Genomic DNA, 60,948 nt, shown 5'->3' on the forward strand with positions numbered 1-60,948 from the left:
CCAAATGCCAGAGAAGAAGCAAAGGGTTCAATTCTTGGCTCTCTTTCCTGAGTGCAGAGTTGGGTATTACCTTAAAAACCAGCCCCGAATTTTCCTTAGAAAGATGTTAAGAGACCAGTTTATTTTTTTCTGAGTGTCTTCTCTCCCATCCTCCATCTCAAGGCACCTTATGATGAGAACTGTGCTTATAAATTAAAAAAATAAATAAACAGCAATTAGTGGCATGATTTTTCATAGCCCATCATTTTGTGTCTCAAGTGGGTAGGTCTAATTATACAGGAGAAATCATAAAAAATGAAAAATTAGAGCCACGAGATCGTTAAACGCATCCAGTGTGGACTAGATGGTTTTCTACCCTGTCTTTATTTTAGGTGTTTTTTGTTTTTGCCTCCATTTGCTTCGTAAATACAGACCAAATCGTAGGAACAACACAGATCGCCCTAATTGTGGGTCTAGATGTAGTTTTGATGCTGTTGTTCAGTTGCTCAGTCGAGTCCGACTCTTTATGACCCCGTGGACTGCAGCACTCCAGGCCTCCCTGTCCATCACCAACCCCTGGAGTTTACTCACACTGATGTCCATTGGGTCAGCGCTACTATCCAACCAGTTCATCCTCTGTTGTCCCCTTCTCCTCCCACCTTCAATCTTTCCCAGCATCAGGGTCTTTTCCAATGAGTCAGTTCTTTGCATTAGGTGGCTCAAGGATTGGAGTTTCAGCTTCAGCATCAGTCCTTCCAATGAATATTCAGGACTGATTTCCTTTAGCATGGACTGGATTAATCTGCTTGCTGTCCAAGGGACTCTCAAGAGTCTTCTCCTGCACCACAATTTGAACAACATATTTCATATTTGAAATATGAAATTTCATATTTCAAAGATGAAATATGAAAACATTCTTCATATTTTATTGTTTAAATTGAAGTATATTGACTTATAATGTTGTGTTTCTCCTGTACATATGTGATTCACTTATACATATGCAATGTACATATAACGTATTATATATGTAGGCATAAGTTGTATATTTTATGTATGTTATGCATGCTCAGTCACTTCAGTCATGTTCGATTTTTTGTGACACTATGGATGGTAGCCCGCCAGGCTCCCCTGTCCATGGAATTTTCCAGGCAACAGTACTGGAGTGGGTTGCCCTTCCCTTCTCCAGGGGATCTTGCCAACCCAGGGATCAAACCCGGGTCTCCCACATTGCAGGCAGAGTCTTCACTATCTGAGCCACCAGAAAAACCCATATATTCCCCATACATGTGTTAACATATGACATTTTGTCTGAATAATATTTCCTGGGTGACCCCTGTTCTCTGCCCTGTAAAAACGGCATGTGCGTTCTGGAAAGGGAAGTCGCTCAGTCGTGTCCGACTCTTTGCGACCCCGTGGACTGTAGCCTACCAGGCTCCTCCGTCCATGGGATTCTCCAGGCAAGAATACTGGAGCGGGTTGCCATTTCCTTCTCCAGGGGATCTTCCTGACCCAGGGATCGAACCCAGGTCTCCCGCATTGGAGGCAGACGCTTTAACCTCTGAGCCACCAGGGAAGTCCTGGAGTCTTGCGAATTGCAGTTCTCAAGTTCCTTTCTTTCCTCTCCAATCCCAAACCGGTTTTCAAAATCGTGGCTTTCTCATGAGCAAAGCCAGCTGCCACCTCACGACCAACTTAACTTTCAGGATTTTAGAGCGTCGTCTCTCACATGTGTCCTTCGCGATAAATGTCACTTCACTTTCGCTGGTTCAAATGTTGACTAAAAGTTAGTCACAACCCGAAAGTGTAGAGTTATTTTATTTGGTGAGCATTTTAGGGCTCAGACCCCAGGAGACAGCGTCTCAGTAGCTTTGAGAAAACTGCTCCAAGGAGGCGGGAAGGGAAAGTGTTAGTCACTCAGTCGTGTCCGACTCTTTGCAGCCCCAAGGATTGTAGCCCGCCAGGCTCCTCTGTCCATGGGCTTCTCCAGGCAAGAATCCTGGAGTGGGTTGCCATTTCCTCCTCCAGGGGATCTTCCCAACCCAGGGATCGAACCGGAGTCGCCCACGTCTCCTGCATTGGCAGGCAGATTCTTTACCACTAGCGCCACTTGGGAAGCCCCTAGTTCACCTTCAGGGGTGGCAGAGATGGCAGATGACTGCTTCTTCCATCTCCCCGTACGCCAGCTCATCAGCAGTCACCTTGGGGCGGGCGACAGCATTCGTGTGGTCGAAGGCATTGTGTACCGTTTTGGGAGCCCTCATTCACATTTGGAGGCCAGGAATCACTCATGGCTGTGACGTTTCTTGCTCACCGATACAGCAGGAAATAGTTTCATTTCATGGACTTCCCTGAGTTTCATTACTCAGTTGGTGAAGTATCTGCCTGCAGTATGGGAGACCCCGGTTTGCTCCCTGGTGGGGAAGATCCCCTGGAGAAAAGAGCATGGCAACCCACTCCAGCCTTCTTGCCTGGAGAATCCCACGGACAGAGGAGCCTGGTGGGCCACAGTCCGTGGGGTCTGCAAGAGCTGGACACGACTGAGCAACTGATGCTCCAGTTTCATTTAACCACAAAACTTCTGAGGGAATGTTACTGTGGTAGTCTGTGGAGCTGGCCTGAATCATGCATGACGGGAGAATTCTAGCCACAGATGCCTTCCTCCAAGGTCTGGGGGACTGTTTCTACTTAGTCACATCTTCCTCACGTCCTTCAGGAATTTTCAAGTTTCCTCTTTGTACCCATAACTACTGATGACCAGTGACAACAATCTTTCTCAGATAAGGATTAATAAATGTTCTTGACGTCCCTCCTGGAAGTTAAGATAAACTACAGAACCACAGCGTCTCAGCAAGACCTGAAGATAACTCGAATCTAATCCATCACTATTTAAAAATATAAAAAAGCAGGTTTCCAAGTCCTTCCATCTGTATCTCCTGTGAAATGTTGTGTATTCCAAAACCTGTGTCCTCAGGATCAGAAAATCTGCACAATAGAAAATTTACTATAAAGATTTTTCTAATCCAGATACAACTTTTTGGATATTTTCCTACTTTTCTGATGGGTCACCTTGTTATACAATGAAGATCAGAATCTGTTAGAAAATGCAGATGATTATAATACTTCATGGACTTCCCTGGTTGCTCAGACAGTAAAGAATCTGCTGGCAATGCGGAAGACCTGGGTTCGGAAGGTCCCCTAGAGAAGGCAATGGCAACCCACGCCAGTATTCTTGCCTGGAGAATCCCATGGAGAGAGGAGCCTGGTGGGCTGCAGTCCTTGCCAAGTTGCTTCAGTCATGTCCAACTCTTTTCAACCCCATGGACTGTAGCCCACCAGGCTCCTCTATCCATGGGATTCTCCAGGCAAGAATACTGGAGTGGGTTGCCATTCCCTCCTCCAGGGGATCTTCCCAAGGTAGGGATTGAATCCAGGTCATTGTGGGCAGATTCTTTACCATCTGAACCACCAGGGAAGCTCACCCAATCTCAGGGCTGCAGTTCATGGGGCTGCAAAGTGTCGGACAAAACTGAGCGACTTAGCATGTAGGCAATCCTAAAAGAAGTGTCCAGCTGCACTCCCAGACCACCCTTTGTCTCTCTCCTCTCTTCAGCACTGCCTACACCTGTTATGGCGTTGAATTGACACCTCATCCTCGGTAGAGGTGGTTGTCATTCCTTCTTGATTACAGAGCTCAGTAATTCCCCATCCCCCATCACAACCTCAAGCTCATCACAAAGGCGGTTACGTATAATGCCTTGCTCACGTTGTTTTTTTTTTTTTTCCTTCTCTCTTTTGCCTTTGAAGGAATATGCTGCGGTTGCTTAAATAATTTTTCTGAACCTTCCAGATGAAAGCTGCTTTGTTTTCAAGGTGTGGTAAGACTCGCCCAGGATATTTATAGCAACAGGTAGGTGTGTGATCACTCCCCTGGACGGGAGAGCAAGGGTCAGATCCACCCTGCAACCCAGACTTTAATTCTCAAAGTGTCTCTGTTAACAGTTTTCCTCCTGGGATATTATTGCCGCAGGGAGAAAGCCAACTCTGACTCCAGGTTAGAAACCTGTTTGTGTGACTTGCTTTTCGTTGCTTTAATTATTATAATCATACTCAGCGTCTTGCCTGGAGGGCCCTGCCCCTCTGCTGGATTGAAAACTAAAGTGCCTTTGTTCAGCTCTTGGAGAGATGGTTTGTTTCTGCTCGCCTGTAAATAGGTGAGATTCAGTTCAGTTCACTTCAGTTCAGTTGCTCAGTTGTGTCTGACTCTTTGCAACCCCGTGGACTGCAGCACGCCAGGCCTCCCTGTCCATCACCAACTCCCGGAGTTTACTCAAACTCAAGTCCATCGAGTCAGTGATGCCATCCAGCCATCTCCTCTGTCGTCCCCTTCTCCTCCTGCCCTCAATCTTCCCCAGCATCAGGGTCTTCTCCAATGAGTCAGTTCTTCGCATCAGGTGGACAGTTTTGGAGTTTCAGTTTCAGCATCAGTCCTTCCAGTGAATATTCAGGATTGATTTCCTTTAGGATGGACGGGTTGGATGTCCTTGCAGTCCAAGGGACTCTCCATAGATGAGATTAACACACCCCCTCCCTTGGAGATGTTTTTGCAAGACTGAAGACCCTTCCAGTTTACTTCCCCATTGCCTCACCCTCTCTATGCTGCCTTTTGACTGTAGTTCCTGATTGCTTCTTTCTCTCGGACCTATAACAGAACCTGGCATCCAGACCCCAATAAGATGCTTATTTGGGGGCGCTAGCCTGCCCTCCTCCTTGGTCTCCTGGCTCCCCGATTTAAAGTCTCTTCCTTGCCTCAACACCTCCTCGCTCAGATTCAGTGGCCTGTCCTGCCATTGAGCTGGAGAAGGAAATGGCAACCCACTCCAGTGTTCTTGCCTGGAGAATCCCAGGGACGAGGGAGCCTGGTGGGCTGCCGTCTATGGGGTGGAACAGAGTCGGACACGACTGAAGCGACTTAGCAGCAGCAGCCGTTAAGCAGAGAGAGCTTGGACGCAGAAGGGGAAGGTGTTCCTTTCCCTGGGTGTAAAACCCCAGCCTTGACCACCGACTTTCATCAGCCCGTCAGACCCCAAGGCGACCCCTATGGGGGACAGAACCTGGTGGGTGGCTTGAGTTCAGGGCTCCAGCCTTTGTCTAAACCAGCCGGGGGGGGGGGGGGCGGGGGCGTGCGCCGCCCGCTCCCGGAGCGCATTCTTCACATTCCAGCCCAAGGACTGGCAGACAGCCGAGAGCAAGGCGTCACGCCCGGGGGTAAAAGCCACCCACAGGGGGCACAGCAGGGCTGGGGAGAGGCTGGCAGACAAGCCACACCCAGAGTTGGTTTTGATTTCCTGCCACCCCCTCCCAGCAGGCCCACGCCTCCTTTCTGAAGTTCTTGCCACTGAGATAGCCGGTCTCCACCCTTGCCCCCCAGGATGCAGGGGCCGGACACTCCCTTCCAAGGGCAGAGGGCTGGAATTCCTCCAAACTATATGCTGGCAAGGTGCTCACACTGTGGGCTGGGGGGGACGGCTCAGAAAGGTTCATTCCAGGCGTTTCTAGTTGGGCCTGCAGAGCTGCAGCTGGAGAAGACTCTTGAGAGGCCCTTGGACTGCAAGGAGATCCAACCAGTCCATCCAAAAGGAGATCAGTCCTGGGTGTTCATTGGAAGGACTGATACTGAAGCTGAAACTTCAACACTTTGAGCACCTGATGCAAAGAGCTGACTCATTTGAAAGGACCGTGATGCTGGGAGAGACTGAGGGCAGGAGGAGAAGGGGACGACAGAGGATGAGCTGGTTGGATGGCATCAGCAACTCGATGGACATGAGTTTGAATGAACTCTGGGAGTTCATGATGGACAGGGAGGCCTGACAGTCATGGGGTCGCCAAGAGTCGGACATGACTGGGCGACTGATCACCAACCAGAGAAACAGTGGCTGGCTGGTATAAGTGGTTTAGCTATAATCACTGATGGCCTGAGATACGCTTCCACTAGGGAAAAAGAAAACAAAACAAAAAGTGTCCTTGTGTGTCTGAAATTTAAACGTATCTGATCATTTTGCATTTCTTTCCCCAAATCGTCCCTGGTGTGTTTAAACCAGCGGCCCATCAGCTTCCATGCCCTGCATTTGCTTGTTCTGCCTCTTAGTATTTTTAAAAATAGCTCTTTTGAAATAATTAAAGATTTATCAGGGATTTCCCTAGTGGTCTGGTGGTCAAGACTCTGTGCTCCCAATGCAGGGGATCAGATTTCGATCCCTGGTCATGAAACTAGACCCCACATGCTGCAACTAGGATCTGGAGCAGCCTAATAAATTAAAAAAAAAAAAAAAGATTCATCTGAAGCTGCCAAGAGCCCTCAAGGGAGGTCCCATGCAGCTCCGCACCTCCCCCACTGTGCACATCTTTAAATAACTTCACTTTTGTCCAATAAGTCTGGGCGGGAAGTCACCCTGGTCCCGCTGACTACTCGCCAGATCTCCCTACCGACTGCTGTGGACTAATGGGCATGGAATAGTCAGCTGAGCGCCCGGTCAACTCCAGTTTTATTTTTTAGTATAAAGTGATAGTCGCTCAGTCATGTCCAACTCTTTGAGAACCCGTGGACTGTAGCCCACTAGGCTCCTGTGTCCGTGGAATTCTCTAGGCAAGAATACCGGAGTGGGCTGTCATTCCCTTTTCCAGGGGATCTTCCCAACCCACGGATCGAACCGTAGTTTCCCAGCTTGCAGGTGGATTCTTTATCATCTGAGCCACCAGAGGGTGGTGATGGTTTAGTCGTTTAGCCCTGTCCAACTCTTTGCCAGCCCATGGACTCTTGGTCGCCAGGTTCCTCTGTCCATAGGATTCTCCAGGCAAGAATACTGGAGTGGGTTGCCATTCCCTTCTCCAGGGGATCTTTTCCATGCAGGAATCAAACCCATGTCTCTTGCATTGCAGGCAGATTCTTTACCAACTGAACTATATGGGAACGCCAAGGGAGCCACCAGGGAAGCTCTTTAAAAAAAGTTATTGTTTTAAACTTTGAACCACGCCCTCCGGCTCCCTGGCTGGTGACACCTCTCTCACCCATGAGTCTCACAGAGGAGCTTGGCAGGGACCCCACCCTTGGGGTGCCCCAGGATGTGGAGGCTGGGTGCGCACCTCCCCCTATTAGCACCTGCCCTCACTTGCTCCTTGGAAGAAAAGCAATGACAAAACCTAGACATGTAGCCAAAAGCAGAGACATTATTTTAGAAAGGTCTGTACAGTCAAAGCTATGGTGTTTCCAGTAGTGATGTACAGATGTGAGAGCTGGACGACAAAAAAGGGCTGAGCACCAAACAATTGATGCTTTGGAGTTGTGGTGCTGGAAAAGACTCCTGAGAGTCCCTTGGACTGCAAGGAAATCCAACCAGTCTATCCTAAAGGAAATCAGTCCTGAATATTCGTTGGAAGGACTGATGATGAAGCTGAAGCCCCAGTACCTTGGCCACCTGATGCAGAGAGTTGACTCATTGGAGAAGTCCCTGGTGCTGGGAAAGACTGAAGGCAGGAGGAGAAGGGGGCGACAGAGGATGGGATGGTTGGATGGCATCACCGACTCCACAGACATGAATTTGAGTAATCTCCGGGAATTGGTGATGGACAGGGAGGCCTGGCGTGCTGCAGTCCAGGGGGTCGCACAGAGTCAGGCAGGGCTGAGCGAGGAACACAAGTACAAGGACGCAAGCGGCCTTTCCACTGCTGCGGGGGATCGCGCGGGCAGCGGGAGAAGGAGTGGTACCCAGCGTGTGGGCGTGGCGGAGGCGGGGCTAGCAGAGCGCAGAGAGAGGAAGGGGCTTTGCGGAGGCGTGGCTTAGAGAAGGCGAGGCCAGCGGAGGCGGGGCTAGAGGAGGAGGGCCGTAGCTGAGCGTACAGCAGGAAGGGGAGGGGCTTAGAGGAGGCGGGGCCAGTGGAGGCGGGCCGCAATCGAGCGCAGAGGCGGCGTGGCTTAGCGGGGCGAGGCCAGCGGGGGCGTGGCCAGCGGAGGCGGGGCGTAGCCGAACGTAGAGTAGGAAGGGGCGTGGCCATCGCAGGCGCGGCCCTCGGAGGCGGGCCCACTCCCGAGCCGCGCGCTCAGGGTCCGGGCCGGCGCCCGGGGCGGGCGCAGGGAGCGCGCTCGCGGCCCCGCCCAGCCCGCTTCCGCCGGCTCTTCCCTCCCTCGGAGCAGCGCGTTCGCAGCAGCCGGTTAGAGGGGCGGTGCACGCGGGCTCCTTGGAATGCACGCGCAGCCCGGCGCCCGCGGCCTCCGGGACCCCGCTTCGCAGCCGCCGCCGCCGCCGCCGCCCCCGCCGCCCCCACCGCCCCCGGAGGCCGCGGGCTGCTCCCTCCAGCCGCCCCTGCACTGAGCGCCTCGCCTCGCCTTTGTCCCCGGCACGCCCGGCCGCTCCCCGGGACGCGCATGGCGGGGCCCGGCTGATGCCGCCGCCTCCGCGCCGCCCTCCGAGGCTGCGTCCGCAGGAGCCCGGCCCCGCGCGGACCCCGCCCCGCGCCCCCCCCGGGACCTCCGCGCGTCCCACATGGAGGCGCGCGCGCTGGCCGAGGCGGACTCCGCCGACCCCCGAGAGGGTCCCGCGGAGCACCCCGCGGGCGCGCTCGAGCCCGAGGTGCTCGCCTACCGGCCGGACGACTTCCACATGCGGGCCACCGTGGGTGAGTTCTGTGCGCCGCCGCCGCCCCCGGGGGGGACTCGGGCCCGCACACAAAGGGGTCGCGTGCGCTCGCCCCCGCTAGCGCCGGCTCCCGGGGAGCGCCCTGCTGGCGCGGTCCCTCCCCGCCTGCCTGCGCGGGGGTCCCCGAGCGCCCCTACACTTGGAGGGCTTACCCCCCGACCCCCCTCGTCCTGGAGAGCCTTCCCTCTCTCCCGATCTTCCAAATTCTCTTTATTTACATCTCCCCACACCCCCAGAGCCTCCCAGCAACCGTCCCCTTGTCTGGACTGTCCCCCACCTGCCGAGCGCTCCTCGATTTAGAAGGCTTCCCCCCCCGCCCCCCGGTCCTTAAGAGCTACCCCACCTGCGGGCACTCTGTCCGAATCTGTCAAAGTCTCTTTATTGCGATTTCCCGCCAGGTTCCCCCGCCCCGCAACGCCGCACAGCAGCCATACCCTTCTCTGGACTGTCGCCCCCCACCTCTCCCCAGCGCTCCTAGATTTAGAAGGCTTCCCCCCCACCCCCCGACCGCGGCCCTTGAGATCTCGTCTTCCCACCTGCGGGCACTCTCTCTCGATCTTTCAAAATCTCTTTATTGAGATTCCCCCCACCCCCACCCCCAACACCCCGCGGTCCCCCCCAGCAACCATCTCCTTGTCTGGCCGCCCCCACCCCCCACCCCGACGTCACAAAGCCTGCCGGGGATCACTTCACACTGGTGGTCTCGCGCGGGCTCCCCCCCCCCAACCCCGGTCCCGACTCTTGGGCACACAGGCAGCCTCCGTGGGGACACCTGCCAACTTCACCTCGGTCACTCTCCCCTTCCCCTGCCCAGCAGCAGGTCGCTCCTGCTTGGACTTGAGAATTCTGGGGTGTCCCCTGGCTTTCTGGGGGAGGTTCCTTCCATCGCGCTTCTTTTCCTGTGTGCATTTGAACATCTGGGGTGGCACATGGAGTTTTGGGGGGCTGTGGACGGCATTGGAAGCAGATGACAGCGACTACACGTTTCGTGGTACTTTTCCTGTGTGCATTTGAAACTTGGCTTTTTTTTTTTTTTTTTTTAATGCAACACTAACTTTCCTCCTCCACCTTTGTACCTGACGATTCCTACGCAACTGAATACTGAAGTTTCCACCTCCCTGGGCACCTGGGTCCCCAGACATGTTGGTTTCTGGAGTCCGCCCCCGAGTGGTTAGAATGTCCCCACCCCACAAGGGCGCTTCATCCAGCCCGTGGGCTCAAGGCAGTCTGTGACTGCTTGACAGCTCTTTGTTGCTAAGGGCCTGGTGCCAGCCTGTCCCTCTTTTGCCTTTTTCATACTGTTGTGGGGTTGTGGAGACAAGAATGCCGGAGTGGTTGGCGAGTGAAGGACAGGGGAGCCTGGTGTGCTGCAGGCCATGGGGTCCCAAAGAGTCAGACATGACTTAGCAGCCACCATCACCACCCGCTTTTTCAAGGGAGGAGGCACTGAGTTCATGCTTGAGGCATCATAAGACCAAAGGGCACAGCCAGAGTGGCCTTGAAACTTCCCCTTTCTTCTGTAACCTCTTGGCCATGTGCAGTTGGCAGTGAGGAAAGGGTCCCCGAGAAGCCTGGTTTGGGATAGAGCGAATGGATGGCACCCTCCGTCTGTGCCGCCGTTCACCTCCTCTCCCTGTCAGCCCGGTTCTCCTCCTCCTCCTTCCATCTTCTCTGTCTCGGTGAGAAACCCCACACCGGGGGGCAGCCACCCCCCCACTAGCTGTAAAACACACACATCAACAATGGAAAGTTGGTGGAGGCCCCGCCGGCCCCTTGGCACACAGCTCTGGCAATTGGATCTGTTTTGGGCCACTGAAGCCAGTCTCTCGTGAAAGATGCCAGGGCGTCGGGCGGGGCCCCCAGGGGCAGGTGGGTGGGCTGTGAGCATGATGTCACCTCGTGTCTGCAGCCCCCTGGGGACACTCTGGGTGCTTGCCTGGTGGGCATGGGGAGCCCCGGTGAGTCATCTGGTCCTTAAAAATAGAGCGTCACTGCCTCTGGGGACGGAGCGGGGCCAGGTAGGGTAAGACGAGCTCTCTTTGCCTTTCTTAATGAAGAAGATGCTTGCGCTTCAAGGATAACTTCCTGTGGGCTCCAAGGGTATGAAGGGAGAGCCAGGTCATCCATATTCAGAATGTTGAACTAGCTCAGGTGTGGGACCAAGGGGTGGGTGTGTGTGTGTCATTTTGGAGCTTTGCTGACTTTTTTTTTTAATTTATTTTTTTACTGAAGGATAATTGAGAGAATTTTGTTGTTTTCCGTCAAACCTCAACATGAATCAGCCATAGGTATATTGCTGACTGTTTTTGTTTATCACCTTTTTTTTGAAATCACCTTTTGCCCAGACCTTTATCTTTAACATTAAAGAAAAGTCAGGCAGAAGCAGTGCCTGAGATGCTAAGAAACTCAGAATAAGGTTGAAAAACTCCTAAACCCTCCGGAGGTGTCACAGTTTCCAGTAACTTTATATCAGAAGGTGTCCCGGAAAAAAGTGAGAGGTTGCCTGCTTTTAGAATGCAGTCCAGACTAGCCTGCTGTCTCTACATCCTAAGTTTCCACTCGGGGAAACTAAAATTTCCCTTTTCACTGCTCACGGACCCATGCCTCACCAGCCCCCAGCACAAACAGGCACCCCTGGTGTGTGTGAAGGGTCTGTACGCACTCTTCCAGCTGAGGAAGGCCTTTCTGCAGGACATGAAAGGAACCCACACACAAAATACAAAACAAGCTAACCACTCCCACAAGCCTCTCAGCCTTTCTTATCACAGGCCACACCCCCCAGGAAACTTCCAGAAAGAGTCAGGGTGGCCGGACCTGTCCCCCCAGCCTGAATGTGTCACTGACTCTGTTGTGTCCGACTCTCTGCAACCCCATGGACTGTAGCCCCCCAGGCTCCTCTGTCCGTGGGGATTCTCCAGGCAAGAATACTGCAGTGAGTTGCCACTCCCTCCTCCAGGGGATCTTCCTGACTCAGGGATCAAACCTGGGTCTCCTGCCTTGGCAGACAGATTCTTCACTGACTGAGCCACCACCCTGAAGGGTGTCTTAGAGCCCTGGCCTCACACAGTCAGGGATTTGCAACTGGTCTCATGTCCACTCCAGTGGGTGAGCTCTTCTGTTTTCTTACCAACACACATTTTATTTATTTATTTATTTTTCATCCTTTCCTTTTGCCTGTGAGCTGAGCCCCGGGGGGAGTGCCCTGTGGGACCGATTTGCTGACTCACCATCCCCCAAGGATGGTTGTGATGACGTTTGATCGCCCAGGGCAGGTGGAACTCGGCAGGTGAGCACAGGTGTGCTTCTGCCTGATTTAGCAAAAAAAAAAAAAAGGCCAGGGCTTCTCAGATAGTGGGGACCCCCCCCCCTACTGCCCCCCAGCCTCCCCGCTGGTGGGCGGAGGGACCATGAGCTCAGAAGCCAGCTGGAAGCAGACGGCCCAGTTCATGGGGAGGCTACGACATCTTGGAGAGCTAGGCTAAGGAGGACAGTCAGTGAGCAGTGAGTGAGCGGATGGTCTTATTCTGTGCTCCTGGATAAACCCTCTCTGGGAAACTGTCCACAATTGTTGACTAGTTCTCCATGGAGTCAAACAGCTGGGAAGAAAGCTCAGCTTGTATTGGTGAAAAATCTCACGAAGGGGATTTTTTTTCTTTCTTTATTTTAAAAATGTTTATTTATTTGGTGGTGCCAGGTCTCAGCTGTGACACGTGGAATCTAGTCTCCTGCATTGGCAGTGTGGCGTCTTATCCACTGGGCCTCCGGGGAAGGCCATGAAGGGCGTGGGGCGGGCGTACCATCTCGGCTAAACTGATTTCCTGGATTGGAAAACTCAGGCTCGGTTACAGCAGGAATGGGTTGCAGCCACGCTTGATTTCTTGCCGTGAGCACAAACCGTGGTCCTATTAAAAAGAAATGTTTTGGAATAATAGTAGACGCGCGGGGCATTCCAAAACCCACACCGAGTCTCGTGTATCAATCACAAAGCTTTCCCTCCTGTGACGTCTTCTTTAGCTGTCATACGATATCACAACCAGGATGTCGGCTGCACGTATGGCTATATTTAAAGTAGATTAACCAACAGGGACCTGCTGGACAGCACAGGGAACTCTGCTCAATACTCTATAATAACCTTATGTTCACCAGGGGGAAGGGATAGGCAGGGAGTTTGGGATGGACATGGACACACTGCTGCATTTAACATGGAGAACCAACAAGGACCTGCTGTCCATCACAGGGAACTCTGCTAAATGTCATGTGGCAGCCTGGATGGGAGGGGAGTTTGGGGGAGAAGGGATACGTGTGTATGTATGGCTGAGTCCCTTTGCTGTCCCCCTGTGACCATCACAGCATTGTTAATCGAGTATACTCCAGTGTAAAATAAAAAGCTTTTTATGTTTTATTTTTTTAGAAAACGAACCAGGATGTTGGAATGGGTTCCGTATCCTGTTAAGAGAGCATAGCCCCGGTCACTGTGCACACTTCTCGTGGAAGCTGTTTTGAGTGTGTGAGAAGGGTGTGTGTGTGTGTGTGTGGTGTGTGTGTAGTTCTGTGCAGTTTTATCCTGTGCGTCCGTCTGGGCAGCCCCCATGGCCAAGATCGAGATCAAGGTACAAAACTCGTTCGCTGACAGCTGACTTTGTTTTTATTTTTTGTTTTGGCATAGCATCACGCTGTCAGAAAGCCGTGTGTTCTTACGATCTGGGAGTCCTTCCGTAGTGAATAATTAAACCCGTCCTGTTCTCTCTTACAATCAGTTTCCTCTCAGCTGCTCCGCCTCTTGGTTCCCCAGAATCGACCCTAATCTTTCTCCCTCCGACGTGGACGCGCTCCTGCCCCCAAACCACAACACAATCGTAACCTCCGTGGCAGGCGGAATCCCGCCGGGCGAGATCTCCCATGCTGGTGAATGACTCCTTGTCTGGGCGGTGTTGACGGGAGCCGCCATTAGGAGGGAATGTGGTTTCTTGTGCAAGGATACCCAGAAAAGTTGTGTGTGGTCACCTTTTAATCTTAACTCACCTTGCGTGGGTGCAGAGCGTAGTTTCATCCTGCGAGCGTCACGGCAACTTCGCAAGTTAGGTGAAATGCCAGAAAAGAGTAGTATTGCTTCTCACAGAAGTCCTGCAGGCTGTTTGTCCTCATTAAAAAAAAGTTTATTTATTTATTTTCTTAGTTTTTGGCCGTGCTGTGTGGCTTGTGGGATCTTACTTCCCTGGTCAGGGGTTGAAGCTGTACCCCCCTGCATTGGAAGCATGGACTCTTGACCCCTGGACCAGCAGACAAGTCTGTGTTCCTTCTCATTTTTTTTAAAGATTGCAGTGACATTGATGTAACGTAAAAGGCACTGTTTTAAAGGGAACCGTCCAGTGGTATTTTGCATATTCACAGAGTTGCGTGGCCCTCCCCTCTGTGAGGTTCCAGAACATTTTTGTCCCCCGCAAAGGAGACTGGCTCGCAGTCATCCCCACCCCACCCCAGCCATTTCTTGCTCTTTCAGCCGCTGAGAACCCCGCGTCTGCTGTCTGTCTCCATGGTTTTGCCTGTTCCGTGTCGTCTTCTTCATATAGACTCTGTTTTCTCAGGTTCCATCTCCGCGGGGCCGGGGCTTTTGTAAACTTTCATCTCCAAGGATTGGACTTCCCTCGTAGCTCAGCGGATAAAGAATCCACCTGCCAATGTGGGAGACCCAGGTTTGATCCCTGGGTCGGGAAAATCCCCCTCGAGGAGGAAATGGCAACCCACTCCAGTATTCCTGCCTGGAGAATCCCGTGGACAGAGGAGCCTGGTGGGCTGCAGTCCATGGGGTTGCAGAGTCAGACGTGACTGAGCGACTGACATTTCACTTTGCTTCAAGACAAGCTTGGGAGGTGCCGAGGTGAAAGTTCCTGCTCGGGAGAAGAGGAAAATGAGCCTGAGGAAAGAAAAGTACAGGAGGGGGAGGACCCTCCAGGAGTAGAAATGTGCAACGAAAAACAGCTGCATTCTCATTCGGGGAGAGAGGGAGACAGGGATGAGCAAACAAGCCACAGGTACGTCCACACAAAACCTGTGGTCCTGGGTGGGCTAGACCGCCAGCCATGGACACGCCAAAAAATCATGTCCCTTCATAACCTCACAGTGGGACCTTACTTTGAAACAGGGTCTCTGCAGGTGTGATGGAGTGAAGGGTCTGAGATGAGGTCCCTCCTGGATGGGGGTGGCCCTAAACCCCATAACAGGGTCCTTGTAAGACACGGAAGAGGAGAGATACAGACACAGAGAAGCCACGTGGAGACGGGAGGGAGGCGGCCACCAGCCCAGGGACGGACGCCCGGAGCCCCCAGAATCCGGAAGAGGCGGGGAGGAGCCTCCCCTGGAGCCTCTGCAGGCAGCTCGGCCCTGGGACCCCTTGACCTCAGACGTCTGGTCTGCAGGGCTGGGGGAGGGTGGACGTGTGTGGCTGTAAGCCCCCACGTTGTAGGAGCCCCAGGAAGCTAATACAGCTACCATAGAGGACTGCGGAGTCGCTTTCTACGTTTTTTGGAGCTTGGTCCATGAGTGGGTTAAGCCTACATCCTTGGAGGTCGAGGACCCACCGTTTCCATGTCAGACGAGTGTTTTCCAAGGTTATTCTTATCCCCGGCAGAAGGTGTCTGAAGCAGGGAAGCCACGTGTCCATTTCAGAGGACCATGCGTGCGTGCTTAGCCACTCGGTCGTGTCCGACTCTTTGCGACCCCGTAGACTGTAACCCGCCAGGCTACCTCTGTCCACGGCAAGAATACTGGAGTGGGTTGCTATTTCCTTCTCCAGGGGGATATTCCCGACCCAGGATTCGAACCCGCATCCCTGACGTCTCCTGCTTGGGCAGGTGGATTCTTCACCACTAGTGCCAGCTGGGAAGCCCCTTCAGAGGATGAGGCGTCCCTCATTCTCTGCTTTGCAGAGCTCCTTGGGGCAGAGTTTCGACCAGCTTCCCATGTGGTCAGGTCAGTGGGCACCATCTTGAATCCATCCCGACCTTGGTGTCTTGGTGGGCATGGGCCCACCAAGAACACCATCCATGGGGTATCTTATCAGCAACATAGATCAGCTTCTCATGGTTCTGGAGGCTGGAAGTTCAAAGTCAGGGTGGTTGGATTTTGATCAGAGATGTCTCCTGGCTTGGCTTCTAGCTGTGTCCTTAAGGGTGCTGGATAGTAGAAAGCTCTTCTAAGGACGCTAATCCCATCCTCCTGAATTCTTCTCATCCTCATCCCGTCCCAGAGACCCCCTCAAAACACCATCACGTTGTATACCTGTGTGTGTGTGTGTGTGTGTGTGTGTGGTGTTTGGACTTCCACCTGAGCATTTTGAAGGGACATGCACGTTCAGTCCATAAGACCAGGGTTGACGTGTCCTGACGTGTTGAGGTCAGAGGTTGACCTGCCTTTGGGGCTATAGGTGAGTATTTCCAGCAGTGCCATCACGTTGCCGCGTCCTAGAATCCTTGCAGGAGAACACCTGTCTCCCTGGGTCTGGGGACAAAGCCTCCTTGACCCCCTCCTGGGTCATCCGTGTAGATCAGGACGCGGCGGCAGGATGCTGATGTCAGCCTTGTTTCTCGGATGGGTACCACCCAGGAGCTCACATCCGTGTCTAAGAAAAGGGCCAGAGCAGCATGTGATACAGCGTGACTGTCGTCTCCATGGGTTCACTTGACCCTTGTAACCACCTTGTCCTTCCTGTCGGGTGGGGGAGGAAGAAAAAAAACAACCCGTATTCGCTTTGGGCTTGACTCCGTGGGGCTTTCCTGGTATTTTCCCCGAGTTTTTTATTTTATTTTTTAGACACCCACGTGTCACCACCCTCACACCATTCAAAAACGTTTCCCTTTGTCCTCTTTTTATTGGAACTGCCAAGTGCCTTTTCTTGCCGGGAAGAACCAGTCAGTACTGGGAAAAAGCAAGGTTCCCTTTTTGGGAGCTCTGGTCCCGGGGAAGACCACAAGCATCTCCCTGGATTTTCACGGAGGTCTCTGGGAGGAAAGGGGGTCGACCAGTGCGTTTCGGGGTGTCCTGCCCAGACGCTCGGGATGTGAGCTGATTGGGGTTTGCGGTGAGAGCACGTGGCTCCGGGTTTGGCAGATGGCTGTGTTCACAGGTCCTTTGTTGGGTGCGTGTCCGCAGAGCGAGAGAGAAGAAGGAAGTGTCATCTCTGGGGTCTTCTCTTCTGAGGACACGTAGATGGGCCGTCCTGGATCAGGGCTCCACCCTAAGGACATCCTTATTCCTTAGAGGTTTCATCTCCACTTACCCTCCCACCAGGATGCTGAGTTGTGTCTTTGCGACCCCATGAACTGTAGCCCGCCAGGCTACAGGCGAGAATCTGGGCAAGAATCCTGGAGTGGGTTGCCATGCCCTCCTCCAGGGGATCTTCCCGACCCAGGAATCGAACCTGGGTCTCCCGCATCGCAGATAGATTCTTTACCATCTGAGCCACCGGGGAATGCCTTGGGACAATTTAAGACCCGTCGCGGCCAAATAAATAAATACTAAAAAAAAAAAAAGAAGCTCTTCCTTACTACAAATGGCAAACACAATGACCAACACAGATGGGGCTGGAAGTGGGCGTATGTGCACAGCGGGGAAGGTATGTGCACAGCGGGGCGTATGTGCACAGCTTGAGGCTGTCGGGTCTGTGTGGTCTTCTCCGGGGCTGTACGGGAGTGTCCACCACTAATCGTGACCTCCACCAGGCAGGCCCCTCCCTGCTGCCGGACCAGCAGAACCAGTTCTGTTGTTACAGGCTTCCCGGCCCTTCACTGTCTCCCCGAGTCCATCGGCAAAGTTAGCAGGCTGTTTTTTCCTGAGGTTACCCTTCGAAGAATAGCAAAACCAACACTACAGATAATTCTGTGTTTCTGTGTCAGTTGCTCAGTCGTGTCCCACTCTTTGTGACGTCGTGGACTATATAGCCCACCAGGCTCCTCTGGCCATGGGATTGTCTGGGCATTCCCTTCTCTAGGGGTTCTTCGCGACCCAGGGATCGAACCCCAGTCTCCTGCCTTTGCAGGCGGATTCTTTATGGTCTGAGCCACCAGGGAAATTAATGAATGCTTGTAAGCAACTCCTAATTGCAGAAATAGCCTTCCCCACATTTCTTGGCTGGGATCTCCGATGCTGTGGTGGATTAGGTAGATGAAATGCTGCATCTTTTGCTAAATCCCTGAAGCTGGAGCTCCAGTAGTTCAGCCACCCGATGCGAAGAACTAACTCCTTGGAAAAGACCCTGAGGCTGGGAAAGAGCGAAGGCGGGAGGAGAAGGGGACGACAGGATGAGATGGTTGGATGGCATCACCGACTCAATGGGCGTGAGTTTGGGTAAACTCCGGGTGTTGGTGATGGACAGGGAGGCCTGGCATGCTGTGGTTCATGGGGTCGCAAAGAGTTGGACACGACTGAGCAGATGAAATGAACTGAAGAGACATTTCTAAGTATGAGGTGAGGAAGGATCAGCACATACATGCTTGGCTTTATCTTATAATCTGTAAACAGTACGTTAGAATACGTGAATCCACACCCCTTTTTCTAAGAAGTAGCAATAAAGTCATCAATCAGATGAAATAATTCAGTTGAAGCTTACCTCTTTCCAAGAGACGGGGACTGGGCATGTGGTCAGGAAGGAAATAACCATGTGCTTTTAACCTTGTGTGAGAAATGGTGTTCAGTTGGGTGTTGTGGAACGTAGTTGGGTTTCTGCTGGTCTCTCCAGATGGCTCTTGTGGACACTTTTCTTGATGAGGCAGCTCATCTCAGGGGGAGGGGTTTGGAGGGAAGCCGCCCTGGGGTTCCTGTGAAAAGGTTGAAGATTTCTTGAACTGATGGCTTCACCTGCTGGCCCATTCTCTGGGGAGCCTCTTCTCGGAACAAAGGAGCCAGCACATCTGAGGCTGGGTGTGGCCAGCGGGCATCTGGCTGCGGAGAAAGCCGGCCTTTGTTGTGGTGAGGGCGCCTGGAATCTGAGTGTGGAGGGACAGATGGAAGCAGGGCTCTGTGTTCCTGGAGGTATGTCTGTGTGTGTGTGTGTGTGTCTGTGTGTGTGTGTGTGTGTGTGTATGTGCTTAGCCCTCCAGCTTGCAGGAAGCAGGGAAGAGGTAGACAGTAAACCAGCTGATGTTTGGGAACAATTCCCCCCCACCAAAAAAAATTATTTAGTTCAGATGGAAAACTCAAGCTTGGAGCCTAAAGTAAACTAAAGTGTTCCTCAGTCGTATCTGACTCTCTGCGACCCCATGGACCCCAGGCCGCCAGGCCTCCCTGTCTATCACCAGCTCCCGGAGTTTGCTCAAACCTCATGTCCATCAGGTCGGTGATGCCAGCCAACCATCTCATCCTCTGTTGTCCGTCCCCTTCTCCTGCTTTCAGTCTTTCCCGGCATCAGGGTGTTTTCCAGTGAGTCAGCTCTTTGCATCAGGACCTATTGTATAACACAATGAACTCTGCTCAATACTCTGTAATAACCTTATGGTTCCCAGGGGGAAGGATGGGGGAAGGGATAGTCAGGGAGTTTGGGATGGACGTGGACACACTGCTGTATTTAAAATGGGAAACCGTCTCCAATTTCATCTTTTGGAAATTCTGCTTGAGTGACAGTTTCCATTTATCCTTGACACCTTCATTAAAAAAAAATGCAAATTTACCCATTATTTACCAAGGAGTCAGAGGATCACCTGGATCCTTGAATGTAAATAGTTACTGTTGCGATGTGATTTTACTCACAAAGACATTCATTTAGTTGATCCTCAAAAAGATTAGTTAGCATTTTTTGGGGGGGTGGGGTGACAGATCCTGGGGTATTTGTTGTATTGAGTCAGTAGTTTTACTCCTAGTTTTTTTTTTTAAGGACTCTCCATAGAGTTCTTCTAGAAGCCTGTTTCTAAGACGTGTCCATTTCGGGACAATTGGCATGGCTTCCTTTAAAAGCAAAAGTAGAAACGCGCAGGACGACTGCTTTCGACGTCACCTTTAGGATCGCCATTTAGTACCTGGGATGCTGTTCACGGCTGGGTGTGTGGTTGGGTGCACTTGGCTCTCGACCTCCTGGGAAAGGTCTGCCTTTGTGTAAGAAGAAACGGGCTTCTTTAATGGTCCAGCGGTTTCGTGTGCTTTTTCTTTCTGCCCACACAAGTGGGTGCACACACCCATATACATAGGAAGGTTTCTGGCCAAGGTGGGTGAGAACCCTTCTGGCCGTTGAAAACACTCCGGTTCTTTGCATGTTGACAAATTAACTCTGGACGAGACCTGAGACCCGCTGCCTCTTAGGATGGGAAGAGCCATCCTCTGTTCTGGGACTCAGTGCCTGACCTGCCTGTTGAGTCAGCTCGAAGGTAGTTCCTACCTGGGCAGGTAGTTCCCAGGTGTGTGTATATGTGTGTGTGAAAGTCGCTCAGTCGTGTCCAACTCTTTGCCACCCCATGGACTATACAGTCCTTGGGATTCTCCAGGCCAGAATACTGGAGTGGGGAGCCTTTCCTTTCTCCAGGGGAATCTTGCCAACCCAGGGATCGAACCCGGGTCTCCCGCATTGCAGGCGGATTCTTTACCAGCTGAGCCACCAGGGGAAGTTCCCAGGTAGACAGTCCCAAACCTACCCCGGAAGGTGGTTTGTACTTGTCCCTTTAGAACGTCTTAGTTCGGAAGCAGCGTGACCTCTGACGGTCGGGCTTCCAGGCTGCTGCGTTCACAGCCCAGAAAAGACGCCAGTGAATGTAGACCAACATCACTCAGTGATAGGAGAGCAGAAGACTGCGTTAGTGTAAAATTAGGGTGTCAGCCCAGCCCAGGAACCACCCAGTACCACTGAGAACAGGTGGATTCTTGAAGGGAGGAAGATTGACGGGTGGGCCGTGGAGACCGAGTGACCAGCTTTTATTAGGACTCTTGAGGAATGGCTGGGGGGGTCCTAGGGGTTACAGATCTGCCTGCCACGCAGGAGACCTGGGTTCCATCCCTGGGTGGGGAAGATCCCCTGGAGGAAGGCATGGCAACCCACTCCGGTGTTCTTGCCTGGAGAATCCCCACGGACAGAGGAGCCCGGCGGGCTACAGTCCATGGGGTGCCAAAGAGTCAGGCACGACTGAGCAAATGAGCACGTACTTTCGATACACTTGAGCAATGGAGACGTCGTCTTTCGGTGGCTTTTTATTTGTTGCCGACGTTGAACTTGACTTTCCCAAGTGGCTTGGCATGGCGTTGCCCTTTGAAAACAGATCTCTGGCATGTCCAGACTTTGCACCGACCTGCCGTGCCTGGACTTGTAGAACGCTGTGTGCCCTGGGTGATGACTGTGCTCTCCGGCTCCAGCCGGGCCAGCCTCAGGCCGGGGGCGTTTGGAGACACACCGGTGTTTGTTTTTCCTCATAGGACGTATGGATCCCGTGGGCTTGCCCAGAGCACAGTTTGCGTGCATCATGCCAAAATGAACAGGGGGTGCTTACCCTAGTCCGGGGTCACGGGGGACTTTTTTGTTTAATGTGCTTCAGCATCTTTTTAAAAAATCACTCATTTACGTCTTTATCTGACTGCAGCAGGGCTTGGTTCTGGCATACGAGCTTCCAGCTGTGTCATGTGGCATCTGGTTCCCTGCTCTTGTTGTTTAGTTGTTAACGCGTGTCTGACACTTTGTGACCCCGTGGACCGCACCATGCCAGGCCGCCCTGTCCATCACCAACTCCCAGAGCTTACTCAAACTCATGTCCGTCGAGTCGGTGATGCCATCCCACCATCTCATCCTCTGTCGTCCCCTTCCCCTCCTGCCCCCAATCCTTCCCAGCATTAGGGTCTTTTCCAGTGAGTCAACTCTTCACATCAGGTGGCCAGAGTATTGGAGTTTCAGCTTCAACATCAGTCCTTCCAGTGAACACCCAGGACTGATGTCCTTTAGGAGGGACTGGTTGGATCTCCTTGCAGTCCAAGGGACTCTCAAGAGTCTTCTCCAACACCACAGTTCAAAAGCATCAATTCTTTGGCACTCAGCTTTCTTCACCGTCCAACTCTCACATCTATACATGACTACTGGAAAAACCACAGCTCTGACCAGACAGACCTTTGTTGGCAAAGTAATGTCTCTGCTTTTTAATATGCTTTCTAGGTTGATCATAACTTTTCTTCCAAGGAGCAGGCGTCTTTTAATTTCATGGCTGCAGTCAGCATCCACAGTGGTTTCAGGCCCCAAGAAAATAAAATCAACCACTGTTTCCATTGTTTCCCCATCTATTTGCCAGGAAATGGTCGGACCAGATGCTGTGATCTTAGTTTTTTGCATGTTGGGTTTTAAGCCAGCTTTTTCACTGTTAGTTCCCTGACCGGGGATCAAACCTGCGTGTTAGAAGGCGACGTCTCAACTGCTGAAACACCAGGGAAATCCTTTTTCTCTCCTTCTTAACAGGAAAAGAGCAGCAACCTTGTAGTGATGGGTACATTGACAACTGTCCGAGACATCAAGATAGCAGAAGGCTAGGGATCCAGGGACAGAGGAAGAATTCAGGGAACCCAAGAGACGATAAAAACCAAGAGGGGAACCTGAGAGGGATTTTTTTTTTTTGTTAACAAGTCTTGCTTTGCGTCCCATTTTCAGAGCAGTTTGACACGATAACTGTGTTGATGAACAAAAGCAGGAAGTGGCGATAAGTAACAGTTTTTCACAGGCTGGATGGACATGACATAGGAGAAGGGGCTTATTCATCCTGGTGAATTTTGTGATCGTTCTGGAGCTGGGGGCTCCCAAACGTACCGCTTTCATCTACACCTTTCTCTTGTGGGCTTGAGGGGGCGTCCCCAAGGCGGTGCTTGTTGGGGTTCCGTGTCTCTCCCTGAAAATCCAGGGGTCCCCTTGTGTTAGCTTCCTGGAGCTGTTGTTACAAACCATTACTAACCAGGTGGCTTAAAACCACACCCATCCATCGTCTCCCAGCCCTGGAGACCAGACGTCAAGGGGTCCCAGGGCTGGGCTCCCTGCAGAGGCTCCAGGGGAGGGTGCTCCCCGCCTCTTCCGGCTTCTGGGGGCTCCGGGCGTCCGTCCCTGGGCCGGTGGCCGCCTCCCTCCCGTCTCCGCCTGCGTCTCCACGTGGCTTCTCCTCTGTGTCCGTGTCTCCCCTCTTCTGTGTCTTATGAGGAGCCTGTCCCTGTGTTTAGGGCCACCCCCACCCAGAAGGAACCTCATCTCAGACCCTTCACTCCGTCACACCTGCAGAGACCTTCTTTACAAGTAGCTCCCCATGCTAAAGTTCTGGGTGGGCACTGCCCGGGTGGTCCAGGGGCTACGATTCCACGCCCCCACGCAGGGGAACTGCATTCGGCCCCTGACCAGGCAAGTAGCTCCCACATGCAGTAACTGAGACCAGGTTTCAGCCCAAGTGCATTAAAAGGGCCTGTGTTAGTCGCTCAGTCGTGTCCGACTCTCTGCGACCCCGTGGGCTGTAGCCCACCAGGCTCCTCTGTTCGTGGGATTCTCCAGGCGAGAATACTGGCGTGGGTTGCCATGCCCTCCTCCAGGAGATCTTTCCAACCCAGGGATCGAACCTGGGTCTCCTGCATGGCAGGCGGATTCTTTACCAGCTGAGCCAAATTAAATAAATATTAAAAAAAAAAAAAAAACCGGGTTGCAGGCGAACACGAATCTTGTTTAGGGGACGAACGTCCTTCCCTCCGCTGTATCCCACATCCTCCGCTTGTCCGGAGGCTCCAGCACGGAACTTGTCGCCAGCTTCTCCCCAAACAAAGCAACTCTGCAGACCCATGGGGACACCCTTCTCAGATGCTTCACCCACACCCTGTGGTCCTCCACCCTTCCTCCCTCTGCCAGCCCCGTCCCCGCCCGTCCCCCAGGCAGCATCTTCTCTTTGAGTTTGCAAGCCAGTCTTTTTCTCTTCTTCCCGCTGCCTTCTGTGGCCACAGGGAAATCTCTGAAACAAACTGAAAGCTCACATCAGCCAGGCCACTTCCCTCCTGTCTGCCTCGTGACTTCCTGGAACCGCTCTCTCGCAAAGGACTCCATGGAAGGCTTTCGAAAGGCCGGCCCTTCTCCGCCCCACTTCCTCCGCCCTCTTGAATCTCAGCTCTTGTCTGTGGCCGTCACCCAGCGTTCATTTCAGCGAGACCGCAAGCTCCAGTCTTCTCCCTACTCCTCGGCTTCCACTGCAAACTTCAGTCGCTCAGTCGTGTCCGAGTCTCTGCGACCCCATGGACCGCAGCACGCCAGGCTTCGCTGTCCATCACCAACTCCTGGAGTTTACCCAAACCCATGTCCATCGAGTCGGTGATGCCATCCAACCATCTCATCCTCTGTTGTCCCCTTCTCCTCCCGCCCTCAATCTTTCCCAGCATCAGGGTCTTTTCCAATGAGTTGGTTCTTTGCATCAGGCGGCCAAAGATTGGAGTTTCAGCTTCAGCATCAGTCCTTCCAGGGAACACCCAGGACTGATGTCCTTTAGGGTTGGCTTCTTCCAAAGTCAGTGTCTTGGGACTTTGCCGGTAGTTCAGTGTTAAAGACTCCACCCTCCCAGTGCATGGGGACACAGGTTTGATCCCTGGTCAGCTAACTACATCCCACACACCATGACTAAACATACTGCGTGTCGAAAGAGGCACAGTACAGCCAAATATATATGTATATATAAGTCTGTCCTCCGGGAGGGCTTTCCTGGTGACTCAGTCAGTAAACAATCTGCCTGCAATGCGGGAGACCTGGGTTGGGAAGATCCCCTGGAGGAGGAAATGGCAACCCACTCTAGTGTTCTTGCCTGGACAATCCCATGGACAGAGGAGCCTGGCGGGCTGCAGTTCATGCAGTTGTAAAGAGTTGGACACGACTCAGCACAGACCATATGACATCGTCACGTCCCATCCTGGATGCAAGTTTACGGCTTCAACTTTTAAAGTGGCCAGCTCGTGTTATCAAATTACAGAGACCAGCCTTTGCCTCTGGGTCAAGAGTTACCAGGCGTGGTTCAGAGCAGCTCACATCTTCTCCAAGGGAGCCCAGTGCAAGACCAGGAATTCGAGGCATCTCCTTGTGTAACATTTGTTAGCAGTGGGAGTTGGCCTGGCAACTTCCTGTGTTCCTGGTTTTCTTTTGTGATTATACACTTTGTATCTTTGATAGGAGACAGCATAACTTAAATAGCCTGTAACTAGAAGAATTGGGTGGGTGCCGAAGTATCTGTTCTATTTTTATCTTTAAAAAATAAATATCTTACAAAATGAAGGGGGGCACTGTGCAATGGAATGTGGCTTGACTCTGCAGCATTTTGAGGGAATGACTGGTTTTTGTTTTTGAAAGCCTGTCTAGACGAGTGGACTCACAAGGGCGGTCTGCCTCACCCAGCGCCCAGCTGAACTGTGTCCAGTTTATTCAGCTGATCTTTGAAGTGAAAGATTCCAAGCTTAAAAAAAAAATAAAAATCTTCATAACTTTATCCAAAGCACACATTTTTTTGAGGGCAGATTTTGCTTACTAAGAGACAATTCCCAAATCAATAAAATTCACCTGTTCGAAGTGTCCAGTTCCATGATTTTAAGTTTAATCAAAGTTAGCACATATTCTTTACAGAACACCTGAAGGTTCCCGCCGCCCCCAGTGAAACAGGAGTCTGTACTGGTTTGCAGCCATAGTTTCCAAAAGCCGAATTTCATTCTGTGTTTCTTAATCTTTTTTATTTTATGCTGGAGTATAGCCAATTAACAATGTTGTGATGGCTTCGGGTGGACAGCAAAGGGATTCAGCCATACATGTGCATGTATCGATTTTCCCCCAAACTCCCCTCCCATCCAGGCTGCCACATGACATTGAGCAGAGTTCCCGGTGCTGTCCAGCAGGTCCTTGCTGGTTCTCCATGTTAAATACAGCAGTGTGTCCGTGTCCATCCCAGACTCCCTGACTATCCCTTCCCCCATCCTCCCTCCTGGGAACCATAGGGTTATTACAGAGTATTGAGCAGAGTTCCCTCTGCCGTCCAGCAGGTCCTGGTTGGTTCTCCATGTTCAATACAGCAGTGTGTCCGTGTCCATCCCAGACTCCCTGACTATCCCTTCCCCCATCCTCCCTCCTGGGAACCATAGGGTTATTACAGAGTATTGAGCAGAGTTCCCTCTGCCGTCCAGCAGGTCCTGGTTGGTTCTCCATGTTCAATACAGCAGTGTGTCCATGTCCATCCCAGACTCCCTAACTATCTCTTCACCCTGGCAACCATGACTTTGTTTTCTAAGTCTGTGAGTCTCTGTGTTGTGTGTGTAAGTTCATTTTTGCATCGTTGATATGCAGTCTTGTGTTAGTTTCGGGTGTATAGCAAAGTGAGTCAGTTATACGTATTCACATATCTCTTCTTTGTTTTTAGATTCTTTCACACACAGGTCATTAGAGTACTGAATAGAGTTCCCTGTGCTATATACTAGCTCCTTTTTCATTATCTATTTTCTGTATTGTGTGTGTGTGTGTTCATTCCGTCGTGTCTCATGCTTTGCGACCCCGTGGACTGTAGCCCACCAGGCTCCTCTGTTCATGGGATTCTCCAGGCAAGAAGACTGGAGTGGGTTGCCATTTCCTTCTCCAGGGGATCTTCCCAACCCAGGGATCGAACCTGGGTCTCCAGCATTGAAAAGAGATTCTTTACTGTCTGAACCTCCAGGGAAAGCCCCTTTAAAGCACAAACTCAGTCATTTTCAAGGAACCTGTGCTATTGGGTTGGCCAAAAAAGTTGGATTGGCTAGTGAATCCATTGTTCTATAAAATTCTTGGTGTAAATGAAAAATGTTTTTCACTTTTACTCAAAACTGGATGAATTTTTTGGCCCACCCAGTGCTTCTGAATCTCTGAAACAGGAAGAAAAGGTGATTTCTCATCAGGTGAAACAAATAGTTCAGTTCCCTATTTTTCAGCAGATCACAGGAGATTAAATTCATACGTGTAGGATCTTTTTATGTTTAACCAGTCTTTGGTAAATTTCTACCTTGGTGGGATTTCTACGTCGACTCTAAGTTCACCGGTTGTTATCACCCTGTTGTTTCACGTGGTCTTTTCTTTTCTTTGTGAAATAATGTTTCTTTTTAAACGTGTCTTCAGATGGTTTGTTTCTACCCCTTTCCTCATCAAGGGCATGACAACCCACTCCAGAATTCTTGCCTGGAGAATCCCATGGACAGAGGAGCCTGGTGGGCTGCAGTCCGTGGGGGTGGTAAAGAGTTGGACACGACTGATCGAATAACACTTCCATTACTTCATCATGAAAGACTAAATATCTCCTTTTTGACGGGGCTTTTTTTTCTTAAACACAAGAGAGAAATATGTAAGCAAATGCCACTGGTCGTCTCCATGATGTAAAGGTATTAAAAAAAAAAGCGGTGAGATTCTTCCAAGTTAAATTGTGTCAGAGGTATCTGGAAAAAGATACAGAGGCATCACATATTTTATTTGATTCCTGCAGTCTCAAGGGTAAAAAATGTAACACAGGGTGACAGTTTCTAAACAAATGCCAATGATGGCCTCCATGATGTAAAATAATAAAAATCAATGCAGTTTCTTCCAAGTTTAACGGTGTCAGAGATATCTTTAAAAAAAAAAAAAAGATACAGAGGTATCACATGTTTTATTTGATTGCTGCAATCTCAAGGGTAAAAAATGTAACACAAGATGTAAGCATGTAAGAAAATGACCCTGATGGTCTCTGTGATGGAGAACAATTAAAACCATTGCGATTTCTTCCAAATTGTGTCAGAGGTATCAAAAAAAAAAAAGATACAGTGTCATCACATATTCGATTCCTGCAATCTCAAGAATAAAAAATACAGTTATTGGAAAATAAGATGAGAAATCCTTTCCCTTCCAGTAGTTAAAATGTACAGTGCGAGTACAGTTCATAAAAAGGAATGTGGACTGTGGCAGCCTTTTTGGAGAAACTTCCTCTTTTAGGACGTCTGACAGTAATTCCCCTTTCTAGCCAGGGTGTGTTCCCAGTGTGGACTGCCCAGGGGCTAACCCCACGGTAGCAGAAACTCACCAGTGTTTCCTTTGCCAAGAAAATGTTGTTATTATTAGCCAGAAGCAGACGCACTGTTTGTGCGTGCTGCTTTTGATAAGCTTTTGGAAAGTTCATCACTTTTCCAGCACAGGCTGGCTTCTCTTTTTATGATTTCTCATTGTCTTTGTTTTGAATTGCTTCTCATCAGCATTAATGTGGACAAAGACAATTGAGCGTGGTGTCCTCACTGTTGGCCTTTGATTTTCCCGAAGTTTTCCCAAGGCACGCCAGCATATCAAAAGACCTGAGCGGAGCTCCGCTGGGGCACTTGAAACATGTACATTTCCATGTCCAGACCTGTTCTCAAACTGGAGGAAGATTAAAGTTGTGTTAGGTTCTATATGCGAAAAAATGAACGTATAGTGTTAGGTGATTGAACAGCAAGGATGCTCGGACAATTCCTGAGCATGGTTTGGTTGAATTTATACCCCCTGGTGCTGCCATAACAAATTTCCACCAAACTGGGAAACTTGAAACCGTAGACATTCATCTTCCCTGAATCTTGGGGACCAGACGTCTGAGGTCAAGGTGTCTGTCCCAGGTCTGAGCTCCGTCCAGAGGCTCCAGGGGAGGCTCCGTCCCACCTCCTCCAGCTTCTGGGGTCTCCAGGCTTCCATCCCTGGGCTGGTGGCCGCCTCCTTACCGTCTGCCTCCATCTTCACGTGGCTTCTCCTCCATGGCTGTGTCTCTGCTGTTCCGTGTCGTATAAGGACCCTGTCATTGGGTTTACTGCCGCCCCTGGTGACTCAGACGGGAACGCGTCTGCCTGCAATGCAGGAGACCCAGGTTCGATCCCTGGGTCGCATGGCAACCCACTCCAGTGTTCTTGTCTGGAGAATGCTGGGGACAGCGGAGCCTGGCAGGCTGTGGGGTCACAAAGAGTTAGTTAGTCACTGTGGAGCGACTGAACAGCAGCAATAGTTAATTACAGTGTTGTGTGAGTCTCAGGTGTACAGAATCCTGAGTCAGTTACCTATCGGTTCTTTTTCGCATTCTTTTCCCATATACGGTTATTACAAGATGTTGACTAGAATTCCCTGTGCTGTGCAGAAGTTGCTCCCTGTTTATCTATTTTCCATCTGGTCATGTGTATCTGTTCATCCCAAACTCATTCATGCCCACTCCCCACCCCCAACCCTTGTCCCTCCGGTCACTGTAAGTTTGTTTTCTGTGTCTCATCCTGATTTAGAAAAGTGTCAAGAAAAAGACGTGTCGAAGGAATGTATTTGGCATGCTTTTCCGTTCTGCCTTTACCTGTGTGTATATGTGTGTTTTTTCTGGGATGACTCATTTTCAGAAACGATAATCAGTCACTGTCATCAAAGGGACAATTCAAGGGCAAGCTATGTTTCTTGTCCTTCAGCTGCTGAGTCGTATCCGACTCTTTGTGACCCTGTGGACTGAAGCACGCCAGACCTCCCTGTCCATCACCAACTCCCGGAGTTCATCCAAACTCATGTCCATCAAGTCGGTGATGCCATCCAACCATCTCATCCTCTGTCGTCCCCTTCTCCTCCTGCCTTCAGTCTTTCCCAGCATCAGGGTCTTGTCCAATGAGTCAGCTCTTCACATCAGGTGGCCAAAGGATTGTAATTTCAGCTTCAGCATCCGTCCTTCCAAGGAATATTCAGGACTGGTCTCCTTTAGGATGGACTGGTTGGATTTCCTTGCAGCCCAAGGGACTCTCAAGAGTCTTCTCCAACACCACAGTTCAAAAGCATCAATTCTTCAGCACTCAGCCTTCTTTATGGTCCAGCTCTCACGTCTGTGGGTCACTCCAGGAAGAACCACAGCTGTGACTCTACGTAGCTTTGTCGTAGAGTCAAGTGATGTTGTGTGTGCGCGCGAATTTAACTGACCATCCCAGAGGGGTGTCTGTCGCCTGGCGTCTCGTAGGGAATCGAGTCGCCCGACCCGCCAGGTTGTCTGACGTTCCCCGGGGGTGGGGGGAGCCGTGGCCGCTGAGCGCCCTTCTCTCCCCCTCTCTGCCCCCCGCCTGCAGGTACAGGGACGTTCGGCCGTGTGCAGCTAGTCCAGGAGAAGACGAGCAAGCACTTCTTCGCCCTCAAGGTGATGACCATCCCCGACATCATCCGCCTGAAGCAGGAGCAGCACGTCCACAATGAGAAGTCGGTGCTCAAGGAAGTCAGCCACCCGTTCCTGGTCAAACTGTGAGTCCTTTGCTCTGGGTCCCTGCCCGCCCGCACCCCCCAGCGCGGGGTTCTCTTGCCGGTCCTGGGGACGGAGCGTGTTCCCGGCGGGTCCTGACACACCTCAAGCTCCCCATCGTACAGGAGAAAGGGTGCTGTTCCCACCACGTGCCTGCCCAGGGTCGGAGGGGAGAAGGGGGTGCCTGGCTGGTCCAGCCAAACATCCACGTGGGTTCCCCGCCTCCCATCGCTGGAGAGCTCTCATCTCCTGGGTTTTCCTGGGACCTCAGTCACCTGCTCACCTCTACTCCCGTCCTCTCTGCGGCGTCTCCTTGACTCTGGAGTGTCCTCACGTCGGATGTATCGTGGCGTCGTCCAGGGGCTGGTGCCCGGGGTGCAGCGCATACGTGCCTCTCTCCCCCACGTTCTTTAAAGTTTGGCTTATTAGTTGATTCATGATTTGGGGACTGAAGTGCGTCTCTGTCGGGCTTCCCAGCTGTTGCTAGTGGTGAGGAACCCGCCTGCCAGTGCAGCAGATCCAAGAGATGTAGGTTCGATCCCTGGGTCGGGAAGATTCCCTGGAGGAGGGCATGGCTACCCACTCCAGTATTCTTGGGCTTCCCTGGTGGTTCATAGGGTACAGCATCTGCCTGCAATGCAGGAGATCCAGGTTCAATTCCCGGGTTTGGAAGGTCCCCTGAAGTAGGGAATGGCAACCCACTCCAGTATTCTTGCCTGGAGAATCCCATGGACACAGGAGCCCGCTGGGCTACAGTCCACGGGGTCGCAGAGAGTCGGACACGACGGAAGCAACTAGCACGCGGGCACAGTGCCTCTTTTGAGATGCCCTTCCCTCCATCATCCCAGCACAGTGACCCGCAGTGGAAGATGGGGGTGCCACCCACGTGGCCAGCCCAGGATCAGCCCTCCGCTGCGATGCTTGCCTCCTCTGCCTTGCCCCTCCCCCCCTCCCGCCTCAGCCATCCACACCCGCCTTTCTTCCGCGATCCGCCCCTCCGGGCATGCAGACACAGGACTGTTTACTATGGTCTGGGAGCATCTTGCGTGTCCCCCACTCTCCGCCCCCACGCATGGACAAAACACCCGTAAACTCAAAACCACCGGAGCAGTGTCTCGAGACGAGTAGGGGCCTGTTTGACGGGGGACAGAAGGGAGCAGCTGACGTTTCTTCTGTGTCTGACTTTCCCTTTACGGAGCGGAAGGGCAATCTGGGGTCCCTGTGGCCCAGTCACTAGAGTCTCATGCTTTTGAGTCATCAGAACCGAAGTAGCTGGTGCATCGGAGTCAACCCCCGCCCCCCGGTCAAGACTGAGTCTCCAGGTGGCTGATGGGAAGACTTGTAGACAATCCAATGCGTGTATGTCTTCATCTGCAAGGAACCAAAGCTTCTACTTAATGGTGTCTCTCCTGTGAACTCCGTGATTCCGGGAAGGCACTCCCGTTGGCCAGGGGTTTTCGATGAATCTTTTATAAAGGAGATGTGGACTGCTCTGTCTGTGGGCAAGTCATTCTCACGTGATTTAGGAGAACTGTCTTGAGCTTTTTTTTTTTTAAACCAAATACGGGAAGTCCTCAAACCAGAACCCCAGGGTGTGTCCCCGAGGGTGCTTTGTGGCCCAGTTTTCCCAGGAAGACCGGCCTCCTGGCGGCTGGATTCCTGTTTGTTCTGGAGATGTGGTGGTCTTGTTGCGCTGCTGTGGTAGCTTAGATGGTTTAGAGAATCTGCCTGCAGTGCAGGAGACTCAGGTTCAATCCCTGGGTCAGGAACAAGAGAAGGAAAGGCACCCCATTCCAGTGTTGTTGCCTGGAGAGTCCCACGGACAGAGGAGCCTGGCGGGCTACAGTCCAGGGGGTTGCAAAGAGTCAGACACGACGGAGGGACTGGCGCACAAGCCCAGAAAGATACCATAAGGGCCTGTGAAAGTGACCTTGTTTGGAAATTGGGTCATTGCAGGTAGAATTAAGTTGTATGTTGAGGTGCTGTAGAAATGTGCTCTTCGTCCGATTTGATGGGTGTCCTTATACCAAGAGGCCTAGGTCGGGAAGATCCCCAGGAGAAGGCAAGGGGAACTTTTCCGTGTAATTTAGTCTACACAGCCGTCCCTCTGTGTGTGTCTGTGTCCTGACCACCTCTTCCTATGTGGACCCCAGCCCTAAGGGACCAAGACCCGCCCTAGTGACCTCATTTGGCCTTTATGCTCTCTTTGAAGACCCATCTCCTAATACAGCCATCTTCTTAGGTCCTGGAGGGGTTAGCAGTTCAACATACGGATTTGGGATGATGCAGACGGTAAAAAAAAAAAAAAGTCTGCCTGAAATGCAGGAAACTCGGGTTCCATCCCTTGTTTGGGAAGATTCCCCTGGAGGAGGAAATGGCAACCCACCCCAGTATTCTTGCCCAGAGTGTCCCATGGACAGAGGAGCCCAGCGGGCTATGGTCCGTGGGGTCGCAAAGAGTCAGATATGCCTGAGTGACTGGCACTTTCACCATCCAGCCCAGAACCTGTTTACCGACTTGCTAAGTGCAGATCTTTTAGCCCATGAGGGTGTTGTTATAAGGTCCTTGAGGCTTGGGATGCTTTCTGGGCGTTATCACTTCAGAGACCAGGTTGTGTTTGCAAACTGCGATTGTGCTGATCCAGGGCCAGCAGGCTTGGGATGCGCCCCCGTACAGAGCAGGATTCTGTGTGACCAGCCCTGGGCACAGACGGCGGGGGATGCCCGCGGCCACGGGGTGAAGCACGCAGTTGAGGGGGAAGAAACCAGGAGGTGAGCAGGTGTCGAAACCTCGGCTGCGCAGTTTTCTCTTGGAAGTGAGTCACTTCTCCCAACATCTGCCTTTTCAAACACTGTCCATAAACCCCAAGTGGGTTTTCCTTGCATTTATGTGAAGCTGCCTGGAGCACGGAAGATCACGCCAAAGAAAGACTCCAGTTTGAACTTCTGCTTGAACGGTTTGGCACGTTCGCCCAGGGTGTTATCAGCAAGTTCGGGATTTGAAGTGCTACTGGTTGCATTTTTCTGAAAACCAGCCAGGAGATTCACTACATAGACATCGGACGACACTTTCTGTTCTGGGATAAAGCCATTCCGAAGGTCAGTGCAGCCTGCAGAGAGATAATTTGAAAAGAGCTGAATAGCTCAGTGTCCAGGGTGTAGAAGGATTGTGACACAGTCAAGATTTCCCAGGGGAGGAAGCCTTCGGTCCTGTCTGAAGAATGCAACCTTGTGTCTGCTCTCTGTCCTTCCTGCCATATAGAAATTGCTAGCATCTAAGAGTGGGACCTGGAGAAGGGAATGGCAACCCACTCTAGTATTCTCGCCTGGAGAATCCCATGGTCAGAGGAGCCTGGTGGGCTGCAGTCCACGGGGTCGCAAAGAGTCAGACATGGCTGAGCGACTAACACTTTCTGTTCTTTCAAGAGTGGCACCAGGACAGGTGATCTCAGCACCGCTGACATTTTTAGGACTTAAGCCCAGGAGGTGGCATCTCTATTGACCCTGAGGACTGCTCTGAGGAAGCAGGATGGGGTGGGGGGAGCCAGGTTATATAGAAGTTTTGCAGGTAGTGTGAACATCAGAAGATGATGGTTAATTAAATCAGATCTGAAGTTAAGGAATTTAGTGCTTTTCTGTGTATGGATGTGAGAGTTGGACTATAAAGAAAGCTGAGTGCTGAAGAGTTGATGCTTTTGAACTGTGGTGTTGGAGAAGGCTCTTGAGAGTCCCTTGGACTGCAAGGAGATCCAACCAGTCTATCCTAAAGGAGATCAGTCCTGAATATTCATTGGAAGGACTGATGCTGAACCTGAAGCTCCAATCCTTTGGCCACCTTGATGAGAAGAACCGACTCACTGGAAAAGACCCTGATGTCGAGAAAGATTGAGGGCAGGAGGAGAAGGGGACGACAGAGGATGAGATGGTTGGATGGCATCACCAACTCGATGGACATGAGTTTGAGCAAGCTCTGGGAGTTGGTGATGGACAGGGAGGCCTGGCGTGCTGCAGTCCATGGGGTTGCAGAGTCGGACACGACTGAGCGACTGAACTGAACTGATGTATAGGAAGATGCAAGAATCTGCACTCATTGAAGTCATTCCTTTATTCTGCATCTCAGCTCCCTGGGTCCAGTGTCCTGTGTGTTCACCTCCTGAGTTTCCTCAGGGCTCACCGTGGGGAGTGGCTGCAGTCTGATGGCTGCTAGAAGGCAGGTGTTCTTTGCTGAGTTCCTTCAGGGCTCAGGGGCTCACCATCCATTGTGGCTGCAATCGCTCATGACTGTGACATCGTTGGTTTACTGACATGGTTGGAAATAATTCCCATTTCTCACGAGTTTCCATAGAGGTTCATTGTGCAGGTTCATCAGTCAGGTGTCGTTGGGACCCTAGAAGACATTTCCCCATCAGAAAAGCCCTTGCTGGGCTGCTGAGCTCGCCCATGAAAGCGCAGCGAGACTGTCCTGCCTTTGGGATACTGTGTGCTTCTGTTTGAGCATCACGGCAAGGAACAGCCCGGCTGGACCTAGCCATGTCATGATGTGACCCAGAGAAGGAGCGCTTGCAGCCCTGAGAAAGAGACTTGTCTCGATTATAAAGGATGGGAAAAAGACGGGCGCCTGGTCAGCTGATGGCTCTAGAAAGCAGTGCCGGGGAGGAAGACATTTTCCTGGTCCTTCCAGGCTTTTCTGGCTGGTCTAACGATGAAATTGACTTGAGACAGATGAACCAGGAGAAGGACACACAAATTTAATCTCATGTATACATGGGAGAGAGCTACGAAGGTGGAATCACTCCCTAAAATGGCCCAACATGTAGACTGCATGCTGAGTTGTGTCCCAACTCTTTGCGACCCCTATGGACGCTAGCCCTGCCAGGCTCCTCTGTCCATGGGATTTCCCAGGCAAGAATACTGGAGTGGGTTGCCATTTCCTCTTCCAGGGGATCTTCCCAACCCAGGGATCGAACCTACATCTCCTGCGTCCCCTGCCTCGGCAGGCGAACTCTTTACCACTGAGCCACCTGGGACTCCCCAAATGGCTCTAACCCTCCCCTTAAATACCGTCTTCAGCTGAAGACAAAAGAGGATGTTGGGGGTAGTGGTTTGAGACATCAAAGAGGAGGAAGGACAGTTGACATAGAGACAGAAAAAAAACAAACAAAAAGTTTTATAAATGAATGTCTGCTGGGCCAGGAGAGACATAGAGACCCAGAGTGAACAGTGGTCTCCAGCCTCTGTTTGCAGTCTCCAGTATCCTTTGCAGACATCTCTGCTGAAACTAGAGGTTCCAGGACCAACTCCTATCTATGTTCCTTTAGGCAGTTCAGGGAGAAGGTCCAAGTTTTCTCTTGAGTCTGCTGGACCTTTTTTGTTTTCAGCTGGAGATAATCTGCATGCCAGAGAGATACTGGGGGAGGGCAGGTTTTGTTCCTTTTCCAGTAAACAACAGCCACAAACCATCCCCACTGCACCCCACCCCCGCCAAAGCCCTCTTCCTGCCTCCTGTCTTCCGTCACATCTCAACACTGCAGATCTCAAGCCTTGAGACTGGCAGCGGGACAAAGATGCACAGGAACTGGGGAAAGAGAAACCCGTAGCAGTGGCTGCCACTGTGCTTCCTAAAGACAGGGACCCTTGGGCAGCCCTGGCCGCAAGAGGCGGAAATCTAGCAATGCAGAAAGAAAGGCATTTATACGAGTGTAACAAAGTGAGGTGAGTACATCACTTAGCATGCAGCCCTCAATGTGCATCACTACTTCACTGTTACTAGGCAACAGGTCCCGCTGAGCCATTGGTCCCCTCTGCAGTGGGCCCCGCCTACAAGCAACCAACTGTCCATAAGCGACCCTGAGTGGTCCTGCTCAGCCACTGGTTGATGCCTCAGTGGGCTTTGCCCATTGGCAACCAACAATGAATGCGCGACCGTCGGTCCCGCTCAGCCATTGGTCGGTGCTGCGGGAGGACCCACCCACAAGCAACCAACTGCCAATGAACGACCCCTAGTGGTCCTGCTCAGCCGGTGGACAGTGGGCCCCACCCATGAGCTACTGGCAATGAGCAACCCTTCGTGGTCCCACTCAGCCATTGGTCGGCTTAGTGGGCCCCGCCCACAAGCCGCCGACTGCCAATGAGCCACGCTTAGGTGGTTCAGCTCAGCCATTGGGCGGCAGCACAGTAAAGCCCCGCCCACCAGCTGTCAATGAGCAACCCTTCATGGTTCCACTCAGCCATTGGATGGCACTGAGTAGGCCCCACCCACTGGCATGCAAGCATCAATGAACAGCCCTCAGGGATGCTGCTCATCCATTGGGCGGCGCTGCAGCGGGCCCGCCCACAGGCCAGCAGCTGTAATCAATGATCGCCCCTTAGTGAGGGCCTTCATCCAAAGGTGTGTGGACTGGTGGTCAACGGGTGGACACAGCGCAGACGCGGGTCCTGGCCTTCCCCCCGGGGGCCCTCCAGCTCACCCAGCCTTGGTCCACCGGAAGGGCCTGGAGGGCCCCGGGAACAGGCTGGGGGTTGTGGCTCGGGGGGCTCCAGAGTGCTCGCCAAGGACACCCACTGGCTAGGCCTGGGGCTTCCGGCCGCGGTGACCCTCTCCCCCATGCTTGGGTCTGCGATCTAAGTACAGCGAGCGTCCGTCCTGGCTACCGTGCAGTCAGGGACTCCCATGGGACCTCGTCTCCCCGATCTGGGCACCCTGAGAAGCCTGGGGGTCTCCCCCCCATCCTTGCGTCCGTGGTCTAACCACAGCGGGCGTCCGTCCTGGCCACCCTGCAGTCAGGGAACCCCATGGAACCTCGTCTCCCCCATCTGGGCACCCTGAGAAGCCCGAGGGTCAGTTCAGTGATGACAGCTGGGCAGGGTCTGGGGACCTGGCCCTCAGGGAGCTACTCGCTAAGCTCTGTACCTTCTGAGCCAGGCCTGGGACCTTGGAGGGTGAAATCTGTGCCTGGGGACCTGGCCCTTTCTTTTCAGAACAGAGAATATAAAGTGTCTGGCAGAGATTTAGAGGGACATTGTCCACTGACCATGACCTGATCTCAAGAGCAAGGGATGTGTGTGTGCGTATGAATGTGCTCAGTCGTACCTGATTCTCTTCAACCTCGTGGACTGTAGCCTCGCTAGGCTCCTCTGTCCATGGGATTCTCCAGGCAAAAATACTGGAGTGGGTTGCCATGCTCTTCTCCAAGGGATCTTCCCGACCCTGTGACTCAGGGATCAAACCTGTGTCTCCTGCATCGCAGGCAGATTCTTCACCCCTGAGCCATCTGGGAAGCCTGAATAAAGGCTCCGACATCAAGAAGTTGACAACAGCTAACCTCGCCCGTCCCTCACTTTTCATACAAAAGGGCTTCGCTGAAACCTTCCAGTAACTTTGGGTTTTTTAAGGCATGAAGCACCCGTCTCCTTGTACGGCCCTGTAACAGACTTTTCTGTGTTCCAAACTCCAGTGTTCTAGTATGGTTTGGTCTCACTGCGTGTCAGGCAAATGGTCTTGCATTTATGGTAACAGCAGCTCTATCTGAGCGTAGCGGGCTCCCCAAGTGGCCCAGATGGCAAAGAATCTACTTGCCGATGCAAGAGACGCAGGTTCAATCCCTGGGTCAGAAAGATCCACTTGCAGAAGGGAATGGCAACCCACTCCAGTCTCCTTGCCTGGGAAGTCCATGGAAAGGAGTCTAGAGGGCTACAGTCCATAAGGTTGCCAAGAGGAAGACAGGACTGAGTGGCTAAGTACGCGTCTGAGGCTAGTCTCAGAGAGTCTTCACATTTAAATTCACACTTAGAGAAAGCCTCTTGTATGCACGACCCATACTTTCCTCTAACGGATAACCACGGTGATGAGTACAGTAGACATTCATTTGAACGTCAGAACAGTATGTTGTTTTTTCTTTTTGAAAGGCTTTCCTTGGACATAGAAAACGTTCCTCTCTGCAACTCATCTTTTTTCTTTATTTTTAATTTGGCCACCTTGTGCAGCTTGCAGGATCTTAGCTCCCACACTAGGCATCAAACCCACACCCTCAACAGTGAAAGCACAGGGTCCTAACCACCGGACAGCTAGCGAATTCCCTCATATTTTTTTTTATTGCATAAACTTACACTTTCCTGGGAACGTCCCTGTAGCTCACATGATAAAGAGTCTGTTTGCAATGCAGGAGACCTGGGTTTGATCCCTGGGTCAGGAAGATTCCCCTGGAGAAGGAAATGGCAACCCACTCCAGTAATCTTGCCTGCAGAATCCCATAGACAGAGGAGCCTGGAGGGCTACAGTCCACGGGGTCACAAAGAGTCGGACAGGTCTGCAAAACTACGCACATGTACTTTCCTGACCTCTGCACTTGATGACTTCTTTCTGATTTCCCTTCCAGTTACGTTCTGGGTCATTGCGAGCGGTCTCTTCCAGTGCTTAGTCTACACCCTGATAACAGTTTACTATACGCAGACCTCAGAGATCCAGCAGGCGCGGTGGGAGAGCACCTCAGTAAAGCGGAACGTGCCGTAAAGCAAAGTGCCGTAAAGCAAGTCGCAAGAGGTCTTCGGTTTCCCAATGCGTCTAAAAGTTGTGTTCAGGGGACTCTGTCGTTCTTTTTTAGATTCCGTGTGTAAGTAACATCATATAGTATTTCTGTGATTCTGTCTGGCTTCACTTAGTATGATCATCTCTGTCTTATAGGTACCTTTTCCAGGGCCGTATCTTACACAGTTGTATTTATTCCAATATATGGAGAAGGCAATGGCAACCCACTCCAGTAATGTTGCCTGGAAAATCCCATGGACGGAGGAGCCTGGCGGGCTACGGTCCATGGGGTCGCAAAGAGTCGGACTCGTCTGAGCGACTTCACTTTTCATGACGTGTATACATAGACGCATATACGTGACCGTGACTGTATGTGTTGGCTGGTTGTTCGGTTGTGTCCAGCGCTTTGTGAACCCAGGGACTGCAGCACCTGGCTTTCTCATGACTGAGGGCCTTGTGCTGGCTGTTGAATCTACCAGTCTGCTCTTTTCTTCTCTCTCTTTCTCCAACGTCTTTCTCACCTCTCCTTAGCATCCGTCACCCTCCCGTGTAATGAAAACAGGACTTGCAGAACCAAGGAAGTTGTTCAGTCGCTCAGTCATGTCTTGAGTCTTTGCGACCCCATGGACTGCAGCATGCCAGGCCTCCCTGTCCATCACCAATGCCCAGAGCTTGCTCAAACTCATATCCATCGAGTTGGTGATGCCATCCAACCATCTCATCCTCTGTCACCCGCTTCTCCCGCCTTCGATCTTTCCCATCATCAGGGTCTTTTCTGATGAGTCAGTTCTTCCCATCAGGTGGCCAAAGGATTGGAGTTTCAGCTTCAGCATCAGTCCTTCCACTGAATATTCAGGACTGATTTCCTTGAGGATGGACTGATTGGATCTCCTTGCAGTCCAAGGGACTCTCAAGGGTCTTCTGCAGCACCACAGTTCCAAAGCATCCATTCTCAGACGCTAAGCCTTCTGCCTGGTCCAGCTCTCACGTCCGTACCTGACTGCTGGACAGTCCCTATAGATGTATCCTCACGTGACCTGTTCACGCACCACGACCTCAGTCGTCTCCCCACCTCAGCCTCTGTCCGTCCAGCCGAAGCGCAGCCCTCAGTCTCACTGTGATCCCCCCCCCCGCCACCCCCTGCTGCAGGTTCTGGACGGGGCATGACGACCGCTTCCTGTACATGCTGATGGAGTTCGTGCCGGGCGGCGAGCTCTTCAGCTACCTGCGAAACCGTGGCCGCTTCTCCAGCAACACCGGGCTGTTCTACGCGGCCGAAATCGTCTGTGCCATCGAGTACCTGCACTCCCGGGACATCGTCTACAGGGATCTGAAGCCGGAGAACATCCTGCTCGACAGGGACGGCCACGTCAAGCTCACCGACTTCGGGTTCGCCAAGAAGCTGGTGGACAAGTGAGTGACTGCTTGTCTCCCCCATGTTCACCCCTCTCCCCGCCCTCTGCCTCTGGCCACCTCCACTCCGTCTTCTGTGCTGGGAGTTCCTTTCTGTTGAGATTCCGCATCTCAGCAGAAGCGATGGGGCTTCCCTGGTGGCTCAGACAGTAAAGAATCCACCTGCAATGCGGGAGACCTGTGTTCGGTCCCTGTATCGGAAGACCCCCTAGAGAAAGGAAGGGCTACCCACCCCAGTATTCTTGGGCTTCCCTGGTGGCTCAGATACTAAAGAACCTGTCTCCTGTGCGGGAGACCTGAGTTCGATTCCTGGGTTCGGAAGATCCCCTGGAGAAGGGAAAGGCTACTCGCTCCAGTATTCTTGCCTGGAGAATCTCATGGACAGAGGAGCCTGGCGGGCTACAGTCCATGGGGTCTCCTGTATTATTTCACATTTTTAAGGAGCCTTGTTTCAAAAGTCAAACCAGCTGTAAATGATTTCTTTCAGAAGTTGGTTTAATTCAGTATGTCCCAAATGAGGCCATTTGAACATATTGTCCATATCAGCGTTGACAGACTCTCTGAATATTTTTTGTCCACACCACATGGCATGTGGGTTGTTAATTCCCTAACCAAGGATGGAACCTGCTTGCTCCCTGCTTTGGAAGCATGGGGTCTGAACCACTGGACCTCCAGGCAAGTCTTCCATGAATCATTGGTACTCAGGATTTGAAATTCCAAACACTTTCTCCTTTAGTGTATCTTTAAGGAGGGCACTGATTTACCATCAGAAACATTAGATCTGTGTTTATTGCCTGTGACGTTTGAAACGGAAAGGAACCAGATTCACATCCGTTTTTCAGTCCATGCATTGAGTATGGGTTGTTACATTTAAATTCAAATTAAAACTGGGTTAAAATTGACTCCCATATCAAGCTAGACCAGGAATGGTGTCCATTCCTGTGATGAATTGGGGTGGTTCTTGTGAGAAGTGCTCCTCACATTGCAGAAACATCTCCGTTTACGGCAAACAATTTGGGGCCAGTTTTACATTAAAGGAAATTAGTTTTAAAGGAAATCAGTCCTGAATTCTCATTGGAAGGAGTGACTCTGAAGCTCCAATACTTTGGGCACGTGATGCAAAGAGCTGACTCATTGCCAAAGACCGTGATGCTGGGCAAGTTTGAAGGCAGGAGGAGAAGGGGACGACAGAGGATAAGATGGTTGGATGGCATCACCGACTCCATGGGCATGAGTTTGAGCAAGCTCTGGGAGTTGGTGATGGACAGGGAGGCCTGGCGTGCTGCAGTCCATGGGGTCGCAAAGAGTCGTCTGAGCGACCGAACTGAACTGACTTACATTAAATAAGTCATGTCTGATGGCTTTTAGACAGGGGCCATCCTAGGATTACTTTTTCTGATGCAGTAAAAGTCAATATCATTTTCTCCTGTAGAGTTTCATCACTTACATGTCTAAGAATAAAATGGGGTGCTTTGTGGCTCAGCTGGTAAAGAATCCTCCTGCAATATGGGAGACCTGGGTTCAGTCCCTGGGTTGGGAAGATCCCCTGGAGAAGGGAAAGGCTACCCACTCCAGTATTCTGGCCTGGAGAATTCCATGGACTGTATAGTCCAGGGGGTCGCAAAGAGTCAGACAGGACTGAGCGACTTTCAGTTTCAGTTTATGCGGAAGAGTGCTGCTGCTGCTAAGTCGCTTCAGTCGTGTCCGACTCTGTGCGACCCCATAGACGGCAGCCCACCAGGCTCTGCCGTCCCTGGGATTCTCCAGGCAAGAATACTGGAGTGGGTTGCCGTTTCCTTCTCCATAAAGTCCACCCTTTTTAAAAAAAAAAAAAAATTGTTATTTTTGGCTGTACTGGGTCTTCATTGTTGTACTTAGGTGGCTCAGCTGGTGAAGAATCTGCCTACAGTGGAGGAGACCCCGGTTCAATTCCTGGGTCAGGAACTTCCCATGGAGAAGGGAAAGGCTACCCATTCCACTGTTCTTGGGCTTCCCTGGTGGCTCAGCTGGTAAAGAATCCGCCTGCAATGCGGGAGACCTGGGTTCCATCTCTGGATCAGGAAGATCCCCTGGAGGAGGGCATAGCAACCCACTCCAGTGTTCTTGCCTGGAGAATCCCATGGACAGAGGAGCCTGGCGGGCTACAGCCCAGGGGGTCGCAGAGAGTCGGACCCGCCTGACCGACTGAGCCGAGCGCACAGGTCTTTCCCTGGTTGTGGCGAGCAGGGGCCCCTCTCCGGTTGTGATCCGCGGGCTTCTCGTTTCAGTGGCTTCTCCTGCTGTGGAGTACGGGCTCTGAGCGGGCTCACTCCTGGTGCCACGCGGGCTCCTCACTGCCCTGTGTGATGTCAGATCTTCCCGGACCAGGGATGGGACCCAAGGACAAAGCAAGGAAACAGGGGTGATGAGAACCTGTGACCACCCCCAGGGGTGGATTCCCAATCTCTGAACTTCCAGGGGAGGCCAGTTTTTTTTTTTTTTTATTATTATTACTAATTAATTAATTTTACTTAAAAATTTTTATTTATTTATTTATTTTGCTCCTGCCGGTTTATTGCTACCAACCCATCTCCCTGCACCCTCATGCACGCGTGCTCAGCCATGTAACCCCATGGGCTGCAGCCCGCCAGGCTCCTCCGTCTGTGGACTTCTCCAGCTCAGAATACTGGAGTGGGTGGCCCATTTCCTTCTCCATGATTTATTTTTTAACTGAAGGATAATTGCTTTACAGAATTTCATTCTTTTAAATTCATTTATTTTTAGTTGAAACATAATCGCTGTATGGTATTGTTGGTGTCTACCAAACATCTACACGGAAGTCCCGTTTTTTTGTTTTTTTTTTTCCCAAAGTCATTTTGTTTGGAAGCCTGATTCCAACAAACTGTCAGTGAAATGCTTCACAGATGCGCTGGGTGATGACTTTGCCCGACCATCACCAGTTCCCAGCTGAGAAATCTGTGGTTCTGAGAGGTGAGATGGTTTGCCCGTATCCCCACAGTTGCCAAGTGATAGAGCTTTACGAGCTTCAGGTTTATTTCCCTTCCCAAGAGCCTCTGTTAATGGAAGCACCTCGAAGGGGCAGTGAGGAATGAAGTGCAGCTAGCGGGACCACTTGTCTGCCTTGGACTCATGTTTTTGCCCACTTCCAGCCCATCGGATTGAATGTGTTATAGGGTGTGACCACCCGTGTGTTCCCTTGCGTTGCTCATCTCATTTGTGAAATGAGAGCTGTTCCTTCCCTGTAGGGTGATTGGTAAGGATGGCTGGATCTGCTCATTGCACAGTCTTTCCTAAAACCGGTAACGATCAGATAGTGAACGTCGAGTAGAGAGTCAGTGCTTCAGAGTTTTATCATGTCCACCCTCACGTCACCAACATCATCTCCATAATTGTCGCCTTCACTTGCATCACCACTACCAGCATCATCAGCATCAGCACCATTATCAATATCATCACCATCATCACCGTCAACATCACCACCTTCGTTATTGTCACCACCATCATCATATCAGTATGAACACCATCATCACATCAACATCAGCACCATCATATCAGTATCACCACCATCATTATTGTCATCATCATATCATTATTACCATCAACATCACCACTATCATTATTGTCACCACCATCATCATAACATCATCACCATCAACATCATTAGCATCATTATCATCACCACATCATCATATCAATATCATCATCAACATCACCATCATGATATCAGTATCACTACCATCATATCATCATCACCATCAACATCACCACTATCATTATCGTCACCACCATCATCACCATCAACATCACCACTATCATAATCATCACCACCATCATCATAACATCATCACCGTCATTATCGTCACCACCATCATCATATCAATATCACCATCAACATCACTGTCAGCATCCCCACCATCATTAGCATCACCACTATCATCATATCAACATCACCATCAACGTCACTATCTGCATCCCCACCATCATTATCATCACCACTGTCATCACCATCAGCATCCCCATCATCATCACCATCAGCATCCCCACCATCATCATCACCACTATCATCACATCACCATTATCACCATCAGCACCCCCAACATCATCACCGTCAGCATCCCCATTATCATTATCGTCACCGCCATCATCATATCACCATCACCACCATCATCACCATCAGTATCACCACCATCATCACCGTCAGTATCACCACCATCATCACTGTCAGCATCCCCACCATCATTATCGTCACCACCATCATCACCATCAACATCACCACCATCATTATCATCACCATCAGCATCCCCATCATCATATCGTCACCACCGTCATCATCACCACCATTGTGATCAATCTCCTTTGCTGTGGACTGCATTTATGTTCCTCCAGAATCCGTGTCTTAAAGCCTTACCCCCTCATGGTGGCTTCATTTGGAGATAGTCTTGTTGCAAGGAAAATTAAGGTCAAGCGACGTCATGGCAGTGCGGTCTTAAAACTACAGGACGTGTAACCCTATGAGACATCTATTACCACCCGCCCCGGTCATGGAAGTCCACGATCGGCACGCTGGCTGACCTGAGTTCCTGATGACGGTCTCTTCCCGGCTCATTCTCACTGTGTCCTCCCGTGGTAAAGAGAAATCTCTGTCTGCCTCCCTCTTCTTAACCGGGACACGAGTCATGGCCTTAGTCCCGGTCTTCTCTTGATTACATCTTGCAAGACCCTGTTCCAAGCAAAATCACATCCACAGGCTTTCGTTAGGACTTTTGGGTGGAACACAGCTCAACCCAGTGTGGATGCCGTGGCGGGCACTTGGGAATATGAACGTAGCACCACCTGGACGTCTGTTTTACAGAGCAGCCTCTCTCGCCTTGGCTAACAGCCTCCTACCCCCTGAAAGTGTTAGTCACTCAGCCGTGTCCGACTCTCTGTGACCCCATGGGCTGTAGCCCACCAGGCTCCTCCGTCCATGGGATTCTCCAGGCAAGAATACCGGAGTGGGTTGCCATGCCCTCCTCCAGGGGATCTTCCCGACCCAGAGATCGAACCCGGGTCTTCTGCACTGCAGGCAGATTCTTTACTGTTTGAGCCACCTGGGAAGCCCCCTGTCATAGTGAAAATGATAACACTGAGGAAAGTGACACCCATGGCTATCACCTTGCCTTCTCTCCACGAGTCAAGTGAGCAAAAAGGGTAACACCAGAGCATCGATAATTCACAGCCTGGACCAACACCCTTCCGGCAGCACCCACAGCTGTCTGTCTTTCTCTTTTCATATTTTCTGCAATCAGAAGCTCGTTTCTAACAATGTATGCCTCTGTGCCCAAGAGGATTGGGGATCTTTTGCAGGAATCTTAAGTATAAAGAGAATTCTCTTAAGAAGAGAATCGTTCCCTCTTTTCAGTAACTGTCTGCTACGAACGTGGGTGTACACAAGTCTGTTCAACTCCCAGCTTTCAGTTCTTTGGGGATATTAACTGAGGACTGACATTTCTGGGGCTTGTGGAAGTTCTGTTTTTAACTTTTCACAGAACTGCAGTTCCGCTTTGAGATGTAAAGTTTTAAGAAAGTTTGCTCTATTCTGAAGCTCTTTCTAGCAATTTATGCCTCTCTAGCTCCCAAGAAGCGTGGAGTGTTTTTGGAAAAAGCTTTTCGTTGAAAAAGATACGGAGAAGGAAATGGCAACCCAGTCCAGGATTCTTGCCTGGAGAGGTCCATGGACAGAGGAGCCTGGCGGGCTACAGTCCGTGGGGTTACATGACTGAGCACGCGGGCATGAGGGTGGAGGGAGATGGGTTGGTAGCGATAAGCTGGTAGAACTAAAGAAGAAAAAGAAAACGGTGTCAGGCTACCTGAGTCTGCTTGGAAAACTGCTAAGTCCTACAGCCGTCGACGTGTGCCCCTCACCTGAGGTTGCCGCCAGACACGGACTCAAGTTTCCGCGTGTGAGCGGAGACACTGCCCCTGACACGGGTATAAGTTACCTGCTCCCGCCTGCAGCTGGTCTGCACCTCTCAGCTGAGACCCAGGCTTCCAGCCGCATTCAGGCCAACCTTGGCTGGAAACACAGCACCAACGGGACTGGACAGCAGAACTGAAGAATTGCGTGAGCCGAAGCAGCGAGGTGATGATAGTGGTTTATTTAAAAAAAAACAACACGCCTGCTGGTGCAGGAGGCTCAAGGAGACCGTTTCTCTGCTGGCTGTCTTTGCCGGTTGGATCTCCGGCTTTCAGCCTGATGTGCTGTGTTGTTGTTCAGTTGCTCAGTCGTGTCCGACTCTTTGCAACCCCACAGACTGCAGCGCGCCAGGCGTCCCTGTCCATCACCAACTCCCAGAGTTTACTCAAACTCATGTCCATCGAGTCGGTGACGCCATCCAACCATCTCATCCTCTGTCATCCCCTTCTCCCACCTTCAGTCTTTCCCAGCATCAGGGTCTTTTCCCGGCTGTCCTCTAGGTGGGGCCAAAAGCTAACTTTTCTGCAGGTCTCGGCTCATCGGGGGAGAAAATCCAAAGTTCTCAGCCCCCTTTCAACCCCAAACACCCCAGAGCCCCTTAACCTGGGGATTTTTAAATGCTGCTGCCGATACTGACGTGACAGCGAACCCACAAAAGCTCCGCACACACTTCCGACCTTTTGCAGAGAGGGCAGAAAAGATGCTTCACTGTGGTTTTGCTTTTCCCCTGGGAGAGGAGAGCCAGCTCGTTTATTTCTGAAGCAGAGATACGGGTTCCTGACAGTCACTCCCTGGTACAGCGGGCTTCACGGGTCAGTGCTTGAATCCGTTTTCATGTCGTTTTATGGGAAAACAGGACTGTGGGGGGTTTGCTTCTGAGCAGCGAAGGGAAACGGGCATGATAACAGGACTGTCACTTCGAGTCTGTTTTGCTTCATGAGTGTTTATAAAAGGAAGCTGGGCTTCCCTGGTGGCTCAGACTGTAAAGAATCTGCCTGCCAATGCAGGAGACCCCGGTTCGATCCCTGGGTCAGGAAGACCCCCCTGGAGGAGGGAACGGCCACCCACTCCAGTATTCCTGCCTGGAGATTTCCCCAGACAGGGGAGCCTGGTGAGCTACAGTCCATGGGGCCGCAAAGACTTGGACACGACCGAGTGTCTTTCATAATTTCTTCATGATCATAACAGTAAGATAGTCAGGGAAGACAAGGTAACTGTCTTTATGTATGGGGTGGGATAAAGACAAGGATCTGCTGTCCGGCACAGGGAACTCTGCTCAATGTCCTGTGGCAGCCTGGATGGGAGGGGAGTTGGGGGAGAATGGATACGTGTACATGTATGGCTGAGTCCCTTTGCTGTCTGCCTGAAACCATCACAGCATTGTTGATAGGCTATCTGCCAATACAAAATAAGTTAAAAACCTTAAATTGAAAAAAAAGTTTATAGAAGGGAAAAAGTCACAGAGGACAGTGTTGCCGTGTTTGCGGTCTAAGGCTCCGCGTAGGTTAATTCAGTGACGTAGCCTCCCTGCTCCTGAGATACATGCGTCGACCAATCACAGCTGAGTTCTGAGGACACCCCCCCCATCTTCTCTTCCCACAGGACGTGGACCCTCTGCGGGACCCCCGAGTACCTGGCCCCGGAGGTCATTCAGAGCAAGGGCCACGGCAGAGCGGTGGACTGGTGGGCGCTCGGCATCCTGATATTCGAGATGCTGTCAGGGTGAGTACGGCTTCCCTGGGAAAGATGCCTGCGGCTCCCCACCCAGTTCGCTTGCTATGGGGGGCTCAGCCCTAGGATTTGGTGCAGGGGTCAGGGATGGACTCACTTGGAGTGGAGTCTCCTGACAGTTCCCAGGGGTGCTCAGCCCCTAGGATTTGGTGTAGGGGTCAGGGATGGACTCTCTTGGAGTGAACTCTCCCACAGTCCCCTGGGGGCTCAGCCCCTAGGATTTGGTGCAGGGGTCAGGGGTGGACTCACTTGGGGTGGAGTCTCCCACAGTCCCCTGGAGGCTCAGCCCCTAGGATTTGGTGCAGGGGTCAGGGATGGACTCACTTGGAGTGAACTCTCCCACAGTCCCCTGGGGGGCTCAGCCCCTAGGATTTGGTGCAGGGGTCAGGAGATGGACTCACTTGGAGTGGAGTCTCCCACAGTTCCCTGGGGTGCTCAGCCCCTAGGATTTGGTGCAGGGGTCAGGGATGGACTCACTTGGAGTGGAGTCTCCTGACAGTTCCCAGGGGTGCTCAGCCCCTAGGATTTGGTGCAGGGGTCAGGGGTGGACTCACTTGGGGTGGAGTCTCCCACAGTTCCCTGGAGGCTCAGCCCCTAGGATTTGGTGCAGGGGTCAGGGATGGACTCTCTTGGAGTGGAGTCTCCTGACAGTTCCCAGGGGTGCTCAGCCCCTAGGATTTGGTGCAGGGGTCAGGGATGGACTCACTTGGAGTGAACTCTCCCACAGTCCCCTGGGGGCTCAGCCCCTAGGATTTGGTGCAGGAGTCAGGGGTGGACTCACTTGGAGTGGAGTCTCCTGACAGTTCCCAGGGGTGCTCAGCCCCTAGGATTTGGTGCAGGGGTCAGGGGTGGACTCACTTGGGGTGGAGTCTCCCACAGTTCCCTGGAGGCTCAGCCCCTAGGATTTGGTGCAGGGGTCAGGGATGGACTCTCTTGGCGTGGAGTCTCCTGACAGTTCCCAGGGGTGCTCAGCCCCTAGGATTTGGTGCAGGGGTCAGGGAGGGACTCACTTGGAGTGGAGTCTTCCTGTAGTTGCCCATTGTGGGTGATGATGCTATGAACTGACCATTCGAATTGCTTTCAAAAGCAGAACCAGCAGGAGTTTGGAGGGCCAGCAGGGCATGTCTGTTGAGATCTTTTGTAGCTAAGTGTCCCTGTCTGCCAAGAATATACGATTCATCACCCACCGGTCAGGCTGCAGATTCCCAGAGCTGGGTGTATGTGTTAGCACTCAGTCGTGTCCGACTCTTTGCGACCCCATGGACTGCAGCCCTCCAGGCTCCTCTGTCCATTGGATTCTCCAGGCAAGAGTACCGGAGTGGGCGCCATGCCCTCCTCCAGGGCATCTTCCCAACCCAGGGATGGAACCCGAGTCTCCTGCATTGCAGGCGGATTCTTTACCATTTGAGCCCTGAGCTGGGTAGCGGGCGTGTTGGATAAAGAAATCCTCTTTCGGACATTCGGAAGCAACAGCGCTCCAGAAAGGAAAGAGTGCGTTCTTTCCTGAAAACCCCAAACGTGCCTCGGGGAATGTTTGGAACTCCATTTACCTCCCCGGTCCAGATTCAGCACCCTGTGTCAGCCTGTCGGCATGATTAACCACTCCAGTCTGGCATTTCCGTGAGGTGATGCTAGGAATTCCGTGAGGCGGTAAAGAATCTGCCTGCCAGTGCAGGAGAGGAAAGAGGCAGGTTTGATCCCTGGGTGGGGAAGATTCCCCTGGAGAAGGGGAATGGCAGCCCACTCCAGTGTCCTCGCCTGGAGAATCCCACAGACAGAGGAGGCTGGCGGGGCTGCAGTCCACGGGGGTCGCAAAGAGTCGGACACGACTGAGCGTCTGAGCAGGCACACACGGCGTGTTTCCCCGCCGGGCAGACAGCACAAGCACCTTCCCTGTAGACGTCCGTGGACGCGATGCTTCCTGGTCGTCCTGTGCTCAGGAGGCTCTTTTGTTGGATGCCCTGCTTTGCCGGCAGGCAGGGGGGGTGGGGGAGCGGTGTCCGCCCAGGACTCCCCTCTGGGTCCGTCATATCTGCTGTCTTTCCCCCCAGCCTGGTCCCCCTCCTCTGTCCCCTCGCCCTTCTTCTGTTCTTCTTTCTCTCTCTCTTTGCTCACACGCCTCTTATAGTCAATCACACAGGCCAAAAAAAAAAAATCCCTTTCTGTACACCCCCGCCCAGGAAGTCCCGGTCAGAAACACAAGGCAGAAATAGATTCCCTGGGGTATCAGAAATGGAAAATGTTAGAGAAATGCAAAGTGTAAAAAGAGATGTAAGAATGTTACATCTTTCTGCACCGTGTTAGATCAGTGTTCCACCCCTGTAGTAGCAACGGGTGGGTGTGTTCCTTCCTGAACGTTTCTGACCAGCAGAGGGTAGCGTTGCCCGGCAATTGAATCCTGGAGCCCAGAAGACCTGCTAGAATGGACTTCCTAGGTCTTCTGTTGTGTAGCTTGGACTCCGTGGATCCAGCACAACAGGCTTACTTGCTCCACGGTCTTAGTTCCTTGACCAGAGATGGAACCCGGCGTCATCCTTATTGTAATATGGATTCTGAACCACTGGACTGCTGGAAAAGTTCCCGGCCAGGCATTTTTTAAGATGAAACTCTTGAGCCTGCCTTCATGGGGCAGTGTAGATGGTCCCTCTGTCTACAGTTCACCATGGCTGATGTCAAGATGCAAGTCGTGGCCACGTGTGTGAACGGCACTCACTGCCTGTTTTATTAAGACCATCGCCATCTTGTCAAGTAATGATCCTCCAGTTCAGTTCAGTTCAGTCACTCAGTCGTGTCTGACTCTTTGCGACCCCACGGACTGCAGCATGCCAGGCTTCCCATCCATCACCAACTCCCATAGTTTACCCAAACTCACGTCCATTGAGTCGATGATGCCATCCAACCATCTCATCCTCTGTCGTCCCCTTCTCCTCTCGCCTTCAATCTTTCCCAGCATCAGGGTCTTTTCCATTGAGTCAGCTGTTTGCATCAGGTGGCCACAGCATTGGAGTTTCAGCTTCAGCATCAGTCCTTCCAGTGAACACCCAGGACTGATCTCCTTTAGGTTGGACTGGTTGGATCTCCTTGCAGTCCAAGGGACTCTCGAGAGTCTTCTCCAACACCACAGTTCAAAAGCTTCAATTCTTCAAGCTCAGCTTTCTTTATGGTCCAACTCTCACATCCATACATGACCACTGGAAAAACCATCGCCTTGACTAGATGGACCTTTGTTGGCAAAGTAATGTCTCTGCTTTTTAATATGCTGTCTAGGTTGGTCATCCTGCAGTTAAATTAGTCAAATAAAGAAAAAAAAAGCTTAAAAGGAGGGAGGCTTCCTTGGAAGTCCAGTGGTTAAGACTCTGAGCTTCTACTATAAGCAATGTGGGTTGAATCCCTGGTCAGGGAACTAATTCCCCATATCCCATGTCTTGTGGCCAATAAATAAATCAATTATTGGAAGGTTTCCGTTGGATTAAAGATAGACATTTGAAGCTAACTTTCAATTCTGGGCGGGCTTCCCTGATAGGTCATTTGATAAAGAGTCCGCCTGCAATGCGGGAGACCTGGGTTCGATCCCTGGGTTGGGAAGATCCCCTGGAGAAGGGAAAGGCTACCCACTGCAGTATTCTGGCCTGGAGAATCCCATGGACTGTATAGTCCTTGGGGTCACAAAGAGTCGGACACGAATGAGCAACTAACACACACGTCAGATCTGGGCACCGTCTTTGGCCGCTTTCCACACTCCGGCCTCTCGTACACGCGTTCCTTCTGCTTTTTCTCTCAGGCTAGTTCTGTGAGCGCTCTGTCATGATGAATTTTTTCCGCTCGTTAAAGCTACTGCTAGCATACCTTTCCCATGACGGTGGCGTGTGTCACGCCAGCTTCCTCAGAGCTCCGTATGCCGCATTCTCCGGGAGCCCGTGTAGGAACGGATGACGCGTTTTCGCCCGGGCCCGTTTCTGAATGGAAACCGTCGCTCGGCATGTCCTCACGCAGGGCCACCACCCGAGGCAGGAATACGAACGCCCGGCCACGTCGTTCGAACCGGCTTCTGGCTCTGGGGCGGAGGGCCGACTCGAGGGTTTATTCACTTGAGGGCGTTCACACTCGGCGAGGGTTGGGTGTCTGTTGGCCTGGGGTGGGTTCGCGATCCAAGGAAGCTGGTTACTCTAGAAGTACATCTGGCCGCGTTAGTTGCAGTTATGAGACCGTAATGGGCTTCCCCGCTATACACTCAGTGGTGAAGAACTTGCCTGCCAAGACAGGAGACGCAGGTTGGATCCCTGGGTTGGAAAGATTCCCCTGGGGGAGGGTATGGCAACCCACTCCGGTATTCCACGTAGCTGGTCGTCTCTGTGATCACACATCTGGTCATCACAGGATGGCTCATCATGGTCATTGCCTTTTCTGGACTTGCTCATCCTCCAGAGCTGGGGCAAAGTGCTTCACGCTTGGCCTCTTGGAACCGAGCCTTCATAGCTGGTCCCGAGTCATCCGCAACTCCAGGCTGAGAGGAGAAAGCGCGCACCAAAAAATGAAATTCTCTTCTGCCCGTGTCAGGCAGAAGGAGCCATCCTTCTAAAGCCCGGGGGTGTTTGTTTTCTTTCCACACTGGCCACTAAAAGTAGACGTTTTTACGTTCCTAACAGGTTTCCTCCGTTTTTCGACGACAACGCCTTTGGCATCTATCAGAAGATTCTTGCTGGCAAGATAGATTTCCCCAGACATTTGGAGTTCAGTGTCAAGTAAGTCAGCCGTCTTCTCTGGTCATCGGGGCTGTTTATTTCTCAAGCCCCTGAGACACCCCCAGAGGGGGCATCCTGCCCAGCTGGGTACCATCCTCATTTGTTCTCCTGAGCTCAGCTGATGCTCTTTGGGTGGGTCATCTTTTCCTCCCAAAAAGGGGAAAGCTTTCCATGACTCTGCTGGGGTGACACTTGACCTCTTCATGACTCACAGCCATATTTTACAACTTTTGAGATCCGGGTGTGTTTTTTTATCATTAGTGAATAAAGGCTGTTCGTTATCATATCGAATAAGGAAGGAGCTTTGTTATTCGACAAGAAGGCCCTTTGTTCCTACCAGCTAGTTTGGCGGCTGGCGGAGGGTCAATGACTTTGCACGCTGAAGTCGCTGCAGTCGTGTCCGACGCTTGGCGACCCCATGGACTGTAACCCTCTAGGCTCCTCCGTCTGTGGGATTTTCCAGGCGAGAATACTGGAGCGGGTGGCCATGCCCTCCTCCAGGGGATCTTCCCGATCCGGGGATCAAGCCAGGGTCTCTTGCATCTCCGGCGCTGGCAGGCAGATTCTATACTGCTGAGCCACCAGGGAAACCCTTGTATAATGTGTAGGTACTATGAGGGATTACGTTACTTAAATAAAATTTTTAAGGGGGAAATAGAAGGAAATGATTTCTTGAAACACGCTTTGACGTAATTGTGTTGAATCCTCATCTGCTGTGTGAATACAGGCTTCTCTACCCTTCTGTGTTCAGATTTTTTTTTATTGTGGTTTACTTGCTAAGTTGTGTCTGACTCTTTGTGACCCCGTGGACTGCAGCACACCAGGCCTCCCTGTCCATCACCAACTCCCAGAGCTTGCTCAAACTCAGGTCCATCGAGTCGGTGATGCCATCCAACCATCTCATCCTCTGTCGTCCCCTTCTCCTCCTGCCTTCAATCTTGCCCAGCATCGGGGTCTTTTCTAATGAGTCAGTTCTTTGCATCACGTGGTCAAAGTATTGGAGCTTCAGCATCCGTCCTTCTGATGAATATTCAGGGTTGATGTCCAGTGAGTCAGTATTCTGATACCGTCTGCTGTTTAGAAGGAAAATCTCAGTGACCCAGCACACACAAAAATACTTCCCTTGCTTCCAGGAAGGCAAGGACGTGCAGACAAGAATCCCACAGATAAGTAGATCCACCGGGCAAAGCGTGGTCACTGATTTTGGTAGAATCACACGTTGTGTAGTTGGTGGGGTGGCCTGGCAGGTATATTTGAAATGAAGGTTGGACATCCCCAGGGCGGACAGAGTTTCTCCTGCTCATGTTCAGATGCTATTCGTCTCTACGATGATTTGATCAACCTCTGCCCCTTAGCTGGCTTGCCACTCTGCATCGCATAAATTATTTAGGTTATTTAAGAACACATAATGGTGAGAAAGGGGCTTCCCAGGTGGCGCATGAGGTGAAGAACCCGCCTGGCAATTCAGGAGACATAAGAGACGTGGGTTCGATGCCTGGGCCGGGGAAGATCCCCTGGAGGAGGACATGGGAACCCACTCCAGGATTTTTGCCTGGAGAATCCCACTGACAGGGGAGGCTGGTGGGCTGCAGTCCACGGGGTCGCAGAGGGTCAGACACGACTGAAGTGACTTAGCGCTCAACAGTGGTGTTAAAGTATTGCTGGAAGATGTTCAGCACACGTGAAGACAACCACTGGGCGGGTGTCCCTGTCGTACTGTGGGGATTTTATTCCTGTTGACCTGCTGTGATTTGCGTGGGTCCGTATCAACCTGTCTGTGTTTCTCTCTCCTTCCCCCGCTGGCCCAAACAGAGACCTCATCAGGAAACTGCTTGTTACCGACAGAACAAGGAGACTGGGAAATATGAAGGTCAGTGTGTGTATCCGTGTACGTGCAACGGTAGGGGCTTCCCACGTGAGGTTCGTGGTAAAAAGTCCGCCTGCCAGTGCGGGAGACGCAGGTTCGATCCCTGGGTCAGGAAGATCCCCCTGGAGAAGGAAATGGCCACCCACTGCAGTAGTCTTGCCTGGAGAATGCCTCGGACAGAGGAGCCTGGCGGGCTGCAGTCCACGGGGTCGCAAAGAGTCAGACACGACTGAGTGACTAACACACACACACACACACACACACACACACACACACACACACAAAATGAGCATGGCTTCAGCTGAAGGAAGCTGTCAAGGTGAAAATCTCACTTTACGTTGGGAGGGCCTGGACCGTAATTCAATTCCCCTTTGGTCTTTGTGATTCAGAGCACTATACACTCATGTCCGACTCTCCGCAACCCCATGGACTGTAGCCCACCAGGCTCCTCTGTCCATGGATATTCTCCAGGCAAGAACACTGCAGTGGGTTGCCATGCCCTCCCTCAGGGGATCTTCCCAATCCAGGGATCGAACCCACACGTCCTGCATTGGCAGGCGGGTTCTTTTACCCCTGAGCCACCAGGTAAGCCTGAACACCATGACCGAATTTCTTTCTGTAATGAACAAAACCATATAAGGAAGCTCAAATGCCTTCCTTGGTAGTTTTCTCCGGGGACGAAGGCTCCAGTGATAGTGAACCTGTGTTTCTCTCTGTGTGGAATCGTATGGAGCTTCTCTGTGATACTTGCTTTCCTGTCCTGCCGACCTTCTCTGCGCTGATGACGGGTGTTGCTTTCGCAGAATGGAGCAGAGGACGTGAAACAGCATCGGTGGTTCCGGGTCGTGGACTGGGGCGCGGTCCCGGAAAGGAAGCTGAAGGTACGACCATACGTCAGTCAGACGGCTCATACCTGGGGAAGCCTCAGGCTCCCCTGAACAAAAACACGGGCTATGAGTCTGTGGCTCAATTCCTTAGGATGAGTACCTAGTAAAGTGATTCAAATTGGTAATAAGTTAAGTTCACACTGTTGACGAAGACCTTGGCTGAAGAGTCTGGCTTCCCTGGTGGCTCAGTTCGTAAAGAGACCTCCTGCGACGTAGGAGTCCCCGCTATGATCCCTGGGTCGGGAAGATTCCCCTGGAGAAGGGGCTGGTAAACCACTCCAGTATTCTTGCCTGGAGAATCCCATGGACAGAGGACCCTGGCGGGCTGCAGTCCGTGGAGTGGCGGAGAGTCTTCAAGAACATCTATACCTTAATTGAAAAATACAAAACAAAAGGATACCAATGTCAGTAGTTACATCAAAGATCAGTGGTCCCAGTTCAGCCTAACAAGTATAATCATGAAGTTTGAAATGTGAGAATTATCAGAATGTGACACAGAGCAAAAAGTGCGCCAGTGTTGCTGGAGACAGGACGCAGATAGACTTGCTCAGTGTACAGTTTCTGCACAGCTTCAACTTGCAACTTCCTGGGGGCAGACTTGGTCCATGCAAGCTTTCTGCAAAACTTTGATTACATCAAAAAAAAAAAAAAGGAATATGTACGTGTGTGTATATGCTTAGTCACTGAGGACTCTTTGCCACCCCATGGACTGTAGCCCACCAGGCTCCTCTGTCCATGGGGATTCTCCAGGCAGGAATACTGGGGTGAGTTGCCATGCTCTCCTCCAGGGAATCTTCCCACGCTAGGGATGGGACCCAGGTCTCCCGCATGCGGGCAGATTCTTTACAGTGTGAGCCACCAGGGAATCCCAGGAACACTGGAGTGGGTAGCCTACCCCTTCTCCAGGGGTTCTTCCCGACCCAGAAATCGAACCGGCATCTCCTGCATTGCAGGCGGATTCTTTACCAACTGAGCTATAAGTCCGATAAAACTAGGCTTGCCTGAACATTGCAAGCTTCCTGGTGCAGACTGGCTCCATGCAAGGTTTCTGCAAAGCTTTGATTTATAAAAAACAAACAAACATAGTATCTGTATAGTGCAGTAAAACTAGGTGTGCCTGAATGTAACAACTTCCTGGTACAGACTTGCTCCATGCAAGGTTTCTGCAAAGATTTGATTTATAAAAAACAAACATAGTATCTGTATAGTGCAATAAAACTAGGTGTGCCTGAATGTAACAACTTCCTGGTGCAGACTTGCTCCATGCAAGGTTTCTGCAAAGCTTTGATTTTAAAAAAAAAAAGAGGTGGGGGTGGCGTGGAGGGGATATAAAAAAAAATAAATTAAAAAAAAAAAAGAAAATAAATACAGTTTGTTAAAAGTGTGATAAAACTCGGCTTGCCTGAACGTAACAAAAGTGTGATAAAACTCGGTTTGCCTGAACGTAATAACGTCGTGGTGCAGACTGGCAAGGTGTCTGCAAAGCTTTGATTTATAAAAAACAAACAAACATAGTATCTGTATAGTGCAATAAAACTAGGTGTGCCTGAATGTAACAACTTGCTGGTGCACACTTGCTCCATGCAAGGTTTCTGCAAAGCTTTGATTTATTTAAAAAAAAAAACACAGTATCTGCAAAGTGCAATAAACTGAAGAAGCATGGCTGAATGTAAGAGCAGCCGGTAAACACTGTTCCTCTGTAACCACGGCGCTGTATCTTTGCTGGTCCCTCAGCCCCCCATTGTCCCCAAGCTGTGCAGTGAGGACGATACCTCCAACTTCGAAGCGTATCCTGAGAACGACTGGACTTCTGCCCCGCCGGTGTCACAGAAAGAGCTGGACGTCTTCAAGAATTTCTGAGCTCGGCACTCCCCGCCTGGAAGGTATGTCTTTATTTTATGTATTCATTTTTGAAATGTCAAGGCATGTTTTATTTCATTCATTCATTATATATCAGTTGAAAGTATGTGAAAGTGTTTGAAATATCAAGGCGTCTTTTATTTCATTCATTCATAATATCAGTTGAAAGTACGTGAAAGTGTTTGAAATAGCAAGGCGTCTTTTATTTCATTCATTTATAATATCAGTTGAAAGTATGTGAAACTGTTAGTCACTGAGTCGTGTCTGACTCTCTGTGACCCCGTGGACCGTAGTCCACCAGACTCCTCCGTTCATGGGATTCTCCAGGCGAGAATCCTGGAGTGGGTTGCCATTCCCTTCCCCAGGGGAATCTTCCCGACCCAGGGATGGAACCCAGGTCTCCTGCATTGGCAGGAGGATTCCTTACCATCTGAGCCTCCCGGGAAGCCCTGTATCAGTTGAATTCTGTTTAAGTTTCTTAGTTATTTATTTCTTTACACATACATGTATTTCTTCTTTTTCAAATTCTTTTCCCATATATGTTATAAGAGAGTACTGAGCAGAGCTCCCCGGGCTATACAGCGGTTCCTTGTGGGTGGAACTTACAAAACAGAAGCAGACTTAGATTGTGAGTCTGGGCCCTGTAGTTTTCTTCATCATAAAATGTTTTTTCTGATGGTAAGGTCCTGTGGCAGAGTACCAAGAAACGGGAGCACAGTTTTGTTTCTGGGCTGAATCTCTTTTCAAATTGTGGACGAGGTTGGGCTAGTTCTACGGAACATCGGGAACCCACCTTTAAAAATCCTTTCAATTTGCTTTATCTGGCGTTCTCGCTGTGTAGAATTCAGGCTTGTGGGTCTTTGCTATAAGAGTGTGCAAGGAATCTTTGGCTTCTTTTGTGCCACCATTGTTGTTGAGATCACAATGGTAGCCAGGTGTTTTGGAAACTAACAGAATCCAGACTTCCCTGGCAGTCCCGTGGGTGAGACCCCGTGCTTCCAACGGGGGGTGGGGGCGGGGTGCAGCGTGCAGGTTCAGTCGTTGATCGGGGAAATAAGATCCCATGGACCACACAGGGCAACGAAAGATGAAGAAGAATAAACAGTTAGACAAGTAACCAAATGCTTTGTTTTATTTCATGCCAGACGCAGGGTGATGTGAGCCTGCCCGGGACACACGGTGGCCCCCCATGCAGACCTGAGGAAGCATCTTCTTCTTGGAGTAAGGGTGTTCCCGCCTTTGCACATGCCCGGATGTGTATAAACAGATTGCAGAGCTGTTGACGTCCGTGGCCCTGGAATTATTTAATCTACTGGAAATCAACTGCACAGTAGGGCACACTGAACATTCGTTCGGTTCTAGGTTTTCTTCTGCTTTTAGCCTCGTGTGTTCCTGCTGGAATATCTTGGTTTTGTTTCGTTTTTCTCATAGACTTGACTTTTTAAAGTTTGAGCTCACCACAGAGTATGTGTGTGTGTGTGTGTGTGTGTGCGCGCGCCCACGTTTGCTTGTGTCTGTGTATTAAAAAAGACGGTATGCTTGGAGCACAGAAATTGTGTAGTGATGTACATGTTCCTACTTTCCAGAGATTATATTTATGTTTCAGGCTTTTCTTTTCTTTTTTTTTTTTTTTTAATGAATCTGTTCTCTTGCTGGACGAAATTTTAAAAGTTACGATATACGCATTTTTTATCATCTTATATTCATTTTATGGTCATATCCTATGACGGTCTGCATCCAGTACGTTTAGTGCTTTGTGTCTGCTAGCCTGGGGTTTTGAAACCAGAAGGCAAAGGAAGGAGGTGTGAGTTTGAATTTTCGTCCAAGACTAGCCACTGACCGCAAATGCTTTTCAAGGAATTTTGTCTGTGGCATTAAAAAAATTTGAGACTCGGTAGGGAGATGGCTAGCTATTCACATTCCAGGTTCAATCCCTCGACCAAAAACGCATCTCCCGATACCGAAGAGTCTCTTTTCAGCGTTGGCTCGAGCAACTTAACGCAAGTGCTTTTTCTTTTCCCTTTGGTTTTGGGAAGAGCAAGGAATGGAAGGGATACGATGGAGCCGTTTGAACCTTCCTTGTTTCTGCTTGGTTTCACTTCCCCTCGTCCGCGTTCACTGTGTTTCTGGTTTCACAGACGTGCCGGGCCTGTGCCCGAAAAGCCCGGGGTGAACTTTGTTTCCCTTTGGACCGGAGGGTCCGGTGAAGACTGTGAACCCTGTTGATCACGAAAGCCAGATGCTGAGTGTGTCACTGTGAGCGTGCTGCTGTTTAAGTTTGCGTCTTCCCAGAAGCAGGACGTGGTTGGAGGTGCTTGGCGTCCGTCCTATCCCTCATTCATTGCCTTTTTTACGCTCTTTTCTCTTCTGCTTTCTGATTCTAACCTTTGCTGTGAAAAAAACCTAAACGGGCCATGCTTCTTCTGTGGACTCAGCTGGAAAGACAAGAGTGGCTCAAACCCTTTGTGTAAAATCTGGTCGTAGGGTCCAGCCAGGCCCTTGCCCGGCGGAGGTCTGTGCATTTAAGCAGTTGGTTCTAGAGCCTTCAGTGGCTGCAGGGGATCACCCACTAGACCTCTGAGACCCCCCCATCCCTCAACCCCTGCATCCTCCCTTTTCCTGCCCAGAAAGGTTCAGCTCCTCGGACCACAGGGTTGCAGGTGGAGTGTGCCCTCGGGATGTGTAAAGGGTTGGGTGCACCCTCAGCTTTCAGCTTCTCTCAGGTCTCTGCAACTCAGGGATTCTTGGGTCACCTGGTGAGTTCTTTGCTGTCGACACTGTTTTTTCCTGTCCTGGGCCAGAAAGCTGTGTCTTTCCCAGTTTGGGCTTCCCTCGCTTCTGCAGGCGCATCTAGGGGTGTGGAGAGCTGATGTTTGGGAAAAGTATACGGTTTTTTTTAACATAGCACAGATGTTCAAAGGACATACATGTATATATCAGATTTGACCAGTTGCATCCTGAAGAATGGATGCTTTTGAACTGTGGTGTTGGAGAAGACTCTTCAGAGTCCCTTGGACTGCAAGGAGATCCAACCACTCCATCCTAAAGGAGATCAACCCTGAATATTCATTAGAAGGACTGATGCTCCAGGTGAACCTCCGATATTTTGGCCACCTGATGCGCAGAGCTGACTCATTGGAGACCCTGATGCTGGGAAAGGTTGAAGGCGGGAGGAGAAGGGGGCGACAGAGGGTGAGATGGTTAGATGGCATCACCGACTCAATGGACATGAGTTTGAGCAAGCTCTGGGTGTTGGTGAAGGACAGGGAAGCCTGACGTGCTGTAGTCCATGGGGTCGCAGAGAGTCGGACACGACTGTGCAACAGATCAACAACTCCTGGATCATAAGACAAGGGCTGTGTGTGCTTCAAGGAGATACGAAGAGACATGACACCTTTAAAAGCTTTGAGCCGAAGGCGCTAAATCATCCCCTTCTCATAAATGACGTCGTCTTCAAAGAGCAGTCCATCCTGTTGGCGAGAGTGACTCCAAAATGAAGTAAAAGAAACCTTACAATGGGCAACTCATTAAAAATTTACTTTCAAAGGGTGCACTTGGATAAATGTTGCCAGAGAACTATTACTGGCAGTCTTTACTTTTCCATCACCACGCTCTTCGGATTAAACGGTGAGCCGACTGGGAGTAAAGTTTTATCATGCCGTTTCTGAACTATTTCGTCATGGAATGTTAGAAGGTTAATGAGCAGCGCAAACCTGCACAGAGATACAGACCCACGAGGGAAAGCATTAAGTCTTGTGTCCTCTGACTGTAAAAATAAATGAGTATTATTTGGAGCCTTATGCTTAATAAAATACAAAATAAATGAAACGCCTTTCTTGAACACAATACAAAAATTGTAAAGACACACGCTGATCCCGATGCATATTTTTTTGGCTTCATTCTTCCTCTCTAGGATTTAATTTATGAGATGAAAATAGCACAAGAATGCACGAAAATGCGTTGCCTTAATTTTGAAGAACTATGCAGGGAAAACAAAGGTTCAGGTACCATTGATGGCTTGCTTGTTTATAAAAGCATGGTCGTTGACCGCCAGCCACGCGAAACAGACTGAAAAGAAAGAGGAGTTCCAACAC

The 60,948-nt window shown here is 51.2% G+C and overlaps 1 protein-coding gene and 1 long non-coding RNA gene across 2 annotated transcripts; both read left to right on the plus strand.

Annotated features, from left to right (window-relative positions):
• The first annotated feature begins 8,160 nt into the window (after positions 1–8,160).
• Positions 8,161–60,708, plus strand: LOC145536409 (cAMP-dependent protein kinase catalytic subunit PRKX-like). Its single transcript, XM_081565748.1, has 9 exons — positions 8,161–8,649; positions 29,709–29,877; positions 39,548–39,811; positions 47,370–47,489; positions 52,145–52,240; positions 54,053–54,110; positions 54,911–54,988; positions 56,729–56,877; positions 58,000–60,708. The coding sequence occupies exons 1-8, from the start codon at positions 8,517–8,519 to the stop codon at positions 56,852–56,854; spliced, it is 1,044 nt and encodes a 347-aa protein (XP_081421874.1). The 5' UTR covers positions 8,161–8,516; the 3' UTR covers positions 56,855–56,877; positions 58,000–60,708.
• LOC145536413 (uncharacterized) lies at positions 13,137–17,197 on the plus strand. The gene is made up of 2 exons (XR_014075829.1): positions 13,137–14,362; positions 15,482–17,197. It is a non-coding gene; the product is annotated as an uncharacterized LOC145536413 (long non-coding RNA).
• Positions 60,709–60,948: the final 240 nt, after the last annotated feature.

Source organism: Giraffa tippelskirchi, chromosome X, assembly GCF_054371585.1.
Source record: "Giraffa tippelskirchi isolate mGirTip1 chromosome X, T2T-mGirTip1v1.2.pri, whole genome shotgun sequence".
Lineage (NCBI taxonomy): Eukaryota > Metazoa > Chordata > Mammalia > Artiodactyla > Giraffidae > Giraffa > Giraffa tippelskirchi.

Coding starts and splice junctions, on each gene's coding strand:
- LOC145536409 (XM_081565748.1), top strand. CDS start 8,517: ATGGAGGCGCGCGCGCTGGCCGAGGCGGACTCCGCCGACCCCCGAGAG. Junction 29,878..39,547: donor CACCCGTTCCTGGTCAAACT/GTGAGTCCTTTG, acceptor CCCCTGCTGCAG/GTTCTGGACGGGGCATGACG. Junction 52,241..54,052: donor CATTTGGAGTTCAGTGTCAA/GTAAGTCAGCCG, acceptor TGGCCCAAACAG/AGACCTCATCAGGAAACTGC.